Below are 70,584 nucleotides of genomic sequence, written 5' to 3' on the forward strand. Positions count from 1 at the left end.
ATGCTTGAGTAGCCCAGTAATTTCATTATACCAAACTGGAAAATTAACCTCACCTGATCATGGAGTAGAATAAATTAACTGTTTATTCTACTCCAATGATTCGATAGAAATATGCATTACAGATTTTATTTTGCGGAAAAAGAAACACACAATAACATCTCCTTTCATTTGCAATGTATTTGGACTGAAACTTTCTGAAACCTCACACTTGAGCCACCAGTTAGCTTACCCTGCCCCTTTTACCCAGCCCCACAACAACATTCTTATACTGTTTTCTGTACTTAAAATGTGTTTTTCAAAGATACTGAAGTGAAGTGAGCCCATGAAGGCACTGTTGTTTTGTAGGAGACTCTAAAATGTTGATAGGAGGTGGTCCTGCATAGAGGTCAGCTAACATAAAGAACTTTGCAGGCTGCCTGCTCAAACTACATGCGGGAAATGTCAACCAGTCAATACAGCTTTTTGCCAACCGCTTTTCTTGCCTGCCTGTTACTGACCATCATAAGCCTGACAAGCTAAACTGCCTTTTAACTCTACCCACACTGTGTTTTGCTGTTGTTGCCTGTTGTGTTACCTGCTGCCAAACTGACAGTTTGATCATAAAGTATTGATCACACCTGGCCTTGAAACCATGTTGAAGACTTTTGGGGTGTTATACACAGACAGCAATGCGAAACCATGGCAATCATTCCATATTTTAGAGCCTTGCACAGGTCGCTGGTGCGTAAAGCATTTGATTATGTTTATGCCATCCTACAAAGTCTAGTGCCAAAGTAGCACTTTACTGTTAGACATATTTCCACACTCCCAGCATTATGGGTTCATGAGCTGAACCAGGCACTTCAGCGATATCTGCTAAGTGGGAAAAAGTGACCAATCCATCAAGAGTAAGGAATGAAAATACAAGTCAACTGCAGTGTGAAGCTGAAGTGTAAAGCGTTTGCTTTTTGGTTACTGAGCAAAGTAAACTCAGACAGAATGCTGCTCACACATTCCTGAAAAAAGTTGGAGAAAAGAGTAGTAGTGCTGACAGCGAACAGGTCTCCAAGTAAAGAGGCTCTGAGATCGCTTCTGAAGAGTCCGTGAACATGTCTCTCAACACTCTCTTGTGTTTCTGTCTCGTTATCTGATTCTTTAATCACATTTCTTTTTTTTCTGTGTGTGATGCCGCTGTGACAGTGCTTTGCTGCTGTCACCTTTCAGCTACTGTGGGGTACCGCTGTGAAGCCGAACCGATTCACTGTCTAAGAACAGAGCAACCAGAATCATAGTAGGAGAGACTTTAAAAGGAGAGCCACATAAAGCAGGGTGTCAGTCTGTCTCAGAAAAAAAGGAAGGAAAAAATCTGAAATACAGGCGCAAACAAGGTAATTTGCAAACTGCATAATTTTCTTGAAAAGAAATAAAAAACTGCTGTTCTTAAGTATCAGACAGACATCCCCTTCCACGTACACACACTGGAAAAAAATGGGAGTGCAACCCATTAGCAGCAAGTCACTTGCACTGAACGTCAGCATTAGAAAGTGCTTTCAACTCTGCTGGCTGTCAGCAACTCTGGCAGCTTCGAAGAGCTTTAGCTTCGACTGAGCATCTCAGCAAAGGGGCTGTGGTCGCAGTGACAAAATCAGTTTGAACTCTTGCATGGAGGATCTGTTAAAAGGGGTTTCGGATCAAAGCAGCCTAAGTGGGTCAAAATTACCTTGACCATCTGAGAAAAGTCACATTTTGAAGGAGGGCGGGGGTAATCTGCAATGTAGAGGGTAGATTAACATTTTGCCTAGAAGATTCCTCCTGCAGACGTCAGATCAAAGCGGGCGAAGCTTTTATTTCTTCTCTTCCGACGTTCAAATGGCTCTGTGTTAATTTGGTAATTTGGCTGGTGCTTTACTCTGTGTGTAGCAAGGTGAAAACGTGTTTACCCTTTCAGTGGAGAAAATGTCCCGGGGCCTTCATTGCTTTGCTTTTCATATGAAATACAACAAAGAGGTCTACGTTTGTTTAGGTCCTTAGGAATATGAATGTGCTTAATACCACCTCCAAAATGTGATAGCGTAAACTTTTTAGACCAAAAAATGTTTTATTGTCTACATCAGAGAGAATTTACAGCAGAAGGAACACGCTCTGCTTTCATTTCGAGGAGACTTTAATAAACAAAAATCGTAACAGCACGGTTAAACTGTGTAAAAAGCCAGTCCAAAGACAGATGGGTACAAACAATGCACTGAGCCTTTCTAAAAGGGATTTTTATATTTATCTTTTGTTTATTTTTTTCCCCTTTTGGTCATTATACCAGTGTGGCTTTAAAGATGGAAACACTGCTTGTTTGGATAGTCTCCCTTTTTTTTTATTACTGACTGAATTATCATAACATTTTGTACAAACACTCAATTCCCCTGACTGCTGCTTTGGTTGACACTCATGGTAGTTTTCAATAACTCTTTCCAACAACTCTTAAATGTTTGGAAAATTTGATGCAGATGTTTGTGTCCCACAAAATTAACAGCAGTATTTTTAGTGGTGTTTATCATCTATTGCCACCATTAGGTCATTTAAAAAACAACAACATTATTTAAACAAAATGTGACCAAATATCTGCAAAATTAATTACATTCTAATCCCAATAAGTATTATCATGCTAACATGGTAAAAAACATACCATACATACCATAACAAGGCACAATATATATTTTTCTTGGCTCTGTTCCGTTAAGTATTAAATAGTTTAGTTTTAGTTTTAGGATCTTATCATAATAATTCCCTGTATTTCAAATTGCTTCCTTTTCATGCTTACTTATTATTTTGACAGCTTTCATACTAAAACATGTAAATCAAAGTTTTAAACCTTGAAAGCTCTACACTTTTCACCCTTTATTGTCACCATCTTGAGCTATGTCCACACATACACAAGTATTTTTTTTAAACAGAGATTTTTTATGAGCTCATTTTGAAAAATATCTTTGTTCACATGAAAATGCAAAGCAGCAGGCGGCGACATCACCCCAATTGTGAAGAATTATTGGCTAATCAAAAGCTCACAAACAATAACACAGCACAGTCTGATAAAGTTGCACTCCTTGACTTTGGTAGATAAAATCGTAGAGGTTTCCTTGTCCACTTAGTAATGAAGACGCAGAGGTTTTGAAACTCTTCATGCTGGCAGGAGTTTTTCAAAAGCTCAGTTTTCAGTGACAAAAAAAACATTTTGGTTTTCACGAAGGGCCAAAATGGATAGACAATATTAAAAGTTTACTAAAATACCTGTGTACATGTGGTGGCAGGTTTGGTCATGTAACGGAAACAGAGGAAAAGTAAGATGGCTAAAAGAAAAGTAATTTATTTACAAACTTGAGTTCACTGACTGTACCCATCCTTCTTCTACCTGCCATTTTAAACAATCAGCCTATTCAGTGCCTTTACCTTTAAAATAGTAATTATTTTTCATCTCTTCCCAAGTGTCAATGGCAATGCAAGTGCTAACTTGCTGGCTAACAGGCGCAAATTTTTATACGCGATGGACGTTCAGCATTATATCAAACGAGTATTAAATGATGTCTTTACAGTAAAACAACATAGTATTAAGTGTGGTCTCAGGGATGTACTACAAAGTGCGATTAACATTAAATAACTTAGCGAGCTATGTTGAGCTTAAAATCAGGTTATTGTTTTAACTGGCTAAATCCCCATGGTAACTAGTGCTGAGCACTAGTGCTGGGGGTCAGGAGCTGGTTATGTTCAGAGTTTGTTTGTTTTTAGTCACCTGGAAGTGCCACTGATTCTTTTTCTTAAGTGCAGTATAGATTTTTCTGAAGGGCAAATATGTTTTATATGTGCAAGATGTTAAGCCCTGCCTTAGTAACAATATAAATGAAGCCCAGCTGTGGTGTTAAAGCTGCGCAAACTGTGGATTTGCACTGGAATTTGCATGCATTCCTTTGGTGGTACAGAAAACATATAAATGTTTTCTGATCTGTTGCTAAGTCTGTCTGCTGAAGTGCAGCAACTAGAGCACAGAACACACTCCAATAATATCTGATCAATCAAAAAATGTACTGCACTTTGGTCTACTTAAGCAGTTTTCATGTTTCCCTTGTTAGGCTGTGGGATGCTAACGTTTAATGTTTAAAATGTATCCACTTTAAAGTTTTAGAGTTCTAATCTGCAGCCATGGCAGCTTCACAAAAAGAGTTATTTGACACATGAAATGCCCCTTTTTACATGAGCAAACAGAGGGAGAAGCCGAAAGCTTGGCTTAACAGACAAAGTTGATAACTACTGTTGTGATACACATTATTTCCTTCTGAGGTTTTAGGTTTTGTCAAACCAGCTAACACAAAGAAAGCCTGGTTTTGTAGTATACCTCTCAGTTACTTGAGAAATGGGAAATGTTTGCAATATTACTGGAACTAACATAATAATCCCAATTAATGGTTGATTGGGTTCTCTTTACTTTCTCATCTTTTAATTACCTGTAATTAATTAATTAAATATTGTATAAGTGAGGTTATTATTCGTCTAAATCCCACTGTACTCATCCTAAAGAGCAAATGCAGCGATTACTTGCTACAGTGTGTGTGAGCCCAAGAGAAGCCAGATCTTGAACAAAACCTTTTTTTAGTCTGTCTAGAAAAAAAAAATATGATATTGAAGCAATAATGAACCGTGGCAGTAACGCAATGGGAGCTCTGTATGAGTAAATGGACAAGAGTAGAGGAGCCATAATAGATTAAAATCAAACAAAAGGCTGTATTGACAAATTACCACAGTTCTTCCTGTGCTCTCTGCAAAGAAGGGAACAAATATTTGTTTGCCTTCCCCTCTTCCCGAGAACCTGTCAGCTTTGTTTATACAACCTTTATCTTTACAATAGCTGCGGTGCTTTATTTGAAATCTACAGCTGCAAAGAGCAAACAGAACCGAAATGTGTCCGCTTAAAAAGTGCTCATGTTTTCAAGTTATATTAGCAATACATATTTGTCTGTATTAGAAAACACAAACCTATATTTTTTCTTATGTTTTCTTTACTACTCACATGTATACATTGCATACACGTGCACTTGAATGATAAATGACAGAAGCGATATCTGTTACTTTATCAGAGGATTTACTGAAATCATCTTTCGTCTCAGTTCATTAGCAGAGGTAATTTCTGTTTTAACCTAGGCCGTGCTAAAACCAGCCTGGCCTTTGGTACATGCAAGGCAGCCCTTTAAAGATGGCTTTCTTTTGAAGCCTGCTGGTCGAGCTGTTCAAAGCTGCAGCTGTTTTTGGTGGCGTTTGACAGCTTTAATTGATGTTTATTTTGGCATCGAGTTTCATTCCTTTCATGCAAATGTCCTGCATGCAGCGAAATGGGTCAGGGCAGCACTAGGTGGGCACAGTTTGTGTGTACTAGGATAAGAGCAAAGTGCTTAACGAATTTACATTTTAGATCACAGAATCTCAACAAGCAGGGCACTACAAAAAGCAGTCACACTAAAGCTTAAAATGGGGAAAAAAAGCTTCACGAGTCTCTTTGATTAGATAATAGATGGTGAAAACATTGTGCAGCATATTAATATGTCTTGTGTTGCAAAGAAGCATTTTGCTTAGTTTCCAATACCATAAAGAGACCATAATTTCCATCATGGAAAGAAGAATCTATCTCATTAACACTACCCCAAAGATGCTTTTAATTAAGGATTTAAAAAAAAAAAGGTTTATACACATTTGGTATCTGTGTGAATGCCTTGACTGTGTTTCGTAGTGGTGCTGATGCCAGTTGGCCCACCTGCAGATCTGCAAAGAATTGCCCACCTTTACTTAATACATGTATCTGCCCCAAACCCATCCCCTTAACCCCCTCCTCATCGCTCAGTCCTTTTCTCTACACCATGGCTGACATCACTCTGGAGGCACGCAGGGGCCTCCTCATCTGCTCCCAATTACAGCCTTGCAAACTTTGCAGTGGAAAAGACTTCAAACTGTGTTGAAACCAAGAGGAACAACCGGAGACATTGAGCAAACAAACCAGTGATGAGGTCTGCCACGTCAAGGTGTGGCTCTGTGTGCGATCTTCCAATGACAAAATGCTTTAAATTAAGGTGCTGCCAGGTCTTAGAAGATAATATTAGAGGCAATATTATGGGGATGTAGATGTGGACATGTAGATGTTCTGATGAAGGGGGAAAGATCTGCGTGAGCAGTAGTTAAACAAGAAAGAACAGAATATGAATAGGATATTGTTTGTTTTCCCATTCCATCTGAATTTGCGTGAGAGCAAATAATGTGACTGGCTGTATCTGGGGTTGTCCTGAGGTCAGAAATGGCCTTTTCATATTTGTTGCTTTTTTATCCTCACAGATTTATCCTTGGGCTGTTTCTCCGATTTTCAAAGCATTTAACTTTGATAGATGGAGGGAGATTTGTACTTTGTACTGAGAAAACATGCGTAATCTTGGATTAAGCTGCAATACCATTTTAAGGTCAGAGGTCTACTAGCAATAATCATGCCTCAAAGTCAGATACAGTAGAAACAACAGAGAAACCAAAGAAGCTCCTCTTTGATTCTGCTGTGCTGGAACAGACCAAGAGAAAAATACCAAGACGCGGTTGCAACAGCTAATTATTAATTATTACGCTTGTGTGTTAAGCTTTTATGTGTTTCTTCGACTTTATACACAAAAGCAATGATATTTTTAAAGCTTAACTTTTTCTGTTTGTATTTTTTAATACTCAAAGATTTAGGTAACACCAGTGTGGAAAGTCATTGGCTAGTGTGGTGATGTAACCTATGGCAGCAGAGGACATCTGGTCTAGCCAGATTATTTGGATGGTGGATAATGGATATCCGGGCTTACAGAGATTTCCTTCTCCATGTTCTAGCCATTGTTTATAAACATAGAAGAAATTTTAAAAAGCTAAATTGTCTTCAGATGATAGCCAGTGATTTTAAGAGAGAGTTTGCATTTTCCAAAACTCTCTTTTGCTGTTTAGTTGCACACGACCAAAACCTGATAAAGCATAACTGGTCATAGAGTTTATACTACATGTGCATTAAAACAGAAACAAAAAAGCTTCTGCTGCCAGAAATATTTTTTCCTTGCTAAGAGATTTTGCATATTCAAATTCCTGTTAAGTTACAGCAATTGTATACATATCCCTATGTCAGACAAAAAAAAATTGCATGAATAATATTACTAAAAAAATAGCCTAAAAACTCTCTGAGATGTTAGCGTGTGTTAAATCACTTGCATGTTTCCTTATGTGTTAAAAAAGGATCACTGAAAGGATTTGGTGCTTCTTTAGTCTGTAAGCCAGTGAACGTTTGAAACTTCCATACTAATAAGAGTCACTGAAATAGAGCATTATAAGGTACTTGGCACACAAATTTTTAACAGGTGATGGTGAAGGTCACTGACATTGAGAGTCTCACAGTCAGAGACTGTACCGTGACCCATACGCTTTCCAGATGTTTCCCAACATGCAAAGGGAGACAAACCTGACCCTGCTTCATCCTCCAAAACAAAGACTCATTAATAATGTAGTTGTAGAAATTAAACGAGGTTTTACCTGCATTTCAGCAGTTCAACTGAAGATAGAATCTATAAGCCATAATGGCATAATGGCAAAGTCAGAAAACAAAAACTTTTATCAACTATATTGTGAATTCAGATGCATTAAAACTCAGTATTTGATCATGGAGAGCTGGCAGATACTTCACTTATATTTAGCCTGAGGGATGGGGTCATGCTCTCTCTCTCTTCCTCTCTCTCTTTCTCTCAAATTCACTGACCCACAAAGTATTTGGATCGCTGGATGTAAAATAAAGTTTGTACCAACTGTAAAGCATCATGATTTTGTTTATTTTTATCTTAAGCCAATAAACAATGTACCAATTCCAGTCCCTGCTCCTCTCTGAATTTCCTCCTGGTACCCAACTAAATGGGACAGCCTCCAGCAGAATGACATGACAAGCCTCTTTGGACCCTTCACCCCCTCTTCATTTACCTTCAACCCCACCCCCAACTTTGGAGTCAGTTGTTTGACTGCCAGACATCCAATGGGCCAGCCTTTCTCTCTCTGGGAAAAAGACTTCATTACAGAGAAGAATTGCGGCATTGTGAGTCCCCAACTGCCCCTTCTCACAGGAGAGGGTGGAGCCTGGCTGGACACTGGGGCATCATGGAGTGACCTGGCTTCAGGGGTCAGTTCACTCACTGTTTGGAAAGCATCTCACGTAACGCATCATTGAGTGACTGCCCCCTCTCCTCAATCCAGAACGCTTTCACAGCCAAACAAGCACCAGTGTACTGAGCAGCACTCCACATATTTTGCAATACTTTATGAGTCACATGTACGTACTGAAATACTTTATCATTACCTGTGTGGCCAGTTTAGTTTCTTAGCAGAGGTGGTAAAAGCTTTAGTTTCTCTAATGACTCAAAGAGTGTTTGAATTTTTTTTATTATTACATCTGAAAATGTAAATGTGTATTTAATTTTCTCACTTTCAGTTTGACTTTGGCTTTACTCTTCAACATAACCCTAAAGGTATAACCTCCTCTCACGATGAAAGGAGCTTGTGGATGGTCATTTACTGCACCTGCTGCATTTGACATCTTTGATGGGTGTTTTTTTGTAGCCTAACAGCTGACCTTGGTCATCACTCTGTAGGAAAGAGGACAATTTCTGTAGCCAGCTTTACTGACTGCGTATAGAAATATTTTGCGTACTACAAAGTGAGCAGTAGTAATGCATACACCAACAGGGGGACAAATAGCGGGCGAGTTAGGAAGTCTGGTTAATTTAAGAGCAGTTTATCAGCTGCTAGAGGGAGCTGCAGTTTCTTCTTCCCTGTAAAGGACACTGTCTGTATACAACATAAAATGCTCAAGCTGGTACATAGGCGTGTCTTGACAATAGAGTGACACAGAAGCTAACCAACTTCGGTGATTTCTCCTTGCGGTGAAAACTCTGGCTCAAGCCAAACTAAAAGACATTTTGGAAACAAGTAGACTTCTGCCAAAGAGAAAAAATTAAAACACAGCTGAATGTTTTTTTCTGACCTCCAGTGACATAACTTCTACCTTTTTTTGCAAGATACACAATATCAGTGCTTATCAGTATATCAGTATCAGTATTTCCAGATTAAGCTGTACAGATGTTTAACAAACATAGGTGAGTTTGGTGTTAAACTAAGCGATCTAATCTTACCAATGTTAGAGTGCTGATATGCAAAAATAAGACAATAACCAAAGTACAGATAATACCAACTGAAAAATGTAAAAAAAAAAAGAGTTGGAACCACTGGCAACATAAGCTGGTAGCAACATTAGATTTTTGTCCCAGACAAAAAAAAATCCCATCAGAGAAGCCAATCAAAGCCACTGCATGCCAGCATAACGGCAATGAGCCTCATTTGGATAGTAATTGGAGAAGTGACAGTATGTTGCCTGAATGATAAGTTTAATCAAACATAGAGTTAGTTTAGGCAGGGCACAGAGTGAAGCTCAGCATAATGGCTCAGCGCACAGCCTTGTACACATCTAGTTGAGTATCCTCTGTTGTGCATGCTATGTAAGCCTGCCTGTACAGCTCTAAGATACTTTGTGACCCATCTCCACCGCAGCTAAGCCCTTCATGCTGTCTTAATCAATATCATATCTGTTGTCACTGATGTATACTTGTTCTGCCTTGATGCTGCTCTCCCAGCAGGGTATGAAGGGTAGTGAGGTGTCCCATTGCTATGCTGCCAAATTATATATTACTGGAAATATCAGTCATGACTATAGTGGTTTGACTGACAAACAGTTTTTAGCTTTGTCACTGGGGGCTTTTTCCAATGGTGCTTAATTTCAAGCCCTGCTGTTCTATTTCATATAGCCAGTAGTGTGGCTATACATTCTTAATATTGTTACTCATGTTTCATGAGTGTACTTATAGTCATGTATCAAATCCGGTGATATACCCATGCATATATAAATATCCAGTGTAATTGCATATCTATTAAGACAATATTTTGTGAAAAAGCTGGGACCCTGCATTTTTTTTCCTCAATACATTATTGATCAAAACTATGAATGTTGTTTTGAAAAAAGAACTCTGCTTAGACTTAAAAACTAAATGTCTAACTTTGTTCTGTCTCCACATTGTAACCATACAGTATTCAAGTTTGGAGGCTACCACTTACAATTTAAATAGGTTTGGCTTGTGACTGAAATAGGACTATAAAAAGAATCAGTAATCTTTATTATTTATTTGTTCACTGTATTGTACAGTGGTTGAAACATTTTATGGAGATAGAAACCAACCAGTGAGGAATTAGTGTTGCTTTTATTGTTTTTCTTCTAACATTTCCTAATTGCTTTCTTGCTAAGAATCAACAGGCAGATTTCTGTGGTGTTAGCTGTGAGCCAGTTGAGAAATGTTTTATTGCTGTGGAAAAATAATTTTAAGTACTTGCTTACAAAGCTGATGAGGCATGCCCGTTTCTGCTGACAGCACTCTGCAGCTTTTGTCTGGTTAAATTATTCAAAAAAATAGTTTTTATTGAGATTAAACTCTCCCTTACAAGAGAGATTTTAAACACTGAAAAGAAAATCATCAGGTAGAAGCAACAGAAGAGATGCAAAAATGATAAAACAAAACAAAACAACCCCCAGTTTTTAAAGGGAGACAGTGCCTGAAACCATTTCTACCAAGCTTAGTTTGTGCATGAATATCTAAGGATTCAATTAATCATGCGCATTTAACAAGACTGAAATGAGAATAGAAGAGAGGTAGTTCAGAAGTTTAAACAATAGAGCTTCATAAATGAATAGCAAGAGAAATATCAGTTTGATTACAACAACATTTGTAGCAGTCCCAAAGGTACATGTATAACAGACATAAATACAATTATACGTACAATAATACTGCAATACAATACACTACAATAGAGCACCTGAGTTATTAACTTGTGTGTATTTGTATATGTGCAACATATGCTTTCTAGTGCAAAAGTGGCTATTAGTCAAGGTAAGTGTTTGGCAGAAAACTATGTGAGAACCATGACAAGATGACCCTGGACTGTAAGGCCATCTAAACTTTTAATACAGAGCAATCATGTACTGCACAACGATAAACAGTGTTTAACTGTTTGAGTTTAGTTTGCACAGCACAACAATCCAAATTACAACTCAGTGGTTGGAGACTGATATGACGTGTGACTGCATATAGTTAGGAAAATATAGGCATCCACTAAATCTAACTCCATGCAGCAATTCTAATACTTTTTAAATTGTTTACAATGGAATACACAGGTGAACGACAAAATGGTCGAATTGATTGACTTTGATGGTTCCTACAGCTGTGTGGATTACCTTAATTTATTAAAAGGACCTGTGTTCACTCCTGTGTTTCACAACAAGGTACTAATGTGCAAATTTAATGACTTCTGGTGCCTTTACTGCTTCTCTCAGCAGGAGTCAGTATTTTGTTTGTCAGACTGTGTGTTTTCAACACTTGCATTACAGTGACTCAGTTCGTATTTGCAGAATTTAGAACACTGAGTTGCAGTGGTTGGATAGGGGATCTCAGTGTGAAAGGTTACAAGCCTGTGGACAGGAAGTCTTTCTGCAGAAAGAGCTTCACTGTGCCAAACCATGGGAGAAAGTGCTGCTAAATATTTGGGTATTATCCTACAACTGTTTACCTGTGTGGACCTCAGTTCTTGAGTTGAATGCTTTGAAGATGATATAACAGTCAGTGCAATTTGATCGTGGCTTCCATGATTGAACCCAAGCAGAGAGAGCAATTTCAAAGGCTGCTGAAACTTTTCAAAACACCAATGGCCTGTTAACAGCCCAGGATAATGAATTCCATAGCACCACAAGCCGCTATGTGTGGGAGACTTCGAGCTTAGCTAAATAAACCTTGTCTGACTGAGTGGCCCCACTGGTGCCCAGCCCTACGTGGACAAGAGCTGCTTGGTTTCTCACAGTTCAATGGCTGGGCTCAGTCATAAGGACAGCCTCATTTAACCTAAACTTACCGTGACAACTGCTAGCAACGTCCCACAAGTCACACCTCCACTTTAGCCCCTTTTCCATTACTACCTTCTTGGATCAATGCGTATCCTGCTCGTCATTCGATGAGTCATGACAGCGTCTCGTTCACGAAAATTAAAATCTGGCAACGAGGGTCTGCTGAAAAGCCACAGACGGGCAGCAGGTATATTCTTGCCTCGATGTCCATCATTTTTAGCGCTTGTGTCACATATTAATTACATCGTCGGACGCTCAAACGCATTGCTATGACGACAACCACACAGGTTAAGTGGTACAGGATTGTAATGTAAAACCAGTTGTTCTTAGTCGAGTAGTGGCGATCCGTGGCGAGTTGATCTGAGGAGGTATTAATGGAAAAGGGGCTTATGTCTCTACGGATAGGTTACTGTTGGCAAGGCTTTTGTTAGTGGATCAGCTTGAGATGACAAACTGTGTCTCCAGAGGGTTCATAGGAGTTGTGCTGGTTGAAGCTGATAGCAGAGATCACTAGCCTCTCCTGTGGTGGAAGTGACAGGCTCTGATTTTTTTTCTTCTCTCTTCATTAACTATTCACATTTGCACCTTATGTGCAGATCACCATCACCACTCGACATGAGTCCAAGGAGTTCAAAGGCAGAGTTGCTTGGAAGTGTGCGCGCCACCCCAGGAGTCGCCGGGCCTTGGACACCTGCAGAGTGGTGGGTGCTGAGAGCTTGGGCGTGTTTGGATCAGGGACTGAATTTTCCTCTGAAGATGAGGAAAAGGTTTATGGCACGCTCCCATGAGAGTGTCTCCTGCTCTTTGAAGCTCCTGTCTTGGTGGCTGCTCTTATCTTTAGGAACGGATTATTTTATCTCCTCCTGTTCCTTTCTTTTTCTTCTTCTTCATCTTCTCCTTGCTTTCCATCAAGACAGGTTTTGTATGGATCTTTTAGGAGATCTTCTCCGTACCCTTGCTCTTTCACTCCATTCATTTATATTTTCCCCCTTTCAGGGTACACCCAGCCTGCTTTCCACGACTACTACCCCCACTCTCTTCCTTTTGCTTCCTCTGTTGCACCCGACTCTCTTTCTCTTTTCCCCGTCTCCTCTATTCTAGCTTTCCAACACATGACAGACTGTGTAATTAATGAGCATCATAAACCTCTCTTTCTATTAGCTACCCATTAGTAAACCTGGCAAGCCTGTCATTTTGGACAAAAACACACAGCTCCTTCATTTGATCCCCACATCAAAGGGGGAACCCCACTGTTTTCGGCTGAATACACTAATTGTGTCCTCGTTCTGGATGGGGCTACACCCCCACCGCTTCAAAAAAGCAGCCAGTGTCTAGTACAGATAGTAAAGAGAAGTACAGAAGCAGAAAGTATTGATTATATTGGCCTAAATTTGGAGACTTTTTGACATCAGAAGAATTAGTAGTCATTCAGCGGTGCTCCTAAAAAAAAGGTCTGCTTCTGTGTGTTGCTTTGCACGCCACTTGCTCTCTTTATTGCTCGCTTTATGTAGACACATTTTACTAAAAAGAAATGTCAGCGAGCTTCAGGCCCCGTTAGAGGTGTTTTATGTGCTGCTGTTAAGATAAAAAGGAATTTTTAAGCGGGATGATAAGGATTCCCCTACTTTACACTACAAACCAATAATGTTAAGTACAGGATCAGCAGTCTTAGTATTAGAATGTGCTGTCTGCAACATGCACTTTTTCAAATTTATTGTTTCACTACCCAATACTTATTTTTTGCGTTTTGTACATTTTATGCTGCTGTAACAAAGCTAGTTAGGACCAAACCAAGACTAGGAGTGTTGCTTTAAGTCTTCCAATATTTTGGATAATCTATATATAAACTACAAATGTTCCCATTAACATGTACACAGTACACAACCCGTGGTTTTAATAGTAAATGTGTTTTTTGGGGGGGTCTTCATAATTTCAAATGCAGGGAATTTGTTATCTTTTATTTTTCTTTTCAGTGCTTATTTCCAAGCTCTTAAAGAAACTTGTTGCACAGTGTTGCAGTGTGTAGCTTCATGTGATTTAACACACTTTTACTCTACTTGCCTCAAAGACCAACTGACACCAAAGAGTCTAGAAATATTCAGAATCCAGGTTATTTCCATTACTTCCACCATGCAGAAAGGCGAACACATGCCAGGCTGTCGTTCCCCCCCTGCAGACCCTTTGCCTGACACATCACACGCTGAGCCACTACAATGGGCTGAGTCACCACCACTGCAGGAATCAACACTGTACTTCAGTCTCGATTGTCTTCTGCCCTTTACAACATCCACGCCCTTTTGTTCCTCAAGATAAAGGCAACAGTCACATGTTTGAGCTTTAAGCGGCCAGCAGCTGCTCTTCTCTCCCTCTATATGCTTCACATCCCCCTCTTCACCACCAGGCAGCATTCCCTCCAGCGCTCTCTCCAGGCATCAGGCCCCTAACATTGTTACAAGGACATAAACACAGACAAACCATTAGATGCCCCTGAATTTAGCTGCCTCAATACCCCCCATTATGCTTGTTTCCTTGGAGAATGCCTAGTTTTATGATGGAATGAGCCAGAGCTGACCACCAAGGTAGGTGCTCCCCTAGGCAAATAAATACTTACATCAATCAGACAGGTGTCTAGAGAATTTAGCTTTGTTCTTATGAAGCATTTTTTTTGCCATAATGGAAAAACAGAACAATAATTAAGGGACTGATTTCAACTCCATTTGACAAATGCCTCAATAGAAGCGAAATATTTACTCCATTTATTCTCTGATTTGATTGTGTGTCAGGCAAAAAATAAACTGTACCCCTGATAATGGGGATTGATTGGAGGTTTGGGGGTTCACGTTCGGGAGATGGCTCTAAACCCCCCCTCCACCTCCTCCTCTCTCACAGGCATCAAAGGGAAAGCTAGGAAATAGGGCCTGCAAAGCCATCTCTCCGTTGGCCTCTTCAAAGGACAGGAAGTGTGTCAGAGGGACAGGCCTTCTTTTCCACCGAATTCAGACGAGTTGCTATAATAACACGTTCATCTGTGTCTGTGGCAGACTAGTTCAAAGGGGAGTCTGATTCCTCTTAGTACAACACGTGACGATGGAGTCATGATGCGGAAAACATTGTGCATGTGGACCAGCCTAAGGACATGTGTCTACTGTACAGCCACATCCTGAAAGATGTGTCCTTCCTTAAAAATCGGGTCTGAGGCAGGATTAGAGTTTTGATATTAACAACTCTCCTCCAGGCAGAGGTGGTTATTACCTGCTTAACTACACAAGTTATAACTTCTTAAACTCCCATGCTGGTTAGACTTCAGTGAAAGTTAAACCTGTGAATGTAGAATATGTGGCTGATATTCGTCTCCGGAATATTTAAACCATACAAAAGCATCCAGTCTGGTCACGTCTGTATGTTTCAGTGGGAGTGGAGATTGCCACAAAAGTATCAAAACTTTTGTGAAATTTGTGACAGGTGGAATCGCAGGTGGCTTTCTAAAACTGTAAATCGGCAATGCTGAGCATTTGAAAGCTTCATTACATTTTGCATTTTACAAGCAAGTTTTTTGAGGCCCTTTCTCAAAAATGTAACGCTATCAACAACTGTGCTTTTTAAATGGGAATAGTCCTCAGGTGAATACAGTGGGATAAAGATCACATAAAATATGCACAAAAATGAAAATCAGCTTGCCTTCTAATTTAAACAAATAAACAACAGTTTGTAGGCTGCCAGCATGTGTGCTTCACATACTGGCAGCCTGTATGCTGGAGGCACACGGGTAAAGGCAATATGTAAACATAAAAACACAGTGTTGACTTCTTGACAGCAGGACCCAGTGATAGTATAGGAGTGATTAGCAGCACTGTAACAACATAGATTTGCATCCAAGGACATCAAATATTAAAATTATGTCCTAAAATTGAACAAAGACTTCTGTTTTAAGATTTAAAGGGAGAGGAAAAAATTTCCATGACACAGAAACGACAAAAGAAAACTAAATTTAGACATCCAGCTCTAGGAAAACCATGCCAGCATTTTGCTGTTTGATTGAAAACGCACATGAAACATTACCTTTTATGCAATTCTCACGACCTGCGTTCAGGTGACAGTCCTCAGAAAACTTTTATGATTCAAATCCTCCTGTTATTTATAATATGTGTTTAAATGTGATGTGAAGTGTCAGGTGAAACATTTGTTCATAAAACCTAGCTACACCAAATAAAGGACACATGACTGATCGGATTAATTCAAATCAAAAAGCACATAATGGTTTGACTGAATTGAGAACTTAATACTTTAATTAGTTTTTTTGTACAGTGTGAGTTCTTTGAGATGAAATCATACAAGAATCTGAGGAAGAAAATGTTGTACAAGTGATAGGAAAAGATTTCTTTTATCTATTTCTTGAACCAAACACTCTAAAAAAATTCCACTTCACATAATGGATCAGGTTGGATTTGATGTGTTTCAGACCAAAAGAACACTGTGATTGAGCACTAATTGTAATGCTGCTAAAATTGGTGCCAAAAAATAAATAAATAAATCTAATATTCAATTCCTGTTCAAGCTCAGTCTTTCACTGGTGATGATTAGAGTATCGACTTTGCAGTGTTTTCTCAAAAGATGATGCCCACTGTGCGTTATATTACGTTCACACTGAGCTACTGGCAGCCTGGCATGAAATGGCACAGTGGCTTCTGTCTTATATCTGAAGACATCAAAAGAATCTTAGCCCGCTTTCATCTGCTGCCTCAGTCCACTAAGACCCTTATTTTCATATTAGAGACCCCAAAAAGACAGGCGGGCACTGACCACGGAGCCCCGTATGAAATGACTTTTACCCCTGGGAAGCCCATCTGAGAGGATAATGTTGATAAAAAGTGAAAAAGTAGTCAGAGGTAAAAAGAGAATACAAAGAGAATTTGTATTTAATGATTGCACGCTTCGTCAAAGGTAATTCAATCAAAATAATGAAGAAAAAAAGAAAAGATTTTGCATACTTTGCGATGTGAGACGCAGAGAAATTATTCTGCCCGAGTAAGCAACCCAAACCCCAAGCCGAGGGAAATGTTTCACAGCTTGCCAGTGAATCTATTTTATGTTTTGCTTATTTGTATTTCATTTTAATATAAAAGCAAGCAAGCAAACAAACAAAAAACCCACAACAAACAGACGTTTCATACACGCTTGGATTTGAAATAACAGCTGAGGTCGCTGGTTTGGGATCATTTAGGATGCCACCAGACCCCAACTGGCAAAAATGAAACAGAGAAATGAATGTTTTGGCGTCACCTCGCGCGCGCTTGAAAGCCAGAGCCGACCGGGATGCGTAAAGGCAGACAGAAAATGTCACGACCCTCCGGAAAACCTGAGATGTAATTTTCATAATAAAAGCATTGTAAAGCACGAACATGGGTCACTGAGGGGTTCTGTTGTATGTGTGTGTGTGTGTTTTTTAACCCGTGGTGCACCTGTAACCAGATTAGGTTTGGTTTCTGGCTCTACGTCTTTAAGACTCTAAGAGTGTGCCGCATTGTAAATATTTGCTATTTTCAAAGTCAGAATGACATGCCCTTCTCTCGGTCCATTATTACTTGAGCTATCGCCAGTCGCTTGTGCTTTAATCTGAAATCGGTGTAAGGAAGTCGCACAGCCTATTGTCTATCGCGCGTGTCGTCAGTGGCGGCGCTCTGGATCAAAGGCTCGTTTGGCTCCCTGGTTTTATGGTCCTGTTCTGAGCGCAGTCTGCTCTCGGTCTCCACGGACGCTCCTCTGTCTGGATATCGTAGCGCGTCTCTATTTTTTTTGTTATTCCTTCTTTGGATTATATTCATCTGATGGTTTTCAACTCCAACTCGATGCATAGAAATGGGTAAACTGCACTCGAAACATGGTAAGACGTCTTATTCCCGAGAGAAAAATCACAGCTGTAGTTGCTGGGTGTTGCGATACTTTCGAGTAACACATTCATTGTCTCTTGTCTCTCTTTTTCTTTTTCTATCTCCTTCTCAAAAGCTGCTATTTGTAAACCGCGGGAGAGTCCAGAAGGTAAGCGCACTTATTCCCCTACATGATGCACTCAAACATTTTCTGAGCATTTCGGTCAGTTTGTGAACAGCGGAGCAGTTTCCAGAGTCCGTATCAGCCTCAGTTTATTGCAGCACGAAGACTCCGAGAGTCTTTGAAGGTTAACGCGCTTGTAGTGTGAACACACTAGAGAGAGAGGAAGAAAACGGTTTGTACTCACTGCTAATACTGCTGCTTTTGTGTTTCAGGCGACAGTTTTGTAGTGAATGCCTGTTTGGCGAGGAAGGGAATCGATGACTGGCTCGTGAAGCAGAAATACTACTGCACGAGCTCGCGCCTCGAGCAACAGGACTGTCACCACAAGAATAACTGCGGGTTAACTGCACGGGTGAGTGTGACTGTATACGTACACTCGGATATTCACAATGAAGTTTTGCTCCACGACTTCTTTTATTTGTAAAGTTTGTCTTGTAACTCAAGTATTGCGTGTCTCCTCGTACATGTTTCACACCTTAAGCAGTTTTTAAAACAACATTTTATTTCATATTTTTTTAATGCCACTTCTACGATAGCACGCGAAGCTACATTTAACCTCAAGTGTTGTCAGTCTTTTTTGACTCTTTGGTGGATAAACTTTTAACAGTGGCTGTTCACGGTGAGTTAAATGTCGCTCATGACGGGATAAAAGGTAATGAAAGTAAACCAATCGCAATCTTACTTTTGTTTTCCCTGTGAGCAAAATAAGACCGTTGAGCTCACAAATGCGCAGCCGTATGCACTTGATTGAGGGATTATTTTTCAGGTAACAATAGATCAAGCCTTGAAAGCAGCTCAGTGTGACAGTCCGGTGACAAGTGTGGATCGTAAGGGCTGGAGAGAGAAATGTTGGAGGTCATGCTTGTTTTGTATTTTGGCATTGCCGTAAACACGGTGCTGTTGTTGTCAAGCGGGGAAATCCTTTGGAATTGCTTCAGAGGAGCGTTAAGCCTCTTTGGTTTGCCATGCCTTCCTCAAAGGCAGCATGTTTGAGGAATTGGAGCCCATCAAGAATTAAAAAAACAACAACAACCCCCCCCCCCCCCCCCCCAAAAAAAAAGAAAAAAAGAAAAGAAAAGGAAAATCAGTCCCTCCACTCACAATCCAGACAGTTTGAGAAGAAATACATCAATTTATTAAATGCATCCCACAATCCAGGATATATCACACCTACTGTAATATTCTGTTGTGTTATTGCATGGCATGATTTCCCTTTTTAAAATACTCCACAGATCCTTTAGTGTTCAGTGTTCTTAAAGACTAGAATCCTATCATCAGCGACATGCAGCTCCGTGGCATCATTTTCATGCAGCAAGCTGAAACCATGTTATGCCCATGCTTTTGAACTGTAAATAACACAAGTGAGACAGAAATACACATGCAGATTATAATTCCTTAATGAACCACTAGTATGAGAAGTCATTGGCATACAACCCGAGAAAGTGTAAGGCAACAAAAAGGTCTGCTGATTCCCACCAAAGCCAAAGATAAAATCCGCTGTTGTTTTGTCTGCTGGTGCAAGAGTTCTTTGGTAGATTTGGTAAGCGGAGCTGTAGAATAAAGTGTAGGGAGCTTGGCATCTACATGAAAAATTGTTCATCCTGACATGTGCCCAGAGCTGCAGCAAACTTCATCATATGGTAACAGGATCACACTCACAGCAGGCACTGGGATGTATTTTGAAGAGGGGTTTTATGGAGGAAAAACAATCTGAATCCCATGTTTCTTTTTCAGAGCATGTAGCTGCTGCTGCAGCAAAAATCCATTCCATTTATTTAGCTGTTTATATGTTCAGCGGGGTTCATATGCTTCGGGCAATTTAAGCATTTAAAACCACATTATTATCATGCAATTACCATAAATTGTTACTGCAAAAACAAACATTCGTTACTTTTTTCCTCGACATATTCACATGCTGCTTTTCCCAGCAACAGTCATGTGTGAAGTTTTGGCTCAGGATGGATGAGGCCCCCGCCAAAAGGGTTGGATGTTTTTGAACAATTTAGAGTTCAGCTTGTATAAATAATTCAAGTCTCGGTGTCTAATAGCTTATTTTATAACTCAGAAGGAAAATGAATAAAAGAAGAAAAGTTGTTTCCACATCAATATTTATTTGAGCACTTTTCTCTTTTGTTTTGTGATTATAAAGTGGATTCTAAATCTGTAATGATTATTAAAGTTTAAAGCATTTATGTTTTTTTCCCCATTCTGTGCCAGGGCATGAAGCATATTTTACATTTTTATAAAGACAAGACTTTGCAATCCCTCATGCTCTGTAGTGTACTGAGTTACACATTTGCCTAATAAGCAAAAGATACTCAGTTTGATCCCGGGAGGAAACACAAATCCCGCGGGAGTTGCGTCAGGAAGGGCATTTGGCGTAAAAATATGCCAAGCTACCCGCATGCGGAAACCCCTTGTGAATAAGGGAGCGGTCGAATGTCGCCTTTGAATAAATATTCACATTAACCTAATCATTAATCAGAAGCAATGTGGTTTACAAGCTGTGTCGTGATGTGAAATAGCTTTCCGTAATTTCCCTACAGTCTTATATAACTGCATAGTCATATGTTTTATGTTTGGGTTGTGTGGCATAAGCACCGTGTGTTGCTTTTCTTCACAGTAGTTGTTAAGAAGAGTTACACAAACCATACCAAGTCTCAACCTTTCCAGTGGATTTACGGAATAATTCCATGAGTGGAGGTCATTCCAAACCTGTTTCATTGACTCCATAAATAATGCATTATCTCAGTGATCATGAGTCGTTGTTAAAATGAAGTAGGTTTGCCTCTATTAAAGAAAATGCTTACCATATCATTTTAACTAAATTGAAAGACTTAATGATGTGTGAGAAGAAGTTTAAGAGGCTGGCCCTGCGGTGCTTTAAGCTTAAAATACAATAAAAAAAAAAAAGGGAGCTAATCTTTTGTGCGAGAATACAAGTCTACTCTCTTTGCTTTAAAAGTTGTCCATATTGCGTAGAATACCTGGTGAGATAGTTATTTATACCCATTATTCTTTAAGCCCCCTCTCCATGCTGAAACAGGGTCCGGCAGAATGTGGGTCGGGTGTCAACAGTGGGGAGTCCACGCTTGGAATTCTTTTGAACCATTTTTTTTTTCAAACCATATTCCCCATCAGAACACTGCAGATTTTAAAGTGGTCATTGTTGAGTAGAGTGCCTCACATTGGCAGTTTTTCTTCATTTAATGGTTTTAGATTGAAATTGTGTTCGAGCACACACGGACACACTAAGGCTTGTACTTGAAAGCACTTGAAGACTTAATGATGATTCCATGCAGGCTCTACACCCATTCATGATTTGTGTTGTCAGATGTAAGGTTGCGGGAGCTTGGCAGACAGTGAGTGAGTGGTGTGGGCAGGTGGACCCGTTGGTCCTCAACACACGAGATCCAGGTCATGTGAGCCTTGGCACACTTTAGCCCGAGTGCACAGCATGGTGTCTGCACGTACCAATAAATCTGATATGTTATGTGCAGCCTGTAAAATTCTTTGCTGACAGAGACATTGATAGGGATTGAAGATTTTCACGACTTTTGGACTTGGAAGTTCAAGTTTCTGGTGACTACTTTCTGAGCTTACCTCATTTGGAACTGAGTGCCACTTGTCACTTGCCTTCTTCATAAGTTTTCCCTTTCAATTCTGAAATCCCCTTCCCCCTCTTTTGCTTCTCCCTTCTCCTCCTTTCTCCCTTCCTATCCTCCATCTGTTTGTTGCGCTCACCCTGTGGCCTTGTGTCAGTTGCGGCTGATGAAACGAGGCTGCATTTGAAGTGGGCCACGCTGGGGGGTGTTTTTAGTGACACTGATGGCCACTCCACCCTAAAGCCCTACCCTCTGTATAGAAAAAAACCCCTCCATGTCCAGTCTTGCCAAGCTACCACTCTCCAAAGCCTGGATTAGTTTTTTTCTTCAGCTGAACTTCCATCAGTTTGTGAGGAGCGCAGAAAAAAAGCAAAGGTACATCAGTCGACAAATGCAACTCAGAAGTGAATCACAGTGGAACTTCTGGCCCCAACTCCTCCTGTCTCACAGTTGGTTGCTAGGTCTTTGATTTGTTTTTGTTTTGTTTTTTTGAAAGTAGAAAGGTTTTTTTGGAAATAGGCCTAAAGCTTTTAAACGCATTCCCTCAGCCTCCAAGTCTGATAAAAGACATGGCAGGTTTTGCGCCCCCTTCATTTTTCGTTTTTCGCTTCTGCTGTTGTGCTTTTTCTTTCCTTGTCGTTTTCACAAAGCAAGGGCCCTTGTCTAGAAGCTGAAAGCACCTTTCAAATGCAGACTCCTCTTCCTCTTTCTCTCCTTCTTTCTGTTTTCTCCCTGTGCGTTTTCTTTTCCCACCGCTGCCCTCTTGTGCGTGCTGTGTGACGTATGCCCCTCTCCCATTGGGCTCTACCCCCTCTGTGCTCCCAAGGGACCAAGGGCCTGTTGTTGCTCTTTGAAGAGGCTGGGAGAAAAGTTTGGAGCCACACTCTAAAGAGAAGAAAAGCCCTGGCCTTTGGGAGGAGGGGTACCACCTGGCCATGGAGGGGCTTGGCGATTTTCTTCTTATTTTCCCATGAGAAGATGCTGTGGAAGTCTTGGGCTGACATCAGCGTAGCTGGGGGACTGGGAGGTTCAAGGAAGTGGACGTGGCTTTAATGTCACATCAGGCATCATATGTCAAAAAGATTCCTAAAAGCTGGAAGAGTTTCTCCTGTGTGACAAAGCAGAGTGGATAACTCTCAGCTGTTGTGAATGGTGTCTTCTTTATGTCAAAGAATGTTGAGGTTTTGTGTAAGATTGAGCTCTAGTAGCATTTAGACACTTGATCAGGGTTACTTGTGTTTCTTTTTTATTAAATCTAATGAATCAATTTCCATATATTTCACCATATTATACCTACAACGGAATTTATTAAGACGTAGAAGTCTTTAACATATTCTTTGTGAAGGAACTGTCACTGTAGGTCTCAGTAGACATAAAATTATTAACATGTCATTAGCCAGAGTGAAATGCTCATGTATGTGCATATCTGTTCAAGCGTGTGCATGTAAGTGTGCAGTGTGTCTGGAGTCAGCTGTCCGGATGCACTTCACAGATCAAAGGCTTCCACGGGAATGTGCTCTGAATCTCAGGGGATTAGCAGCTGAGATTGTGCTTTGTTTTCCCAAATATATGCTCAGTACGGAGCAACGGATAGCTGTTGATCAAAGTGTCTTTCTGGCTGGAGAGTTTTGTTCCGCACTTGAGGGTGGCATTTATTTCACGACTCGAAAGAATGGATAGAGGATGTTCTCCTCTTTAGTCTCCCTGTGGATTGAAATGGCTGATAAGTAGTAAACAGTATGGATGGTGCGACTCTAATTACAGAGTTTCTTTAACTGATGTCATTATCTTTTTTGATGTGTTTCTGCATGGGACATGCTAAAGTTATAAATGTTTTGCTTTTTACATTTTTGACAAGAAACATGAAGATATAAATAAGAGTAATAAAATGTAAAACATGTAGATAGCTAGAAGTTTCTCGGAGCGAATTGCAAAATTTTGAAGATTGAGAGGATGAGAAAGCTGTGGTCTGATATGTTGTAGTTATTTTTCCATGTTTTTCTTGCGTAAAGCGAATGCAAAAATAGACTTTCATACTTCCGGGATAGGTGGCGTTGTGTGCATGGGTCTGGGAGAAAACTCTAGGTGACTGGGGACCCTGCGGTGGTCCTGGGGTTTCTGTGGGAGCTCAGTGCTCAATTTAATCACCCACTTAAAAGGCTCAGCTGAAGTGGGTGTTTAAGTGTTTAAACCCTGAATAATTCTCTGTTGTTTGTTTATCGGGTTCCCCTGCGGGTTGCGCTGTGGCCCATGCAGTAAGTGCTGAATAATTTGACTGAGCACTCAAACTGACTCTCATATAAGACAAGATTAACATCTGCATAAAACTGCGATCAAGCTCTCATGAGTGTGTAGTGAACATGCACACTTGTGGACCATGAAACGCAGAAGCACTCACCGATATACATACACGCACTATCCATGTGTTTATCCTGTTATGTGAATCTATTTATCACAGCTAATAGTCTCAGTGTGATTCTCTTCCGCATCTTTGTCTTACAAACTGGACCTAGGGAAATGCCACTGATGGAGTTGACAGCTTCCTTGAACCCTGCTGGTGTATTTATCCTCCTTGTGTTTGTGCTCTTTGGTGACCAGGGCTCTAAGGCCACCTGAGGTGGAGGGAATGGAGGAAGTGGGTTTAGGTAAACAGAGGTGGGAGAGCATTGTGCCTCTTACTGACAGAGGTTCCAGGGCTCCTCAACTTTTCCTGTGGCGCCAGGGATGGAGGAGGTCTGGATTGTCTGTTAGGGGATGTTTTTAGTGGAAGGAAAGTTAAACAGAAGATCAACCCTGCTGAAAGGAAAGCTGTCCACCCCCGGTGTGTTTATTCTCCACAGGTGCCACAATCCAAGGAGGACCTCACCCTGTAGGCACTGAATGGAGAAGATCAGCCCTCTGCTCCCCAAAGAGCCATTTACCCTGTCTTTCAAACTCACAACTTCTTCGCTTAACTTTTTCATAGCAACAGAAATGTCCCACTCACATGTAAAAAAAATTCTTAAATGTAGGATTTGTACGTCTTTAGGGACTGCAGTCTAATTTTCAAGCTCTTTAGACTTACAACATGGTCTGAAATGTAAATATAGGTTTGGCTGTGGGTTTATGAGAGATGATGTGCAAGTCTTATTACCATAGGCGTGTATTTAGAGTGTTAAAGTGTCCTGTTTTTTACCATCAAATATTTCCTCTTCATTTAGACAACTTTATATTTGGAACCCAATTCAAACAACATTAAATTAAATCCCCTTCTGTCTAAATTGAAACCTACATTTGTGTATATTACTCTGATCTTCTCATTGTCATTGTTCATAAAGGATGTTAATGCTTCCTGTATGCTATTTATGGCAATTACGATTCTGACACAATGCAGCTGGTCTATTAAACCATTAGGAATTTTATTTTTTAATTTTATCTATGCTTTAATATGAACAATGTTAGTAAAATGTGGAAGCAGTTTGCAATTGTGTAACTACTCCACTGCAAGTTCATTATGGTGAGCAGTGACACAAGCCACTAATTCCAGTCAGCTATGAATAGAAACGTGCCTCTGGCACCAGCGCGCTTGTATATAGTAGTTGAAGTGTCTATTTCTGCTGCTATGTTTACTTGCTAAGTTGAAACACTCTCTGTAATTACAGAGATTATAAGTCCACAGTTAAAAGGTCAGATGTGAGCGATGTTTTGAGGTGGTGGCTTGTGGCTGGCAAGATGGCTGCTCCAAACATGCTGCGCGTTCATGTGTGTGTGAGTGCATGGGCATGAGTGTGCACAGGCAGAAAGGAAGAATTTGGCCACCTTGGTGTTGAGGTCAGTCCCATCTGGTCAGCATGCACATGTTAGAGGTTTTCATAACTGCCACCTACCACGTGGAGTCCCACTGTTTATTACAGTGACAAGGTTTAGTATTTGGCTTTGAATAAATGCACCAGCAACTGTCATTTGGGGGAACTTGATTACAAAGATCAGATTTTATGGCATTTAATCTACAGGTTGTTTTCTTGTGTATGGTGGCTGGAATGAGCCCAGAAGGCAGACCTAAAAGGAGACCTTACAAAACTAGCTTAGTAGATGAGATATTTGGTGTGTGCAACCTTTTAATCTGACATGTAGTACATCCAATAATGAAAAATTGCTCAAAAAGAGTCCTTTCTTAAAACATTACAAACTTACATACAAATTATGATTTTGTTCAGAAAATGTAAGATTTTAAAACATCGTGGAAACATCATCATCATGCATTTTATGCTATTTTGGAGCAAAAACTTTAAACTGTAGCCACTGGCATGTGAAGTTACTGGGGTGGATCTTCTCATTTGTCTTTGGTAAAAGGCTGAAGTGCCTGTCACTGTCTTGCTGCCCTCGAGGTAGACTTCTTGACTAAAACCCTTTTCCTCCCACACTTTGCAGTACTTGAGACTGGCGTCTGAAGCCACCCAGACGACTGAAGGACTGTCTCTCCTCAAAGAGAGCTTTGACTAATTACTAAAACCCTCTAGACACAATGTAACACATTGAGTCTTGCACTCAGACACGGAAGCAAGAGTGTTTCCAAGCATTTGTCTTAAATATATAATCCATCCTATTTTGCAGTAATGACTGACACATGGCTGTTCATTTGGCAAATACCATATTCTGTTAAAATGCACAGCCTGGTTCTCCTGGAGAGCTACTAAAAGTAAACTAGCTAACCTAGAATGGTCTCTGAAATAACGTGTTAGTTACAAATTTGATGGACACAGAAACACCTTCACATTGGTGCTTTCCTCCACCGCACTTAACCTGGATCATACAGATCTTTACATCACTAGATTTGCTAGTCTTACATGATGAAAATCTCTGTCAGTTTACAACTCTTAGCTCTAGTGCAGATCTTAAGTCAGATCAGTAAATAAAACAAAATAAAACAAAACAAGAAAAACCTCCACCAGATGATGACCTATGCCAATGCCCATATACTCAGAAGCTGCTTCAGCCTAGCAATGAAATTGTTCTTTATACAAATGCTGCTGAAGTTTTGACCTCTTCTTTACACCTTGGAAGTAGTTGTGCCAATATATTTGGCAAATTACCCAACCATAGTGCATGCATGCACTCTGTAACCCCAGAAGAACTGCTCTGCCCTTTTTTGCCAAGAAAGGTTCAAAATGGAACAGATTTCATGAGATATCTAACCACATAAGCTTTTGGAGATGAGGTGTGTCATTTTGTGTAAGACACCCTCTCTTCTCTTTTAATCTGCTCCTATTCTCTTTTCCCTATTTTTTGGAACTGGTCTTGGCTCTGAATTCAGAGGGCCATAATGTTGTGATTTGTTACTTTTGGCAGTCGGGAACCACCTGTAAATCAAGGCCAAGCGACAGGCCGTCTCCATTCTCTTCCAAACTGTAGCTTTCACTTGAGAATTGACGTTCCCAAAATGCAGTTCACTGGCTGGTTGAGAACATGTTATAAGGATTAACCTCTTGCTCATATCCCATTTAACTCTCTTGACTCCCAAAGAAAAAGTTAAAATAAAAACCTTGCTTTCTGTTCACATGTAATCTTTATGTCTGTCTGTGACTGTTTTCTATGAACTCTGTTAACTAGAAGACATCAACTGTAGACATCTCAGTAAAAGAAGACGCAGAATGACTACGGTTAACATGTTGGAGTGGTAACTGCTGTAAAGCATGCGTGCTAATAGTTTTGTTTACAGCTTTGGCAAAGTATATCTAATCCTGGCAGAGCTGGCTCTGTTATTTTTAATACTCTTCAATATCTCAAGTAGGGTTTGAACAAAGTAAGAAAAGTTTCCTAGATGAAGCCCAGTAATTCTCCCGTTGTAGGAAACGAAACAAACGTGATGAGTTGTCTAAATTGCTGTAGGGGCGATCATGGCGTTATACTCTTGATCTTGACACCATGCTTCCCCCCTCTCCTGTCTGGCAAGATGTGGCTTTGATAAACACTGTGATACATGTTAATCGCAGTGGTTACATATTTTTCAAAAGCTAATCAAGGTTGTTACCTCAAGTAACACGCAGGGTTTACTGCCCGAGGGGCTGGCTGAGTTGTAAAAGCTTATCTTTGCAGGTGTAAAAGTTTTGTAAATGGGTCATTAAAGTGTTGGCCAACTTCACACATAGAACACAAAAAAAGCGAGAGGGGGAGGGAGATTACTTTGGATCAGCATGTTTCTGAAGCATAGAGATGAGGGCTGTAAATCTCTGCTAATATTCCACTGAGCCTTTCAGGAGGCAGCCTTTGATGTGGGTGAGGTAATGTGACCAGCAGTGTTTGCAATGTTAATCTGACGTGGAGAAATGACTGGTGGCTGTGCACTATCGCTCCACAAAGGAAAGGCAGCCAATCGCTGCCCTTGATGGTGGTGTAAAAAAACAAAAACAAAAAAGCAATAACAACAAATGAATTTGAAGAGAAAGCCAACACGTGTGCAAAATTTGCACTTTCACCACACGGACACGTGTCGTTTAATTTAACATACAACACACAGGGCAAGGTCTGCTGAGCCACACCATATGCAAGGATTTTTTTTACCCTGGTGTGTGTGTGTGTGTATGTTTGTGTGTGGAGAATCTCTCCATGACCTGTGTTGTGAACTGGAGTTAACACGGTAAGCCCTCCGGCATGTGCAGACTCCTCAAACCCTTCCAGCTTTGTGTATTGCTGACCATGCACACTTTAATCATAGAGCTGCTTCCTCCAACCTGCCTGGTGATGGATCCAAACTCTGTGGCTATAATTTCCTTCCTGGGGTGCAGGAAGAGAGGTGGGTGTGCCGTGACTGAGGGGGTGTCAGGCATGGGGCCGCCGAGTCTGCAGAGAGTGTGTATGTCTTTGAAGCTCCCTCTGAGACGTCAAATTACACATTTAGCCCTCTTTAGTCGACAAAGTTTAAGGAGTTGCAATTGCTCAATTATTCTTTAGGTTTGTTATCCACTCAACTTAAGTGTTGCTCTTTCTGTAGAGGGGGTGAAAAATCAACGCAGACAAAGTGGTTGAGATGAAGGAGAGGAAACACTTTTTCACATTGTGTAATCTGATTATAAGCCTTCTGTTGTGTTTTTGTTTCTCATTAAACCGGTAACAGTGTTGGTCAGCTGTGTAGTATGTTTACTATACAGTACGTCTAGCATATGCCAGATGTACCGTAAGGTGCTTCAGATTAAAAGCATCCACCAGATAGCAGTTATTTTGTGAAAGGGTGCATGTGAAAGGCTCAGCATCAAAAGATTTTCTTACTGTGACCCCTTGGAAAGGCATTGAGTTTCTTATCAAAGGCATAAAATTGCATTGTAAAACAGAGCAGATATGACTTCCTTTTGGCATTGCAGACTACTTATGAAATGTGTCTTACGCATTTGTTCAGAGTGCTGCAGTGCTCTGAAATTTTAGACAGCCTAAGCATCCGTTCTACTGGAGTGATTTCAGTAAACTACTTCATCATATCACGATAAGCCTGGTAGTCTCTTTGTAAAAACAAAAAAACAGATTTATCATATTTGGCTGGAGAGAAATGCAGAGACATTAATTTGCCATGGCTCTCAGGCTGTAGGTGGTTTAAAAATTGGCCCCATCTTCCTACCCTCCATAAATGGGACCGTCTCACGTCAGCTTTGCTATGCTATATGATTATCTGAGATCTTTATTTCATGTGTGAAAACTGATCCCCTTTGAAGCCTCACTCAGAGGCAGTGCATTGCTTCACTACCTCACATCAACACCCTCTATCTTGGCTCCATCTCAGAGCGTCATGTTTTACTGCTATGTAGTGTTTTGAATGAGGCTGTTTAATGTTGCTGGAAGGTGAGGAGCACTCCAGCATAAAGAGCTGAAAAAGAAGCTTGAATCCAGGTCTAAACTGTTTTTTGATGATTATTGGTGGTCCATTTTTTTCCTTCAGCGGCACCACCGTGACGCTTAGCATACATTGCAGGATAGGTACTGCTCCAGATTCCAAGAGGTGTGTAGCTCAGTCCTTTGAAATTGCCTCACTTTACTTTTTAGGATGGTGAGGGGGGGAGGGGAGGGGAGGGGAGGGGGGTCCTCTCTTGAGGTAACACTACACCTATAAGCTAATTTGCAGTTCTAAAACTAATAAGATTTTTTGTGGTTGTTTTACTCTTGGTTTTCAGCACTGGGGCTGTGTGTGTGTGCTTTGGAGCTTCGGAAAAATCCCCATGCTATACAGCTGTTTTCTCCATTAGTAATTCATGAACTTTCCTAATGGCTTCAGTCCAGGTTACTCGGAATCAGTCAAAATCATTCCAGTTGCCAAGTGGACTAGATTTATGGGAATATGTATAAATATATGGTGACAACTTCAGTGTGTCTTCACATACCTGGTATGAGGATGCGCAAGTCATATGTTTGTATTCTGTGATATGGCCTGTGAATTAACATATATAAATGCAAATATTGAACATGTTGTGGTTGCGAATCTTTTACAAGTGAGAGTAATCACTTCTCACTTTCTGCAGTACTCTTCTTCACCCCCTCCAGTGCCTGGTGGCTTTTATGTAAGTGTCAGTGACCTCAGCCCTCCCGTGTTTGAAAGACTCAGGGAAGCAGCCATACTTGGAGAAGCATCGCCGCTATTTCCACTTTCTGCCTGTCTTGCCTGTTTGGCTAAATGGCTGTCTGTGTGCATTGCTCGCCGCTGCAAGTCCGCACCGCTGCTCAGAACTGTGCAGCTCTGAAGGTGTTTTCTTGCAACGGAGGGAGGGCCGCAGTTCTAATGAGATTTTTCCTGGGTTTTGATGGAGTGCCAGTAGTGCTGCCATTGCTCTCGAGGCCTGACTCCGCTGAGCCCTGGCGCGCGATCAGGGAGAGCTGTCGTCAGCCGCATAAATTGTCAGCCTGTGTGGTGGGTCATGAAGGCAGACAGCATAGAGACCAAGAAGCCTTGTGGGACTTTCCCCACAATCACATACAAGTACATATTACTTGCACTTTAATGTACCCTTTTCCTTCAAACACAGACTTGCAGAAAAAGTGGCCCAGTGGGGTCCATGTCTGCAGTGCCTGTGTAAGAATGACACTAGAGGCAACTTTCTAACTTAACTCTGCAAGTTGGTTCTGTGCTGACATGTGCTCACTTTTTCACTTTTGCTGTCTCCTTGCTCTATCCAGGGAGGCAAGACCAAACCCACTCAGTTACTGGAAAAACAGTATATGAGGCAAAAACAGAGTTTGTATGATTGTAACAAGCTAGAATGTCAATATTTGATATGACCACAGTTGTTATTATTTTGAACTCCCTTAGACAAGCTTTCTTCTAAATTCTTTAAGTTGTCGTCTGGAATATGTTTACAGGCTTCTTGAAAGACATTCAAAGCTCTTCTTTGGATGTGGCTGCCTTTTGCTTCAATTTCTGTCAAGATGATTGTGCACTTCATCAATAATGTTGAGGCCCAGGCTCTGGGGAGGCCAATCCATGAGTGATAGTGTTCCACTGTGTGTTTCTCTATCCAGGTATGGTCAAAGGAGCTTGCAAAGAAAAGCGTCTGGACTTCTTTAAGTTGCTTGAAGACGTTTCACCTTTCATCCGAGAAGCTTCTTCAGTTCTAAGGTCAAATGGCGGAGAGTCCCAGATTTAAACCTGATTTAAAGTCCAGACGCTTTTCTTTGCAAGCTCCTTTGACTACGATGACCTGGATGACTGAGAACCTTCACAGACCTATCCAGGTATGCTTTTACTGCCAGTGCAGTAAAAGCATACCTGGATATGCCTTTACTGCCTTGATATATGTTTGGGATTAGTGTCATGCTGAAAAATAAAACTTGCCAGTCAGACTTCCAGATGATTTTGCATGGTGGATATGATAGGCAGGTACAGAGCCTCCACTAGGTATTTTAAGACCTTTTATCTGGGTTAGGCTGGATAAAAGGTCTGTCCAGACATCACGAACTGCATCAGGGACTTATCTGATTATTTCAGGATTCAAATAAGGGATCCTTTGAGTCATTTATTTTTTTACAATTTTCAGGTAGTAGTCTGGTGACCATGGGGATGGCTTCAAAAGGAAGATCCCTCACCTGCTTTCTTCGTTCCTTTCACGTCAGGAGCTCGGATACTCTCTGGTCGTCAGCCTTCGTTTGTCTCCATTGGTTCCATCAGTGCTGTCTCTCGTTTCACTCTGACATCCTGGTCTGTTCGTAACACCGATTCCTTTCCAAATCCGCCTTTAGCGCTCCGGGTGTTACTAAAGTAAACTGTGTGCCCCTTCCTACCCATTGTCAAGTCTTTGCCACGTTTGGATCTAGCCAAAACACAATCCATGTGTCTCACCCCGCATTGACATTAATCTCAGAAAATATTATTTTAACTGCCAACAAGGCCAACGTTTTAGTACCGTGAGGTTGTCTACCCGAAGCAAGATGAAAATAATTTGTAAAATGTGTTAATAGGACTGTGGCATTTTAATTTAATTTCCTTCAGAATGTGCTACAACAAATTATTTAGAATTAAATTGGCTTCGTATCAGGTTGGGCTATGACAAATATATCCATATTAGCTTTGATTCTGTCTCATGCACACTGCTATAAAAACTTTAAACAGTCTTCAGCCTGACAGCTCCATTGTACAAAGATGTCTGATTGCATCTGTGTGGGAACTGCCTAGTGAACTCACAGGGAGCTAGTGTTTTCATGTGTGTTGCCTCCTGCGAAGGCTACCCAGGCAGCTTTGTTTACAACAATGGGGGCGATCGTGGCTCAAGAGTTGGGAGTTCGCCTTGTAATCGGAAGGTTGCCGGTTTGAGCCCCGGCTTGGACAGTCTCTGTCGTTGTGTCCTTGGGCACAAGGACGGTGGTCAGAGGGCCCGGTGGCGCCACTGTCCGGCAGCTTCGCCTCTGTCAGTACAGCCCAGGGTGGCTGTGGCTACAATGTAGCTTGCCATCACCAGTGTGTGAATGGGTGGATGACTGGTTGTGTAAAGCGCTTTTGGGGTCCTTAGGGACTAGTAAAGCGCTATACAAATACATACAAGTTGTAAGGTAGTTGAAGTACATTGCTACGACGTTAATAAACAGTGACCTCATCATTTTCCCTTTAGTTAACAAATAAATATTGGAAATTTGTATCAGTCATCGTTTTTTTGTAGCTTGCTACCTTTGGACTTGGACTTTGCTTCCTTACATATATTGCCAATTTAAATAAAATAGTGTGACGTTAACCTGCTTTTACCATTGACCCGCCCATTTTACGAGCATTCTCTTATTTTGTAATTTAACAGCCAAAATCACAAAATAAGTAGTAAATTATAAAACATCTTTAATAAAGAGTTAAACATGGACAAAGAGGTGTGTAAACCCACATGTCTAGACTATCTAAAGACACATTTTCTGACTAATGGGTTTTGGAAGGTTGAAATCTTTTCAACACAGTTTTAGCACCAGATAATATTTTATTTTTAGTTTGCTTTATACTAATGTAACCCCAATCAATGAAACAGATGATGTTAATTTGGCATTCTTTTTTATAACATCTAACAGCTGACAGTTTTGTTAATAAATAAGACAAATAAAAGACATTTAAAGTAGTAACACTGTATATGATGTACTTAGCACAGCAAATATTATTAAACATTTCATCCGTCTTTGGCACTTCCAAATCCATATTTATAAAGTGTACCGTTGATGAGGTTTCCAAAACAGTTCCAATGGCCAAACTAAACAGGCCTTCAGACCAGTGAGCAATGTAGATGGGATGTTGTAATGGGACTGGCACACTGTGTTCTGTGTTACAGTCCAGTAATAAATCACTTTCTGGTGAAGGGGATTGAACAACTTTAAAGCACACAGGATTCACACGTGTATGCTTACACTAAAACGCTCGAAGAAGCTCTGAAAGAACGGGCTGCTATTGAAAGCGAAATGCTTTATGCTCTGGTTTCCACAGAACATTTAACATCATGTCAGGAAATTGTTTTAGCTGGTCCCAAGTCGAGAAAAAAATGTTTGTTTGTGCCCTGGAGGCTGCAGTTTGGGCTGAATCCCACAGAGACACTACTGGAAAGTAACTCCATGATTGAGTTTTCATAAAACTGCCTCAATGAGAAACAGGAGTGCAAACACCTAACGCTGTAACACCTATTGTATAACAGAGTCAGATCAACAGTGCGTCAGTGTGGATTTTATGTCATTATGGAGGTTTAAATTTTGTCTAAGCTGAGGTTGTGCTACTGTAGATGAGAGGGGTGAAAGGGCGTCTTCTCTTTGAAGCGCTCTGTCACAGTGACCTCTGCCCTCTGAATTTACAAGAGTCTCATAGATGCCCATTACTGCCTCATTTCTTTTCCAAATAAGATTGATGGCTCTGTTGTGGTTACTGTTTTACACGCATTTTCAAGATTATTGCGGACACGCACTGTGTGTGAATTTAATGAGACACGGTCTTCTCGTTTGATAGCCCTGAGCATTCAGACTCATTACGTGTTTGTAAATGTTGCATCAGTCGAGCCTCGTCTCCACTCATTAGTTCAGAAATACATTTCAAGAGGATGACCAGCATCGCAGTTTAGGGCAAATCCATGTTGAGCTTTTTCATTTCAAATCCAACCAGCACGAATGAGTTCAAACTTTTATTTTTGTGGTTTTGAAAAATGTGACTTTTATATTTAAGATCAACTATAGCTGCTAGTATGTGATTTTAATTGCATTTTTTTATGTATTCATTATGTGCAAATGAGTATTTGTTGTTTCTATTTCAGGTGTTTTTTGGTGGAGTTTTTGACTCGTATTGCATCTAGAATTGGGTGATAAAATAACAAAAAAGGACATTTGTGTAGCTGAAAAGAAAAGATAACTAGAAACAATCATCTTTTATTTGGAATGACATAACAGTTGTGTTGAGGACGTTAAACAGGGACCTGTAATTCTTATTTCCAGCTCCACCTTTTTTTCTTCAATTATTCAGAATAATCTTGGTTATCTCATACTGGCCGTTTGTGAATTCCCTCAGCTCACTCTCTCCCTTTTAAGGCAACCCTCTCATAAAGCCAACTTTCTTCTAATTGGCCGCCTGTTGCAAACAGAAGGTTTAAACAGCAGGTGGGTGGGGCTTTGGTTGTTACATCCATAGCAGCATGTTTGAGATGACCTTATAAAGACTGAAGAGCAGAGTCTAGTGAGGATTTGGCTTGTGAGAATTACTTGTATATATGCTGACCTCGTTATTTGGAAACTTTGACTGCATATTATAGAAATAGGTCACATAAAACGCACAGATAATCCAAGAATCTTAGTTTTGCAGTAAAAATCTTCCCTTTTCTGTTGCTAAACAAAAAAATTGCTTTATTGTTCTTGTGACCAATTGAGTGGTGGGAAACCTTGAAGCAAACAATGTTTATTTTTAGAACTAAATGGCATTTTGGTGATTTGATCCATCATTGCCAAAGACAGAAGTTATGCTTCAAGGTAAAGTACTTTTGTAAGTCAGATTTAACCTTTATACCTTTATACTTGACAGCTTTACAACATGAAGTTTTTAATTAGACTGTCAAAAATAATCATTGACATGCTACATGGAAAAGGGAAATGCACTTTAGAGGAGAAATAAGGTTGTTCTGTTCCAGTTTTAGAATTATTTCTGTTTGGTCTTTTGGTATTTTCACATCTATTTGTGGTTAGAGAGTTTTGATCAGAGGAGAAGGCGAATGTGTTTGGATCTGCTTGTGTGTGGGTGTGTGCATGTGAAATTACAAAAAAAAAGAAAAAAAATCCTGAGATATTTTCTTCTTAACACTGACCAGAGCAAATCCCAGAGAGTAACCCCAGCATGCTAATAATATAGCTCCCATCCATCACCACAGACAACAACCAATTAGTACATTCCTCTTCCCCCTTTTTCTCATGTTCTTGGCTAACCCCTCAATAATTCTGGATCATTCATCAAAAAACTGAAACACATTCAAGATGCTGTTTGTGTGCGTGCGTGAGGGTCTGTTTTTTGGTGCGTAAGGAATTAAAGGAATGTTTGTTGTGGATTGATTTTGTTTTTCTGGGGTTAAGTGACTGTGACAGTGTCTGTAAACCATCTGAATAGGTTCGCACACATCAACAGGCTCACTCCTTTGTGGCTTTTTCACTATCTGAGTTTAAAAATGAGGTGGAATTATGTATACTGATATAAAAAGAGAAGTCAATACTTTATCTAGTAATCATGCAGTGTTATTCTGTATTATTTTAGCACTTTAGTAGTGAGATATGTGTACTGTGGAAGGGAGTCTCTGTGACTGGGGCAAGTAGTGATTAACCGAACTCAGGCTGAATAATTTTCTTTAAAACAACAGACTTTGTATAAGAAATTAAAACTTCCACTAGTAAACACTAGTATTATCAGACCTATAATGATACTTTATTTAAGATAACTGCAGCTTACTAGAACATTTACTGGAAATCCCAGGGATAAGTAACCTCAAAATCAAATTCGTATAATTTTCCTCTGGCCGATTCTCCTGTGAATCAGCCAGGTGTGAGTTGCCCAGATTTGCAAACATCTTCTGTAGAGCAGGGTCATGAAGCCAAGTTGGAATCTGTGTTGACCTACTCATACCAATAACAAACAGATTTTTCCCAGGTCTCTGCTTTGGGGTATTAGTCTATCAGCCCTTGTCCTGTGGTTAGTTGTATTCTCTTCCTCGGGCCACCCACGGTGTTGTAACCTAGCCAGTAGTAGACTGAGGAGAGTAGGATCAGCCAATTTGACCCTTTACCACACTGGAGTACTCAGAAATCTGCTCTCACACTGTAACACACCTGTCTTTCTCACATTTATGATCACAGAAGGCACAATAAACATGCACGTTGTTTTATAAAGTTCGTTAACAGTTGTCTGGGTTAATCATCGCCAGTGACAAGTCTGCTTTTTAACACATTTTGTGCAGTTTTAACAAGCTTTTCTTTTGCAGGGGTTTATGTGCAACGAAAAACATTCATGCATTTATATGCATTTGTCAGCCTGTGAGTAATGATTTTCAGCTGAATGAATGTGTTGCCACATGGATACCTGAGCCAGACTTTTCCATAGTAAACTCTAAGGATCACATATCCCTCCAGCCTCTGTGGTATGCACTAACAGTCTGAGCTTCCAGAAGAGGGGTCCCAGGTGAAAATGTCCCAGGATAAAAAGAAATCCCCAAGCCTGCTGCTGTAGTGAGAGTCTGACACTGAAATAGCCAACAGTCTTTCTCAGAACCCGCTGACGGGTCAGTGGTAGTAATTTAAAAATTTCTTTCATAGTCTCAAATCTGACTGCCAGTCTTTTGCTTAGTTTGTTTCAGTCCTGCAATTACCAACCTCTTAAACTTTCCGCTGCTGTTTAAGCTCAGCGCGCACTTGTCAAACTTTGTTCATATATAGATATATAAAAGCTGTAATTTTGATTCGGCCATGTCACTCAGCGTTGAAAAGCAGTGGTGTGGATTTGCATCGTTAAAGATGTTTGTTTTTATGTGACAAAAATATGACGACTTTTGCTTTATGTGACTTAAAACAATGATATATGCGTCTTTTTCTTTCTCTGCTCAGGACTCCATGGATGAAGCATGTGCTGAGGGGATTGGCAATGAACACTATCGTTTAGAAGGTAGGTCTCTCCCAATCTTTTTCCTCTCTGTGGTGAAATTAGTTGGAGTACTGTTTCAGTTGAATGGAAAAAAAAAACCCTATCCCAAAAACACTATTTGGAATTGAACTTCAGGTATTTGTGTGGCTCTTTGATCCAGTGCTTCATCCCTTCCTCCTCTGCTCCACACCCATTCTCTAAGCCCCAGCAATGTGCTGATGAAGTCCCTTTTACTTTCCCTCCTGCCTTTTCACCTCCTCCATCTCTCATCCGCCCCTCCCCAGCGGTGCACTGCAAAGTGCCTCCATTCCCCCATGTTTTTTCCCTGATGTGATGTGATCCTGGATTAAGAGCTCTGGGAGGAGAAAGTCTCTCCCTCCCATTTAAAGACACGATTGGACGTGAGGTGCAGGCAAAAATGTGGGGTCGAATGAGACCAAGCCAGAATCTGGAGGCATGTCAGAAAATTCCGTTTTACTTCAGTTTCACTTCAGTGGATAATAGCAGAGAGACAAGAGATAATGTGACTGATAAATGGAGTTTGAAATGATTTTTAGCAACTGGGCTAAACTGTGTATGGGCCAAGCCTGTCCTCCCTTCAAGACAGATGTTGCTAATTAGAGTATGCTGCTCTCTTCATTCACTTTGATTAATAGCCACAGTTCAAGACAGCTTAATAAAAGATTTCATAGTTTATGTGTCAATATCTACATAGTACTGACCTCTAAAAAATGTTGTTTTTGTTTGAGAAACAGAGTAGTTACAGATCTTGCTTAGATCTCAGGTTCGGCAAAGCTGATTATAGCTTGAATTGTTAAAATATTTCTATAGGCATTTGATATGTTCATGTTGTCTGTTTTCAGTCTTGAATAAATTGACCTTTTGTACACATAAAAATGGACTACTAGGTCCCTAATACGAGTAGCTGTGGAGGTTTTATAGCATTAACTCCATTTAGTTTGATCAGATCCAGTATCTATAGATTTCACAAAGATGAGTACAGATAAAATGGGAAGAGAGAGAGAAGAAATGACAGCACGAACAACAAAGAGAAAGGGCTTCTTTTGTCTTAAGGAAGTAAGTTAAAGAAAACATGCAGCAAAAACTGAGAAGAGGAAAAAAAGCTCAGTGATGAAATTAGCTTAAGGATTATTTACATCTGTACTGCTAGGATTCAAGAAAACCTATCGTTGCAAACTTTTTTAATATACTCTTTAACCTTTTGTTGAAAAAGAGAAACAGTCCTTTCCATCATCACATCCTTTCACATCTGGCTCATGTGTTGGATACACAGCGATTACAGCTGGTCACAAAACTGCTGGAGGAAAAGTTACCTTTCAATACAAGAAGCATAACATCCAGGCCTTCCCAAAATCATGCTGGTTCTGCCTGTACATATAGGGGAGGGAGTGGGGGGCTGCTATGTGTAATAAAGTATTTTAGCTAAGCCGACTGAGTGTGATTGCTCATAGTGTGTGGCAGCTTTCCCAACCTGCCTGTGATGCTCTCTCCGTGTGTGTGTGTGTGTGTGTTTGCATAACGCGTATGCATGCACAAGTGTAGTGCAGTCACTGGAACGGCCTTGGCATGGAGGGTGCCAGACTCGACTGCCCTCATCTTGCCCCTCAGATCTGATGTGCAGCCAATCCCGTAGCGGCAGCTTCACTCATAAAGAGTGGGCTTATGTCTGTGATTGGGAGGGGGTCAGAGGGGGGGAGGAGGGTGATAACAGATTACTGTTACTCCTCCCGGCATTTCATTAGCCGTGAGATAAGCATCTCACCACCATATTGAGCCTGCTTCGGAACAGATTTGCCTTCGCACACAATGTTCCCTTTGAGCACCTCAGATGATCAAACAGCAGGACCCCAAATGCTGCTTCTCTCCAAAAAGTTGGTAAAAGCTCCCTGGGATGATGCCTTTCATTTCTGGCATTTTCCCCTACCCAGGGATGAGACAGGTCTGCTTTGATCTGCTTTGGATCAGGAGGAAAGAAATTGGGCTGTTGTGTCTGCTCTGTTGGCGAGCAAACAAACAGTGTTTCAGATTTGACTTGGCTTAATTAATTAGTGATTCTGTTTTACAGCCGGTCTGATCCTCTTCCAGAAGGTTTGAGAATGGAACTTCAAAGTGTGGTGGGAGGGGTTTGGGGAGGGTGGGGGTGAGGGGTGTGGCTTTATGGGTGGATACAGCCTTTGTGGCTGTGATTGGGTGATGGGGATGGTGGAAGGGGAAACCTAAATGACCAGAGGTGAAACGTACTAGGGTCTACGGCTGAATACATCTGTGAGAATAAGGTAATGATGTGTCTGGGTAATTCATAGAGTTGTAAAGGTCCTGATTGGTACACCTCCTGATTCTCAGTTACATACTGTTTGTGTCTGTGGCCTTGTGTTCTAAACAAATGCTTGATTTCAAAGCATAGAAGACAATTTTGGTTGCATTAGATCTGGGCTAACACGCAACACTGAAAGTTAGACTTTGAACTGAACAGCGACAGTTGAACCTTGTAATAGAGTAAAAAAAAACAACAACTCCTTCCTCAACTTTGACCTCATGTTTAAAGGCACTTCCACTTCACTCATTTCAAAGTCAAGGTTTATGAATTTATGTTTCTTTAGATGCCAAAACATACAAAGAGTGGTTAACACAACTCTTTGATCATTTAAATACTCCACCGGTGAATTTCAGAGCTTTTATTTATCCCAGAAAAGGCGCTTGCTAATACAAGGTTAAACTAAACTAAACACGTTGTTGGAGACATTTAACATCATCACACCAAATGAGATTAGAGATTAGTGGTGGTGGTGGTGGTGCTGAAGTTGTCATGTTGTTTGTTCATAAGCTAATATTGCATTGTGACTTTTGGTAATTGCATATAATGTCACAACTGTCACAGCTGAATTAACTTGAGGAGAATATGTTTAAAATCATAAACAAATTTTCTCCAGTAAACCAAAAATCTTTGAAAAATCTCAATGGATTTTTTTCCCCAGGTAACCATGGCGATGCTTTCTTCCTGGTTGGCCTACAAAAACACATCATCCCTGAAGCACTCTATACAGACATTTGTGCCAACTGATTCATCAAAAGGCAGAGTCATGGAGCCAGTGCAGATGCATTCACATCAGTGGTAGATTTGCTTTCACACACAGTGTTCACTTTGAGCACCTCTGATCAAACAGCGGGACATAGCCTCACCTATGCTCACTGATTTGGGGTTGAAAGAACGCTTAGGTCTCGTGGTTTGTATTAGCACAACACTGTTACTTTGAACCCTGTCCAGGTGACTCTGTGTTCAGTAAAGAGGTGAATAACGATGTCATATTAATTGGTAAAATGTATGCGACACATTTTCCACAGACGGTCTAACTGTGAGCCTGGATGGTGATGTACGGTATATATCTTTCCAATAAAATGGTGAGCTCTGCTGCACTGAGCTGGGCTCGGGGGCCTCTTGGAGACCTTCAGCTCTGTCACTTCCACCATTTATATTCAAATGCTGGTTGCCATATTCTATCATGTTTTAGGCATGTTATGCCATTCAGTTTCATGTTTAACATCCCCTCTCAGGGTGAACCCACTGAGATGATATGCAATATATTGTAGCTAACAGCTTAAAACTATTACTATGTGTGTGGATGATGGAAGAGCTTTTGCCACCAGAGAATTAGGGCTGTCACAGTTTCAACGTTTCATCTCCCATCCTTGATTTTATTGTTTTGATTCTGTAGTACTTCTGCTCAATGGAATGATGAAGTAATGAACTCTTTGCCTAACTTCATGCAGAAAAATACAAAAGTGTTTTTTCAGTTTCTGGTAGAGGCTCCTTTAAATGTCTTTTAAAAAACAAGAATCACATCCTTGTATTTTTGATCGCTGTAGGGACTTGACCCCACACTGTCATGGATCAGTTTGCTCTGATTGCTAACATGAAATGTTCCAAAAAGCATTTTTGAACTGTGAGAACCAAACTGTGCTTTGATTTTCTGCAGCCTTTGAGCATGATCAAAAACAGTGTAAATAAAACCTACAACTTCAGTGCACCTCAGCAGCCCAGTGAAAAAAAAACCCCAACCAAACAGAAAATCCAACCTAATTTGCAAGTTGTTCCTAAGCTCATCAAAGTGCTGTTCTGCTTGCAAAATATATAACTGGGATCAAATAAATAAAAATACAATTTAATGATAAAAACTGTAAGGCAAAAACGGTTAAGAGTTTGGCTGTGTTTTTACATCCAGGAGCGCTGGAATGGATGACATGTCTTAATTGTGGCTGCCAAACTCGGAAGTCAGAGCTTACAAGGCACACTTGATTGCGACGACATATCCTCAGGTTGTGGCTGCACCCAATGCTGCCATCCTCAGGCTCTCTCTTTTATCTTTGTGTGTGTCTGTGTGTGTGCCATTGCAGTGGCTTTACCCCCGGAGAAGACAGACAGCTGCTGTGTGGAGGAGAAGATGCAGGAGAGGGACAGCCAATCTCCCGCAGGGCCACAGAAACAGCTCCAGTTTGAAGTGAGTGTCAACACAAAACAGGACATTTATTACTTCCCCCTCTGGATGAAACTAGGGCAATAGCAGGACACACAAATACACACTCACACACTGTATGGTACTGATTCAATGCTGGGCTGTTTCAGGAGTTGGAGTGCGCTGTGTCTGTGGAGGAGGATAACAGGCAGGAGTGGACCTTCACCCTCTACGACTTTGACAACAGCGGCAAAGTTACGCGAGAGGTAATCGTCTGCTTCAGTGGAAAAGCCTTTAATTGCCTAATGAATAAATAAAAGAAGACGCTATAATAAGACAGTGAATACATCCAAATAACTGCCAAAAACATGCACTAAATTTAAATTGAAATCCTTGAAACGTGAAATCCGTATTTGTTTATTCTCCTGCATGTTTCACACATTAAAGAGATTTGCACAGAAAAAGCCTGGCCGGCAGTTTGCTTATCCTGAATCATGTCCCAGCTTAGGTTGGAATAAAAATCAATAACTTCCCTGTTCACTTCTTTTTGGTATCGCCACACCCGAAAGGGAAGCATGGATAGAAAAAGCCTCTAACCCAGTCTTACTTGTAAGAACTGAATCCAGCAAAGGTATGTGTTTCCGCTCCTGTGAGGCACCTTGTGGCTTGCGTCTGCCTGGTACAGATCTGAGAGAACATCGAGAAAGGCCCGTGTTTTTTGAGAACAACTTGAAACAGCGCAAAGAGACTGGAGCTGTCCTCTGTGTGGTTGGCTGTGCAGCTTTTTTGGCATTGCCTGTGGCTCCACGGCTCATGAGACAGCGGCTTGGAGGGGGGAAAGAAAAGCTTTCTTCTCCAGCTCTCTCTCTCTCTCTCTCTCTCTTTTTTGTAATCCATTCACACAAATAAAAAGAAAAGGAAACCCAAAAATGACACGGGAAGCTTTTATTTTATTTTAATTGAAATTTTTTACATTTTGTCTGTGTCTGAAACCAGTATGTGGAACTGATCCCTGTAGAATTTGTAATAGTCCTTTTTATGAGTCATAGTGGTATAGTGAGTAAAAATCATGCTTTTGCAGTCTTGTGTGGTTCGGTCTTGATTCTTAGCAGTTATAGTGAAACCCTCTTACTTCCTAAAGACATCTGAGATGCAGCACATGATACGAGTCTGGACATTTTACTTCTGTACCCAGGAAAGAATCCATCATAGTTCCCGATACTTAAGCGGGAGTCATTAGTTCAGTGCAAAATATACCGATTAACGAGCCACAAGAGCTAGCACTATGTTACAATGTGTGGTCACTCAGCTTACTGCTATGTGAACATTTTTCATTTTAGAGTATTGACAACAAAAGTTATTCGTTTGTATAAACAGTTTTAGCTTTTCCCCTTTTCAGCATAGTATTTATCTGATCCTTGTTTGTATGTGTTACTATGCCTAGATGTTGCCGCTACTGTAGATGTATCTTCAACAAATTTAACAAATATAGAAAGTGCAGCGCTCACGGCTTAATACAACTCATATCAGGCCTGACAGGCTTCCGTGCCACTGACAAGACATTTGTTTTTATGAATTTATAACTTGTCTTTATACCCAACTTGATCGCTTCACTTGGAAAGCAGAAGTAACTGATGTCAGTTTCTCTGTTCGCTGTTGTCTAAGACACTTCTGTAAATTCTTCGCTAGCATGATATTTATTATGCATGGTCTAAATGCTTAAAGCTTAAGATTCTTGGATTCAGAGTGTCGGCATAAGAATACTCTCCCATGTTCCATTTCTCTTGAAAATCTGTATTTGTACCAGTGTGACTAAGAATCTGCAAGATTGAACATTTAATTAATGAAAGATTAAAAAACGCTCTCCAATTTAACAAATTCTCATCTTCTGTTTCCTGCAGGATATCACCAGCCTGCTGCACACCATCTACGAGGTTGTCGACGCTTCAGTCAACCATTCTCCTGGCAGCAGCAAGACATTACGTGTCAAGCTCTCTGTGGCTCCTGACTCCAGCCAGCGGTGGAGGAGCTGCACGCAGGGTGCCACAGGTAAAGCTCGCATTAACGCAGTGGGTGGGAGCAGCGGAGAAGAGAGGGCATTTCGGGGTCCCCCTTGTGTTGCATGCTGTCAGCTCATCCAGACATGTGTTTGTTGTCATGCAGAAAGGCGGCTTCTTCAGGCCTGTCAGCGCTTTGTTCCTTGCAGTTTCGGCGTCGCTCCATCTCTCCCACTCAATGGGGTTCATTTTTAATGATGGGGGGAGTGACAGAGCCAAGAGAGAGCCCCCTCCCTCAGCGCCTTCAAATACTCTGAAAGAAACCTTAAGAGATGTGCTGAGTCCTTTTGATAACCACAGCCATTTTTCTTTTCTCCAAAGTTCCCTTTTTTCCCCCCTGCTCCCCCTCTCTTCGTCCCCCCTTCTCAGAGCTGCTGGGAAAATATAGCTGCGTTCAACTTAACTTTTCTCCCTGACGACTTGTTTACCAAGTCGTCAGGGAGAAATATCTCAAAAAGTATATATTCCTGTGTGTTTGCGTCCTATTGTTTCGGCTATAAATATCTGTCAAGAGATTGAGGCAGAGCATGCTTTGAAAAGATTGCTGGTTGACTTCATGCTAATTTCAAACCGCATCAGATCTCACGTCCTTAATAAACTATTTCTGAAGTCTGCATGTTTTTTTTTTTATTCCACGCCTTATAAAAGACTGGGAGTTGAAAATAGAATAAATGAAGCACTGTTGTTTTTCCTTTTCTATAGATCTTCAAAGTAAAACCCCAAAACAAAGGTTGCTTTCTTCTGAGGCTTGTGTGACTGTTGTCGTTCGTGCTTGGGTGCGTGTGTGTGTGGCAGCTCTGTGTTGCTCTCTTTGATAATAGCCTCCTGTCTTTCACACATACTCAGACTTACCCCACCCAAGAGAGAAAAATGACAAGTGCATTGAAGACCCCAAGAGTGCAGAGAAGAAGTCTCGAGCACTCCTAAGGTAAACCCATCTCTCTTGTACGTGTCTCAGTGTCTGCTGGTTGTAGTGTATACAGTTGTATATGAATAAGCAGCATGTTAAGGCTTGTGCCACTGATTTTTCAATCTAAAAGTAGAAACATTCCTACAAAACACGTCTAGGGGCAAAGTTTGTTTTAGGAGGACTTCTTACATGGCTTCTGTAATATTCCTTTACTCTCTAATTAGCTGTGCCCAGTGCATTGCAATGAGGAAGAATAAACAGCAGAGACACTTCACTCTCTGTGCTGTTCAAGTACTCCCAGTTGACATTCAAACCAGTGATTTTCCTATCACAATCTCACTTCTCTAACAATTACCGTGCCACAGGCTGATCATAAGGAACACTTGTTTTACTTTCTCCAAACATTACCATAGTGAACCTCAGTGGCCCAAACTGCTACCTAATGAGCGGTGCCGCTTGTGTCCACAGGCGCCACCACAGTGACCACCACACCCAGCCTGGCTGCCAGCGCCACTGTGTGGATGAGAACCTGGAACGCAGGAACCACTACTTGGACCTGGCAGGCATCGAAAACTACACGTCCCGCTTCGGAGCCGGTGAGTGGACAGGGGCCAGTGGAAGGGGAGGGGAGGGAGAAATGCAGACGGTGGCCCTTTGAAGCTGCATCCAGGGGCCCTCATTACTGCGGCACCTGCTTGGAGCCATTAGATGGAACTAGCAGCCCACTGCGCTCCTCGCCAGTACAAACATCTGGGCTCAGGCAAGCACAATACATCAAGTGTTCAAGGCTAGAGCCCATCAACAGAGTGGGCTGTTGTTAAGTGAAGTATTAGGTGTAATGAGCAACAGCCTTGATCTGATGGTTAGTGATGACATGTGATTATTTTAATGTTAGCTCTGTCAGGAAAGTGCTAACAGAGATCTGCTCTCTGTCAAGTTGTTTCAGGGTTATCTGCACGGAGAAAGAACCTGACACGTGGCTGCCAGAATCCTACCGTCAAACCTTAACACAAAATTTATTAGAAAGCTGGTCACACAGCATTTTTTACACTGTGGTTCACTTTACTTTTATCAAATTCTTCTTTTGCCATTTGCTATTGTTAAGATAGCAGAGTTGGAATAGATGGGAAATTTGGGTAAAGAGAGCAGGGGAATGAGATGCCACAGACTGGGAGGTTATACCATTCTGTGCCACAGAGAATTTTCTAACCACTCTGTCATTGAGTTGCTCCATTTTCTCTGATTTTATTACTGAATTTAAAGGGCCCACTTCACTTTGAATGTCAGTTCTGTGACCCCATCATAGTTTGTAGTTGTTTGCAGTTGTTTAAAATAAACATTTTTGTCTCTCCTTCACAGCCCCTGCTGCAGAGATGACTAAAGCAGAGCCTCAGGCCAGGTCATCTAACCAGACTCGTTCTCGCTCCCATGAACCAGAAAATGGTCACTCCCATCCCCATCACCGCCGCTTACAGACTGTTGTGGACACCGTTGCTCCAGACAACCTCCACTCTGCCCGGCTGCGAGGCCAAGACTCAGGGAAACATGCCCTCCGTTCTCCAAAGACACACAGCCGTACACCTCCTGCGCAGATCAATGGCAGAGTGATGAGGAGCCGAGGTATTCCCCCTCCTTCAGCTCTACCCAGTCAGACTCCTCCTCATCAGTCTACAGCTCCGTACCGCAAACACAAGCAACGGTCCAAAGAGAGCCAGGGCTACAGAGCCTTAGGCCCTCTACCAGCACCTGGGCCAGTGGTGGAGAAGGAGCAGGTGAGAGACCTACCTAGTGTGCTGCTCTATGAGGGGGGTCTGGCGCAAGTTGTGCAGCGGCATGAGCATCACCATCACCATGAACACCATCACCACTACCACCATTTTTACCAGTCCTGAATTTCCATCCTGCCTGGAACAGCTCAGCACTCCTGTAAGGCCACAAAACCCATCCCGGTCAGCAGACACAGAGTGCAGGCTGCTCCCTCCTAAAACTCTGGGCAGTTACCCATGTAGTGGCATGCTGATAGACATTGAGGTGGAGAGGAGGATCATGGGACGGGTGCACATACTGACATGTTGTTAATCAGTATTATTAAAGAGGTTGCCAAACATAGAGAAGGTTGGGTATGCAGCAGGAGGCCACAGTACAGTAATATAAGACTAAGGAGCTTGAGGGTGGGAGGTTGAGAGGAAGCAAAGAGGAGCTGCTCACTTGTTCCTCTCGCCCTGGTTCTCTGATCCTCTACTGGATGAACTGTACAACTCCAAACCAGCACCACAATCCTTCCAGACCACTAAGCCAAAAGGTTTTCAAGGAAAAGAGGGACAAGAGGAAGAGTGACATTAAGATGAAAACATATGAAGGAATTTAAGTGATTGCAGAGCAGGGTGCAGTGTGTGTCTGTGAGAGCGAAATTTTGTGTGAATGCATGGGTAAACAAGGGTCTTGCGTGTGCGTGTCTGAGTGTCACAACACCGCTGTCTGCTGAAAACCACTTGAAGTGCACTCGTTTGTGTGTGAGTATTTAATGTAGGCTGTAGAGATGATTATGAAGATTCTGATTTAAGCATACAACGCCCCGTCAGCAAAAATGGGAAGGAAAATGTTGAAATGTTCTAAAGTGAAAAAGAAGAGCGATCCTAAATCCGCTGCTACCTCTAATTTTATCCTAATTGTTGTTGTAAAGGTGACTTTGACTAAGTATTCAGAGGTTATTTTCAATGTACTTAAACATTTTTGTCACAATCTGCAGTACTGAAATGTTGAATAGCTCCTTACATTTATTAACTAACATTTGCTGTACATAAAGTAAATATTGTTGTCAATTTTATAAGCTTTATTGATAATGTGATATCTTTGTATTCACTATCTGAAGCTCTGTGTTTTCCTTCACAACTGCATTTTTATTAAGACCACTAGCAGCCTCATTTTTTCTATCAAACTCTGTTAGTGATCCAGTGTCACACACTCCTTCACACTGACTTTCAACTCTCACCCAAATGTAACCTGTAATTATGGCAAGTGACTAAAATCCCAACCCTCAACAGTGCTGTTCAGAAGCTCCAACTCATGACACAAGCAAAACTGAGTTGCCAGTGTTTTTAAAATGTTATGTTATTTTATGTTATGTCCTGTGATTTTTTCAGACAGCCGTTAGCTTTTAGAATATATCTGGTGTAAAGATCTTGATGCGCTCCAAGAAGCTCTTTCTTTATTTAAATATTTAAAATCTTAGAGATAAATCACATAGCTTTAGTGGCATGTTTGCATAAATTGAAACCTTGTTACCAGCACAAGGTGGGTGTGTTCATTCATCACTGTGCAGTGTGGCCTTTAACAAGACTTATTTACAGTTTATTATTTATGCAGCAAAAATGCTTTGCTGAGCATGCATGCAATATTTCCGAAGTGTTGTGTTTCGGCTATTAGCAGAGACACATATTCACACTCCCAGAATTTGTCCACAGTTTTGAGCACTCTGGTTTTCTGTTTCCAAGTCTAGTTCTTTCCCCAATTGGTAGCAGCTTTGTCATCCTTGCCCAGGGTCACACGGCTTCTCCCTCTGTTTCCATGGCATCTTCCTGTCCCTCAGCTGTCAGCAGGTCTTTCACCGTGCCGCCATGTGGCCTCAGCGCTCAGCCAACAAGGCTCTGTTTGTGGTGCTCTTTCAGCTGTCTCATTCCTCGGGTGCTGGATGACATGGGGCCCTGCAGTCTCCACTGCAGCCATAATTCACCGCTCACTGCTGCTGTCCTGCCAGCACCGGGACTGTCTATTCATATTGTCCCCTGATGCTCGAGGGGACTAGCATCACCATACCTGTGCCATCTCAGCTCTGACAGAAGCAGTAACCTACTAGCTGCTGGTATGAGGGTGTTGATTTCCTTAATTCTAGGTAAGCACTTTTCAGTGTCACACTGAAAAGAACTTGCCCCTGTGCAGCTGTAGTTTTCTGTGTTTAAGTGCCTTGTGCAATGGAAATCTACATTCAGAGGAAGAGCGTTTTCACCATATGGCTTTTGCAAATCAGGCCCCAGGGCTCATAATTGTCCACAATGCATCCACTTGAAGTACATTGAAAGGATTGTTTTTGATTGTCTTAGTTTGTCGTAAGGGTGTGTGTGTGTGATTGTAACACACAGGAATGCAGCGTATGCCAGTCTTGCCCTTAGCCCTGTGGTGTTGTCTCACAGCTGTAGCCTGTTTTCAGCAGAAGCACTGGTCAGACGGGCCATCTCGTGGGACCTGGTGGCAATGACGGCCTCATTTTCAGGCTGGGGTCACAGCTGTGCTCCATGCCTTAGCTTTCTCACCTCTTACTGTTTTTCCTAGATAAAAAGTCATTTCTACTGGAGCCCTCTCAGCGCTGTAGGTTTGTAGATACTAGTTTCCAAATACGAGTGTGAAAATGGTTCTCCTGTGGTAATGGACAGTGAGCAGGCGACTGTAGGGTGGTCTCATTTGTCATGGTGGTCGAGGGCTTCTGAAGGAATTTGAGTGAGTCAGACCCAAAGCCAGGTTGGAATTTTTAAAATTTCTTTTAACCCTGAAAGTGTTTGACTGAACACACAGAGCTCTCTCTTCATTTGATTTTTTTTAATGCCCTGCTTCACATTCATAGACTAACCTTCACTAAAAACCTCAAATGTTCTTGATAGCGTGTGCCTCAACAGCATTTGTTAAGGGTTGGGAAAGCAGTTGCGTTTCTGGTTTGTCGAGCAGACTTTCTTTGAGGGAGCGTACCTCAACCTCTAAGAAAACCTTGTGTTCTTACAACCTCCCTCTCTAACCAGCACTGTTGCTATCCCTATTGTTTCTTTTATCACACCAAGGTAACGGAGTTATACTTTGTGAGGAAGAAAACTCAGATTTTTTGTTGTTGTTTCTTTTTTTAGCAGCCAAGTCCTCAGCTGTCCCTCAAAATCTAACAAAATGTATTTTTTATTACTCTTTTTGGCAGATTGTTATGTGGGCATGAGTGTAACATGAATTTCAATGTATGAATGCCGCTTTTCATACATAACATTTTAATCTGTGTCACACAAACTGCTTTTGATGCACCTACTTTGGTCCTGTTGAACTGTCAGTATTCTGAGTCACAGTAGTATCTAATGCACCAGTAATTTGCTTTATAAGATTTATGTATCATCACTGTTTTTAACCTGATGTATATATTGGACTGCAGAAAGGTTAAACCAGCATCATATATAAAGATAGGGTTTTTTATAGTTAAATAACTGTCAAGGTTTTTCATTTTCCTGCTGTCCCATAGTATCCACAGTGACCGTCCCACTTATCTGGAAGGAAATCTGTCTGTTCACCCACAGAGATATACACTTTCACTTGCTGTTTGCTGTAAACCTGTTTAGCTCTAGCTGTCTTTTCGCATCTTCCATGGTCATCTAATGTTTTTTTTCTATTTCCATGACATTTAGTTTATATTAGATTGTATTTGATTAATTGCTTTATTTATTTGATAGCAGATCTGTGCCAAGGGAAAATACCCTTTTATTAAAGTATGAACCTGTTCCTATTAAACTGCATGACTTCTGGAGTTACTTAAGAATATTTTCTGTTTAATGTTTTTAAAAATTATGCACAGGACATACAATATCAGAGATCAATATGGAAAGCTGTGTCAATTTCCTCTTTTTTTGACTACATGTCAGATTCCGTTGAAACTATAGCAATGTCTTCATTAAGTAGTCATTAAGCACTCATAAAAACTTTACACTTTGTCTTATGTACACTTTGTGCATTGAAATATAAGAAACCAGTTGGGATGTATAGATATGTTATCATGGGGGTTTTTTTGTTCTTTTTCTCAGTGTATATAGTTTGCTACTACTCTTCCTCCTCCATAGTGATGCACAATTTCTGTAGACTGTAAGAACTGTAGACTGTATCAATATCCCTATAGATACAATCTACATGACTGTGTACCTCCTAGGGGAAATTACTGGACCTCAAGGTAACTGCATGTCAAAATATCTATTGTCAGAATACTAAACCCTGAGTTACCCCCAGTATATCCATCAAAGTGTGTCTGAAGTAGTGTCTAGATTTAAAAGAAGAGCTTGTATGAGAGTGTGTGCGTGTAATGGGGTGAATGAGGGTTGGACTAATAGTGTGTTGAATGGTCAATCAGAATGAAAAAGCACAATATAATCACCAGCCCTTCATCCATGTTCAGAAAAGGTAAAATGTATATATTACCAAGGCGCCATAATGAGCATGTACAAAAACAAAATAGTCGAATGAATTAATGTTACTCTAATTTTAGGTTCTACAGTTTCCTTGCTTATAGTGAGAACCCACACAAACACAGGGATAACCTGAAACTCCACACAGAAAGGCCACAGCCAGAGCTGAACTCAGGGTCTTCTGTGGTGTGGTGGTTAGCACAACCACACCACCATCCAGCCCTGTTGAATTCAGAATTGAATTTTAAATCCCTCTGCTCACATTCAAAGTCTCGAATAATCAGGCCCCATCACATCTTAAAGTGCTCAGTTCCATATTGTCTCAATAGACTGCTTCTAATTAATTAAATATCTCGTGTAATTTGCTCTTCTTTTTGGTGGATTGACTTTTTTTTATTATCCAAGAATTAAACTGGACTGATGAAAAAGGGTGTGGGTGAAATGTATACAGTAAATCCTCCACTCCACTGTATCTTAACTGGTGGTGTCACAGAGGGCTCCCAAATCAGGCTGACCACAGACAGCTGCTCACCATGCCACACTCTCGACATGTACGTGCACTTTCATCTGAAGCTTAGCAGCTTATCTCTGGTCGTGGCAACTGCAGAGAGTCTGCCTCTTGGCAATGTGATATGGCTTCCTCTCACGAACATGGCTATTTGTGTGAGCGAGCCAGTGTAACCCGCAGAACTTGTATGTATCATCATTACAAATGGTTTCTATCCTAAAACAGCTTACCAGGTTACTGTTACTACTGCTTTAAAGATTGGCTATTAAAAGCATCAGACATCCAATAAGAGGTAAGTAGTAAGTGGTTACAGTTGTTACAGCGTGATCACTTAAATGGAAAGCATGAGCTATGTCTAGCTTTAACTACATAAAACATACCACAGAAATACTTTTTGTTTTTCGATGGAAACACATATATATTTAGTATTATGAAGCTAATTTTCGGCTAATGTTTAACATGTTTCCTGCATAAGGTTAAGGAGGAAAAACATACATAGGAAGATATACATAACAGTATTTGTTTGAACTCAGATGTTTGTAGCCATCAACAGATCACACGAAAAGTTTTAACCTTCCAAGTGTTAAGATTTTGAGAAATCTCCACATGGTCATCCATTTATATCAGATGCACTTTTAGTCACCACCTGGGATAAGACAGGCTTACTTGTACTTATCCTAGTGATTTTTAAATTTCAAAGATGGAAGGGAAAGTATAGTCCTGGCCTGAGGTGTATCATTAGGTGCATACAAACTAAAGAAACTCTCTCGACCTCAAAGCGGTCATCCTCTGAAAGCAATTCTGAAGTATAATAAAGAGCATAATAGTTCCTGCAGAGCTGTAGTTTGTTAGCCACAAGCTTTTAATCACATTGTATACAGATAAAAAATTCTGAAGTGATTTAAAGATTACGCAAGTGAGCATCACGGACAGCATCGCTCATCATAAACAGAAATCTTTTGTAAGATCCTGGCAAAGCTAATAAATGCCATAATTGCCCTGTGTAAAGCTGTATTGTCCATAACTAATGAAAACCAAGAGAGCAGAGCAATCAGCAAAAGAAACACCAGCTGACCATTTTTGACTGAAGCTTTCAGACCCTTTAATAAAATTCGCAAACCACCAACTGCAATTTATTCTAAACATGTGAATTTCAGACCGGGTTCATAGATGGATGTTTTGTTACATGAACCCTGAAATTCTTTTCTCAAAAGAAGAAGAAGAAGTGTTCAAAAACTTACAGTCCATACATCTACATTGCGAGTCTCAGATGCCATATAGCTGAAAGTGCCATTTCTTACTGTATCCTACTGCATCATCTTTTCTCTGTAGCCTGACATGAGGCTGCTTCTTCTTTTTTTCTGACGTTTTTTTCCTCTTCTTCTTTTTTTTTTTTACTGACTTTGATCTCCACTCCTTTCAACTCTTCACATATGTTGGTAATAGCCTTGGTGTTCATGGAGATTTTCTCCTCCAGTGCAGAGTAACGGTTGGATAATGCATTCACGCCTTTTGAAATGACGGCACTGGAGACAGTGCCTTCTTCCCATCTGTAAGCCTGTCTATGCTGCTCAATCTCTTTGGTTCAGGACACTTCATAAGTGTGGCAGGTAAAAGTGTTAAGGATGTAGAACATGCTTTGCAAGTTCCAAATTTGGAGGTCTTAAGAAAGGTGATCTACTACTGACTGTTCATTTCAACTTTGTTAACCTCTACAGATCCACGATAACCTCTGAACATCCACGATTTTTTTGTCATTTCATAAAGAACTTTAACTGAAATGATCTCTGTGTATAAGCCTTATAAGCCTATAACTTGAAGTTGTACCATTTCTCAGCTCTTGGAGTTCTAGTCAACAAGCAGATCTAGATATGATTTTCCACGTGCAGTGACTTCCCCTTTTTATTATGCTCTCATTGTTCTTCTTCTACTGATTTATCATCCAGCCAAGCAAAATAAATATGTGGTCTTACATTTGCCACCTTTGTTCTTTTGCAGTTCTTTTTCTTTTTCTTTCTTTCTTTCTTTATAAGCTCGTTAGTACAGATGGACATTGTTTTGTTTTTTTCATTTTACAATGCTGCCCACTGTGCTTTTTATGAAACTCTTGCTTCTTCTGTTGAGCGCAATAATTGCCCTGCAGTAAAAAAAAGGCTTTGGATTCACTCACATGGGCTGGGGACTACTATCATGTGACTTCCAAAAAAGCCAAACTTGAAACAGATATCATTATATCATTATTCTTAGCTTAGCTGATATGGGCTTTGTGTCATATGACAATTGGAAATATACGATTTTTTCCATTGTGAGACGCAATCCAGATGTCTAGTTTGCCAACAGTTTTTTTTTTTTTTTTGTTATTGTCTGCAAGCAGTCATAGCAAGAATTATTCAAGGTGTCAGGAGATATCAGTATTGATTTCCATTACTACTAACTGGCAAGTTGTAATAGACTTTAATTGTCCTTTTTGAGGATGATGATGAGTTACTGCTGAGCTTATGAGGTTCTTTAAAAACTGTTGGGCAAATTAAGATAAATTACAATAAATAGGAAGGTCTACCAACCAGATTCATTACATTTTCATCCACCTGAAAAGTGTTTTTGTGTGCTGTTAAACCATAATGTTATAATTCAGTTGTTATTACTATTATTACTAAATGTTGAATATTATTGTGCAGCACGTAAGATCGACAGCGCAGTGTGCTTTGAGGTAGGAGCCAAAAAGGGTGTAGTTTGTGTCTGTGAGCACTCGTGTGTACACCTGTGAGCATGAGCGCGCTTGTATTCAAAAGGTTCCTTCATGTAATGATCTGCTAGAGGGTGTGGGGAGCCACAGCCCCGTCCTCCAGGGCATGAAGCAGGTATGGAGGAGATCCAGGCTCCAGACATCCAGAGGCCCTCAGAGCACAGGAGTCCAAGGAAGACCAACGGAGGGACAACCGTGCCACTCTCCCGGAAAGAGCTGAGGAGAGCCCCAGATGAGGGGTCACTCAGCAGCCGCGGAGCAGAAGCCGGTGAGCTCCGCCGGCAGCCAGCTGTGCCAGAGTGACCGAGCCCCAGGCCCAGAGGCCGAGGGCACCCCACCCCCCGAAGGGACCCGAGCGAGCCCCAGGCTCCAGGCCTCGACAAGCAGCAACCAGGAGTGAGCCGGTGCATACCTGAACGCTCATCCCCGGACACCAAGAACCACCAACGCACCAATGTCTGAGGGTGTCTGCCACTGGCAGGGGGAGTGGTGGGAGGAGATAGGCCTCCATACCTAACCTCTGCTAACAGCAATTACAGTGAACAATTACCAAGAAAAGCAGCTTACAGAAGAAAATAAAGAGCTGCACTCTCTCAGCACTGCACATCATAAAGGTATTTAAGTGTGCTGTTGGCTAAGAGGATATTATTGAAAGTGACAGTTGCTTAGTGTAATTAAAGGTGAGGAGCTCAGCACAGTAGAGTTTATTTCCTAATAGTGACACAGTGATTTTTCTAAACCTTGATTATTTTTTTATGTTTAGTTTAAAGTCATTACTGAGATAATAACCATGTGTGTGGTTATTCCATATTTAAGGCTATGAAGAGTCTGGTGACTGTCATGGAAAAAATCCACATTAGCTGGGACTATAATAGGATAAACAGCTGCTGTGAATGTGTACTGTGTTATATCTGAGTTGTTGGGAGACATGGGTTACAAGGAATGGTCTTTTAGAAATACCCCATCTCTGTGATACCACTGGCAAGACGCAATGATATTGACTTAAATATGGGGAAATGAGAGGCTGCCATAATATGTCCTCTGTGCTTTGTTTCCAGCAGATAGGCAAAAAGCTTTGAAGTGTGGATTGGCACAGCAGGGTGCTAGCTTCTGTAAAGGGAAGATGCTAAACGCTAAAGGATGAGAAGGACATGAGGTAGTCTATTACCAATAAAGGAGCAAAGAGAGGGGGAAAGGCAAATCCAATGATAATGTACATCTGTTCCAGTGAATTTATGAGCTTTGAACATTTTTTCATGTGGGATAAGTGGTTCTTTTTTCTTACAGAATCTCAGAACTTCAAAGCAGATTTGCTTTGGATAATGCAAATGATCGGAATATGCCGGTCCCAGCCTCCTCAAGAGCATGAAAAGAAAAGGGGAAAATAGAGAATTAAAGCTAATTGCCATGGCAGTCTTTTATGTGTCTAAAGAAGGGCAAAAATAAAACACTTCAATTATTGTCAAGTTCATTCAATTAGGAAACACGCTGACAAAGTGTTAAAGTTCAGTGTGACTGACCCAGAACTCATTTTCATTAAATGCCACTTTTCATTTTGGACAATTCCTTTGTTATAGCTGATGAAATCATAATTAGAAGGATTTAATTCATCCTGTAATTACTAAGATGGCAATGACTTTGTTTAGCTCTGGTGCTGTGGTGGCTCGTGCAGGACTGAAAGTTATTTTTCCACTAGTCCAGTATTTCTTATATATCATAACTCCAGAACAACGTGAACATTTTAAGCAAACACAATCTGTTTATTAAGTTATTATTATGTTATTTAATATTGGGTATAAAAAACAAGGATCACAGTTTAATTTTGTCTTGTATATTCTGATCCCTATGTTTTTGAAGAACTTGGTCAAATGAATGGCAGAAGTAAAGAACAATGTTCTATGCATCCTTTATTTGACCTTTGCCAAGTAAAAGAGATTGTGAGGCTATACGCTGAATTCATTTTAAAAAGTTAAAATAGATTGTTTTGCATCTACAGCAGTCTATAATATGCATGAGAGGTTTAAGAGGATCCATGATATTGATGTGTAGCCTGATCTTTGCAGTTTTCTTGTATGAACTGATGTAATAACACAGAGAGCAAAGTTGTTTTGCCATTTTACATACATTTATATCTAAACTCAGTCTTAATCAGCTTTAACTTATGAATTAAATAGCTCACCATAAGATATAAACCCTGCCACAACAACAGAAAAGGCAGCAGACTGTTCCTTTTCACTCCATTCTGCAAATTGCACTGTCCAACTTTTTCAAAGTCCAAATCTGCTGTCTGGCCATCCAGAGGCTAACTCCAGACTTCTCGAGATAGCAAATGAATAAAACAAGGCTCCAGAAAGTTGCATTGGTTTTTAGTAGATCATTGGAGCTCTTTCTTTTTGCAACATCAAAGGCAGCCGCAGCTCTTTGATGTGGCAGCATGCTGTTTAAGGTACAGACTGAATGGAGAGGTGTCAAGCTGCAAGGTGCCTCTGTAGTTTACGTTGAGTGCTGCAAAGAGCTGCAGATGAAAGGCGCAAACAGAGTTTGATAATGAATGTCCAACAAGTAGGACCCATCTCAGACAGCGCACACTCAGCAGGGTGCTTGCGCTAACCTTGAGCACAGCACCCTAAACCTCGGGCAGATGCCGGAGACCAGACTCCTTCAACTTGGCTGCTCCTGCAAAAAGGGAGCTCTCAGATGTGAGCTTTAATCTTCCTGTCAATTAAATCCTGATTGACACACACACCCATACACACATCATCATGGACACATGCTCCTCTTAACCCGTCAGCTCCGAAAGCGACGCCATCCACTTCCTCTGCTGAATACTTGTCTTTCTGGCTTGAAGAGGCTATTTCTAATTATACATAAATCCTTCCAATTTAAAAGGCATTTTATGGCTTATATTTATGCATGCTGCACTAGTTGTCCTCCAACTTTAACTTTAGAAATTGAATGAGGTAATTCACTCAGCCATTCTCTCAGTGGAAAGCAATATTACAGCATGTCAATATACCACACACTCAGCTTTTTAACCTGCAATACCACAGATAACATGGCTGCCTTGTTTTTTTTAGTTTGCAACCTGTTAAAATAAAAGTTTTACTGCTTGTGTAAACAAGCACACTGGGAAGAATGCTTTTTTTTGCATCACTGGTTTGGAGTTCTCTGTATTTTGATTAAAACATCTCTAATATTCCATCTTATTTATGTTTCCTAGAGAATTATGTCTAGGAGTTATGGGAACTGATCTCTGAAACAAATATTAAACTTTTAATTGTAAAAAAGATATGACTGTTTTCCAAAGTCTTTTTGACAAAGTGCCACTATAATTTCAGTAACCTGCTAAGGAAGCACTATCTCATACAAAAACATAAACTGTTAGCTGACTGATTTTAAGTCAATGCATTTTAACAATAATGCAAATCGGTGTGCTCATGTTTGTGGTGTCATTGTACCGAATTTCCCTGACAGTGATCAATTACAGCTTCTGATTATTTTCTATTTTGTCATATCATGTTATGTTATGTTATGTTATTTTTTTTGCAATATAGTAGTTTCAAAGTTCACTACATATGTTTTAAAAACAAGCAAACTTTGTGTAACTGTAAGATTACACTAAAATGAGACATGCCGGCTTGCTTCTGGGAGTTCTGAATCTCTGGTAAAGCAATCAGTACACAAAGAGCCCATCAGTGCACCTGGCTTAACACTGACCTCACAACATGTGCTTTTGATATCTGCACAGAAACAATGCACAGTGATAAAATGGCTGCAGCCAAAGTATTCCATCTCTGTTACAGGAGTGAGAAGGATCCAGCCCCGAGCTGCACTCTTACTCATAGACATGCAGTTTAAAGCTGATTTAGTGGGTGAGGTTATTTAGTGCTGGGTGGGTCAAGACTTAACACTCATGTCCAATAAAGTCCAAGATAGGGATTAGATCCTGTGGTTCACGCGTAATTTGATGTAATTTGCGATTTCAAGCTTGTCATGAAAAATAAATAAATAAATAACATACACAAACACACATACACATACAGAGGAAGACAGCCATAGTGATAGAAGTAGCTATACTGAACGACAGCGACATCAGGAAGAAAGAACATGTGAAGCTGAAGAAGTAAAGGCTAAGAGAAGAACTCGAGAAGATGTGGAGGATGAAGGCAACGGTAGTCTTAGTGGCAATCCCAGCATTTGGTGGCGTGACCACCAAGCTAGGTGAGTGGCTCCAGCACATCCCAAGAGCAACATCTCTGTCCAGAAGAGCGCAGTCCCAGGAACAGCTAAGATACTGTGCAGGACCATCAAGCTCCCAGGCCTCTGGCAGAGGACCTGTACTTGAAGGATAAAGAATTTGTTTTATATATATAGTTGTCTTTAAAGTGATTGAACAACAAAACAGCTCCTAATAATATAAAAATAATACTAATAATGAAGAATATTACATAGTCCAAACAAATGAAGTGGAGTTACATATTTTTCCTGCAATAAAAAAAGTGTTTGGAACTGTCTCTAAACAGAGCACAGAAATATACAGCTATGTCTTTTGGGACCGTGTGTGTATTTTATTTTTTTATTTTCGACATTATTTTACCCTTTTTCTTATGTGTTGAAACTTCTCTCGACCCCCCTGCTGTGATTTGGATAACAGAACTCCACCTTAAAGCTTCAAGTAAGATGCCTGACAGAGAGCACTCTGCATTACACTCCCCTTGGTGGAGTTGCCTGTTTTCAGACAAGAAGAACAAGCAAAAGAAGAAGAGAAACTCCCGTTTGAAAGTTTTACTCCAGTTTGTCTTTGATTACTCCTGCCCTTGAGTGTTTGAGGATTTTCTCGAACAGGGCACAGCGAACACACACAATAAGCTAATCATGTTACTCAGGAGGGAGCTGTAATAATGAAAATGATAAATATATGACTGCCCGAAAAGTCACTCTCGCACCTATTTTATCTCAGCTTCAAAGAATGCAGAGGGAGTAAGGAGCATTATGTGCGGTTTTAGGGTTGGGTTTTTTTGAAGTTTAGATCAGATGCACAGCATGCCGCCTACACTGCAGGTTCTCAGTCTCTGTTCTAACATTGTAAAACTGATACCGTAGCAAGATGATTTCCTACAACCTCTTTATGAATCTGCTGGAATTTTCTGCTTGATTTCTAATTGAACCGCAGTATCTTGTGCCCACAGACACAGTTTGAGCTCTGATTGAATTGATTCGAAGAAGACAGCTTTAGTGATACAAAAAGAAACTGTTAAAAGTGGAAAAGCTGTGTCGACACCATGTTGTTTTCTTATGCAATAGTTCCATCAAGTGGTTGCAACACCAAACTGCGATGAGGATTGGAAATACCTAAGACCCGTAAAAGTTTCCGCCACTTTCTTTAAAAGAAGAGAGAAAAAAAATCCCACCCCAAATTACCCTTTCTATTCAACCTTCTGCTTTTTTAAAAACTGCAGTTCCTCTTTGTGGTCTGAAGAATGCAGTATCTTGCAAACGAGACAAGAGGATGTGGAAGTCTCAGTGAAATGTAAGCGCTTGAGTGTGGCAAACTATATTTAACCAACCTTAAGTATCAAGTCACCATTGTTTGCTCTGTTTGGAAAGCACCAGGGAAGTTGACCATTGCGTCTATGCCACATCTCCGCCTGTATTTAGTTACCATATTATGGGAGGGACTTGGAATCAGGGCAAGTTTCACTTTCAGCTGCAGAATAGGGAAGAGGTAGGACCCTATAACTCTACAGCGGCTCTGTTCGTATGACAGAGGGAGGAAAGAAAGCCATGTTCCCATTAAATGTAAGTGTTCTTTTTTGTGGTTTTATTTTGTGTTACTTGCGTCTGCAATTGAGGTCGCTTAGTCGGCTATTCCGTACTTGTACATGTTTTAAAGGGACCAGCAACACATTTGATGTGTATGTAATGGTAGCCATGTATTCTTTTCATTCTGGTTTAACTTTTTGTTATGGCTTAAGAGAAAGACGCACAAAATGACATGTACTGCTGTATGGTATTCAAAACAGAGTTAGAAAAGAAAGAAGGAAGCTCTAGTTGGCCCATAGTAACATGTTGACATTTGGCCATTTGCTGTGACAGGTTTTCACACCACAAGAAGCAGAAGTAACCACAAACTGAATGTCCCTGAGCATGGGCACTGATATGGAGAAAGAATGCTTGCCGAGGAACTAGTGCTTAAACAAAGGACGAAGATACTGCATGCACTGTGCAGCAGTGGGTCAGCTGAGCATCTGGAGAGGGTTCTGGATATACTGCTTGCCCAGGGGGCGCTCATATGGGAGGACTACCAGAACATACAGGTACCAGGAAGAACACTGTATACCAATGCAAGACAGCTGCTTGATCTGGTCTATACAAAGGGTGTGGACACATGTGGGCTCTTTCTACATGCTCTCAAACTGGTCTTGCCTGAAGCACAGGCAGTGGGGCTCTCTTTCTCTGAATCCTGCTCAAATCTAGAAGAAAACGATGAACGTCAGAGCACTTCTAATCAAACTCTTCTGGCTCAACGACCGAGCCTTGTCCACAAGCTTCAGGGCTGTGTTGATGGTGTTCTAGAAGCTCTGCTGGATTCGGGTCACTTTTCTTCAGCTGATTGTGATGAAGTGCGGTTGCCTATATATACTCCCACCCAACAGGTACTGTAAGCACCTGAATGTCACATTGTTAAAATGTGGTTTGACAACTTCATGCAATTGTTCTTTACCTTTAAACTGTCTTGGAATGAAGCTTGTCATTATTTCTGAATTCCTGATACTTAGATGTCATACAGACAGAAGTGCTGGAGTATTTTTGTTACTTTTTATGTTACTTTATCAGTCAATACTATTACTTTAAATAGATCTAATACTATTCTGATATTCCTGAGTAATTATACAAGTAATATAAAATAATATAAAGAAAACTGGTAAACATATCTTGCTGCCTTTGTATAGATCCAGGCAAGGTTTTTACCACTTGCTGCCTGTCTTTGTGCTAAGCTAAGCAAGGTAAAGCTCTTTCTGCTGTTGCATTATTAGATTATGAATATGTAAGTTGGTCTTTTATATAACTCTGCAACAATCCAAATAACTGTCAAAAATAAACTTTTTATTATTTTCAACCATGTCCATGTGATCAATCAGGCAAGGCGTCTGCTTGACCATGTTAGATCCAGAGGTGATTTAGCAGCATCGGTTCTCCTGCAGTACATTCACCAAAAACAAGAACCTGGATTGCCACTTAACCAGAGGGAACTGACTCCTCCCAAAGGTCTGTTACTGTCAAAAGCAATGTTTAAAAGCGCAGCAATATGTATTGTTTTTATGAGTAAAGCTATCCTTGATCACCCTCATGGGAATAATGCCCGAAATACAGAAGGTTTCTGGTTATGCTTTAAAACACAAAATTGGCAGGTTATATTACAAGATTATGCATGTTCCACATTTTACCAAAGAGATACAGGATGTATGAAATGATGACTTGTTCACTCATTCCATCTGTTCTTCACAAATTTTTCTTTCACAGAGTTTTTAAAGTACCAGAAGAAGCTGAGCAGCTCTGTGTCTGCTCAGGCCTGCTTTCTCAGCACTTATGGGGGAACTAGCCATATGTCTCTTGATGACATTTACACTGACGGCGAGCTGGAACTAGCTGAAATTAATGCCCATGGACCTTTGGGATTGGAAGACATCGTTGGTTTGGCGGGTATAGTGAATGAGGAGGCCGACACAGTGCTAGTATCTGGGGAGGCAGGCAGTGGAAAAAGCACCCTTCTCCAGAGGCTGCACTTGCTTTGGGCTCGAGGGTTAGCCCTTCAAGACTTTCTCCTTCTATTTCCATTCAGCTGTCGTAGGTTGAATTCAGAGCACAATGAACTGTCAGTCCAGGAGTTGTTGTTTCAGCACTGCTGCTGGCCAGACCGGAATCAAGAAGAAATTTTCCAGTTCATCTTGGACCACCCGCATCAAATCCTGTTCACTTTTGATGGCCTGGATGAGCTCAAGCAGAGCTTTACAGATGAACACAGAGTTTGCTGCCCCACCCAGCGTGCACCTGTTCATGTATTATTGTTCAACTTAATCCAGGGTTCCCTCATGAAGGGGGTGCAGAAAGTGGTCACTAGCCGTTCAGAAGCAGTGAGCCCATTGTTAAAGAAGCACCTACGCAAAGAGGTTGTCCTGAAAGGGTTTTCCCCAGCTGGGATTGACTGTTTTGTACGGAAACATCACAGAGACCCCACTGTAGCTGCTAAGGTTTTAGAGTCAATGCAGGCGAACACAGCTTTACTTGGACTATGTCACAGTCCAGTTCTCTGCTGGATAGTTTCACAGTGCCACAAGGAGCTGCTGGGCTGTGGAGAAGGCAGCCCCAAAACAATTACAGATGTTTACTTGATGATCTTACAGCACTTTCTCCAGCACCAAAGTCCTCTGAAGAGCACGATGGGTTTAGGCTGGCTACAGGAGCACCTAAAAACAGTCCTTCTTCTTGGACAGCTTGCATTTGAGGGGATAAGATCCACCTGTTATATTTTTTCAGGTACAGACCTTGACGCATGTGGTGTAACTGAAAAGGATATCTGCATGGTTTTTCTCATAAAAAGCAAAGATATGTCCTCTACCCACTCCAAGTGCTATGAATTCAGTCATGTGACATTGCAATGTTTCTTTGCTGCTCTCTTCATTGTTTTGTCAAGTAACACTAACCGTTCAGTTATCCCAAAGCTCTTTGAGCTAGAGAACATGAGGGAGACAGGTCTGACCAGTGTCTGCTTTGGAGCCTGCTTGCCTTCCAGTGATCAACAACAGCAAGCTTCAGAGAAGGAAAGTAAAGCAGCAGAGACACCAAATCTGCAAATCACAGCTATGTTTGTGTCTGGACTATTGTCCCAGCGCCATCAAAATCTGTGGCTCCACTGCAGCCCCAGCGCTGCGGTGGAAAAAAAGGCCAGACAGGTGGCAAAATGCCTTTCCAAAGGCATTCAGAAACACTTTAGGTCCATTCCCCAACCTGTACAAGGGGAAAAGAAGAGCATGCATGCAATGCCAGACTTTGTGTGGCTTATAAAATGCCTCTATGAGATGCAGGAGAGTCAGATAGCTAAAGATGCTATGAGCAAGTTGGAGGTGGACCATCTGAAATTGACATACTGTAATATCGGACCTGTAGAGTGCACTGCGCTTGCTTATGTGCTCCAGCACTTAAGAAATCCTGTAGGCCTCCAGCTGGACAACAACTCTGTGGGTGATGTTGGAGTGGAACAGCTTCTTCCCTGCATGCACATTTGCAATTCCCTTTAGTAAGTGGAAATTACACATTTCTCTTTTGTTAAATTTCCTTGGTTAATAGATTGAACGGCAATTCATTAGAGTGAACAAACTCTCCAACTGCTTTCACTCTAAGAGAGGAGCAGTTTTTATTCTGAAATGCCTATTGTTCCTTCCTTAGCCTCAGAAATAACAACATTACAGATGAGGGCATCCGCAAACTGATTGCTAAAGTCATCCAGTGTGACAGCTTTCAGAAAATTGCGTATGTATTATCAAGATGATTAATACTGCCAGTTAAATTAAATTTTATCAGCCAACTTTCAAAATCTTTTTGTTTCTTTCCAGGCTCTTCAACAACAAATTAACTGATGCTTGCATGCAGGATTTTTCTTATTTATTGAAGACCAAGCAGGTCTTCATTTCTTTAAGGTCAGCGTTTGTCATCAAATGTGACTCTACTGTTGGCCCAATGACCAAAAGATTAACAAATAACCTTCTTCTCTTCAAGGCTAGGCAACAATAACATAACAGCAGAAGGAGCAAAGCAGCTGGCAGAGGGACTGAAAGCCAATCAAACCTTGGCGTACTTAGGGTAAGTGTTTCCCATAAAATGTCATGTTTCATTGTTGATGAATTTTCATTTACAGTATTTCTTTGCATTTCCAGGTTATGGGGCAATAGGATAGGTGATGCAGGAACTGAGGCCCTTGCTAGTAGTCTTGAGAAAAGCAACTCTCTGGTGTGGCTAAGGTAAGATTTGCAATAATTCTGGAACATGTTTGCTTAACTTTCACATTATGAAAACCATGAAAGTGCTATTTACATGATATGTTAGGATGCTTTATCAGTTGTTTTTGAAAACGCATCCCTGCACATTTTGCTTACAGCCTGGTAGGCAATGGTGTAGGGAGTGCAGGAGCATGTGCCCTCGCTAATCTCATCAGGAAGAGCACATCACTGCAGGAACTTTGGTAAGTGTTAGACACAAGTTGTATGCAGATTACCAATAGCTGTCTGGTTTGATGGTAACCACTGCTTGCACAGCAGTGCTTAAAATGCTCCACCCTCTTATTTCCTGTTAAAGGTTGACAGAAAACTGCATAACCAGAACGGGGGTGGAATGTCTGATTCAAGCCCTTAAACACAATACATATGTGACATCAGTATGGTATGTAATGCTCAGCAAGCCTGACACTCATGAATACAAAGTTCCCTATATTCTTTAGAGCATCCACTTTTGGACTGTTTGCATCCAGACAATTTGTTTGTCAGTTTCAGTGCCAAGAAAAAAATGCATCAGTTTGGTGTAAGCTAGAATATTCTTTTTCTTTGTTTTTGTTCCCATGTCTCCTGTTCATTTATTTACTACTACTTTCTCTTCTTTTTGCATTATAGGTTAAGAAACAATGATCTCAGTTTGGAGGATGTAGAAGAAATGAAGCAACTGGAATCAAGACTGATCTTCTGATTTGTATTACAGTGGCAAAGGACTTTACTTTGCAAGAAAATGTATTTTATTTATTACAGGAATAGTTTCTATTTTTATTTGGGATTTAAAATATGTGTAATAGGGTTTTAAAAAATTTGGATCAGTGTTTTTTCAAGGTTGCAAAATACATACACCTCTTTATTGGGTTTTTATAGGTGGAAGTGGTGTGGCATTGCTTTATACCATAACAAATACTACCTTTTACATCACCAACACAACTTCTACTACTCATAGTAACAGCAGAAGTGTTATTTTTATTTTTCGTTTCTTTATTTTATTTTGTAGTTGTTAGTGGAAAGAGGTGTGAAATTTTACTACAGAATGTAAGACTGTATAGTCTGTGGTTACCGTTATGGAAGAGTTGTAACACCTTCATATCCTTCAGTCAGAAACAACTACACATGTACAGTTACATTGTCTTAAGGTTACAAAAAAATGTTACATTTGAAGTCTGCATAGAAGGGCAGAGGCAAATATGCTGTTTTGGAGTGGGAAAAAAAAGAAAAACAATTGTCTGTATCAGATCAGATATATGTTTTTACTATACTGATACAGAAAACTGTCTGGGACATTTACAAAGAGTATTCTTACAGTCCAAAAGAGTATTCTTACAGTCCTTGTTGTGCAAGTTAAAAGTAGAAATTACTGACATGACAAGTTTCAATTTTTGTTTATTAAAACTTATCACAGCAGAAAAGTTTATAGAGCACATTTTGTTGGATGTTTTTTTTCTGGTTGTTTGTTGTAGGAATGAGTTTACAACTCTGTGGAATGTTTGATGGAAATTGGGTGTATTCTGTTTTACACTATATACTATATTTATGCTGTCTATGTTACCTGTTTTTGTCATGTGTGTAAACTGGTTTCTATTTTCTGTCTTTTAATATAATGCTCATTAAGCAGATATGTAATTAAAAAAACATCCTATAAAAAGATAATTCCCATTCTGTTAATCCTGATTGAATAAATGCAGCTAAAGTACTTGATTCAGATTCACATAAGGTGAGAACATTCTGGCATAGTAGGGTGATTGACTTGTTATATGGTCTCAGTCAAAGAAGGGAAACAGAGAGAAAGAACTGAGTTATGCCAGAATATAAAAACCTGGACTAAAAATGTGTAAAACAGGTCTTATGGACTGATCAAACCAAATGTATTTTTTTAATTTCAAATCAGCAACAATATATATGCATGAAAAGAGATACGGAGGGAAAGAGGTATAACAGTGAATCTCTACAGCCATCTGTAAACCTTTGCGAAAGCTGTGTTTCAGAGACAGCTGCATTTGAACCAGTGATGTTGGGCATTTTGTCAAAAATGATTATATTAAGAAAACAGAAAAATACTGTCAGATTTAAAATAATGCATTAAAATGATCACACGACAATGATCTCAAGCACATTGGCAATGCAGTAAAAGCAGACCTAGATAGAATAACACAGAATAGAACACCATCAGTCATGGATTGGCCTTCCGAGAGCCCTACTGAAGCATTGAGGGATCAGCTTGACACAAAAGGCAGCCAATATCCAAAGAAGAGCTTTGAATGTCCTTCAAGAAGCCTGGAGAGTTATTCCAAAAGACTGCTTAAAAAACTACAAGAAAGCTGCCTCAGAGAGTTCAGCTTGTACTAATTGTAAAACAAAAGTAGTCATGCTGTGTAGGTTAGTCATTTTCTTTAAAAAAAAAAAAGAATGGTTACAATACTGTGAATAGTAATAGTTGAAACTGAGTAATTCTATATTTTAGAAATATAGTAACAAGTAGTCAGTCCAAAAAGCAATGAATACAAAAAAAGCCGAACTGGAGCTCAAACTACTGATCTTGCAACTGAGACATGCTTTTCACCCTAAGATGACATGACAAGCAAAAATATTTTTAATGGTATGATCTAAGAGTTGTATCTTATTTTGGTTACTGTTTCATGAACAGGCCCCAGACAGTAGTGCAAACAGGATTTTCTATACAGGCGCTGTGGAGAGCATCCTCACACAGAACATGACATCGTGGTTTGGGAACAGCTGTGTGAAGGACCAAAAAGCTCTCCAGAGAGTGATCCGTACAGCAGAACGCTGCTGCAGGATTGCTCTCCCCCCGCTTCAGGACACCTACATCAGGAGATGCCGGACTAGAGCAGCGCAGATACTGAAGGACCCGTCCCATCCTGGCAACAAACTGTTCCAACTTCTGCAATCTGGTAGAAGGTTCCGCATCTTCCGGGCAAGGACAGAGAGACTCAAGAGGAGCTTCTATCCCCAAGCCATCCGGGCCCTAAACACACACACCCGCCCTCTCACATCATCTATAATTGACTGAGACAGGACTCTTCCAGACACTAAACCAAGGCACAATGTACATTTCAACTCCTTTAATTTTAAATATGTTTATATTGTCTATCCTGTAAAATAGTCAGATGTCTATTCATATTAATGTACAGAATTCACCTGCTTGCTGCTACTACTGCACATTCACCCAATGTATATACTACATATATATATATATTAGGGGTGCAACGATACTCGTATCGATATTGAACCGTTCGATACAGTGCTTTCGGTTCGGTACCATATGTATCGAACAATACAAAATTTGCAATTCATTTTATCAATTTTCCTTCTGACGATGCTGTCTGTGTTGAGCGCTCAGTGAATCTGCGTTCGACTACTCCGCCTAGGCTGCACTGTCTAGCGCAGATCCACTGAGCGCTCAACACAGACAGCATCATCAGAAGGAAGAGAGCAGGGCAAGCTAGCGAGACAGAAGTTAAGCTCTCCTTGCAACATGGCAAATTGAACCTCCCCCACCCTCATTCAGATCTGGCGTTTGGAATTATTTTGGTCATGGACTAAAGTAAAACAGTATGTTGGATGTGCCACGCAATGCTCAATTACATGGGTGGGAACTAGTGTGTTAGCACGCAGTTAGCTCGTTAACGTGTTAGCCATCTAGCCCCACGCAGGGGTAGCTGGTTAATGGAGATTTGCCGTGTTGTGGCGTTAACGTCATTTCAACGAAATTAACGCTGACAGCACTAGTGGGAACACAACGAATATGACTGCACATTTACGCCGACATCATCCTAGTGCGGGAAGCAGACAAAAACAACAAGCATGCATGCTACAAACTTTACCCGGGTCATTTAGACAGCCGTTAGCACATGATTCTCCTTATGGGGACCTGATATGTTTAATATTGTGGCGAGCTCAGACAAGGAGGAGACGGAGGTGTCGTTTGGTCTTGCTTCCCTAGCCAGGGAGCACAGCCGTTTATTGACATCTGCAGAAGAACACTGCCGCTAGCTAACTGCTCAGCGCAGCAACCGCACAGCAACAACACACAGAGCGCCCTCTGACCCCGGGAGGACACACCGTCGCAGCGAGAGGGCGTCACCCGTCACTATGGCAACATAAACAAAACATAACTGTACAAACAGAACCCCGAACAGCCCTGACCCGCTACATAGCCCCCACCTAAGGGGTCAGTCGTCCCCGACGACCCCATTACCCCACACAAAGTCCTGCAAATGTCCAGGTGCCTTCTTTTGGCGCACCGGCCGGTCACAACCGGCGGGGGAAAAGTCACTCGGGTCAGAACATGGGCTGTCACCATCATCCCACTTCTGACACCAAAGTGGCGAGCTCAGACAAGGAGGAGACGGAGGTGTCGTTTGGTCTTGCTTCCCGTGAGCTAGCCAGGGAGCACAGCCGTTTATTGACATCTGCAGAAGAACACTGCCGCTAGCTAACTGCTCAGCGCGGCAACCGCACAGCAACAACAACAACACACAGGGCGCCCTCTGACCCCGGAAGGACACACCGTCGCAGCGAGAGGGCGTCACCCGTCACTATGGCAACATAAACAAAACATGACTGTACAAACAGAACCCCGAACAGCCCTGTCCCGCTACAATATGCTGCTGAGAATATAGCCCAGAAGAAGCGTATAGTATAGCTTTTATTTTGGAAAGAGCCATTTCTCTGTAATAAACTCTCTTTTCCAAAGATGAGTGATTCCTCAATCAGATACAGGTGTTACCGCGCCAGATCCGCGGCCCCGAACAGTAGTAAGGAAACCTCTGGCAGTTACTTGAAGGTTCCGTAACTGACTCGTAGCCGGCAACAGCTTACTATACAGGTCAACTCCGCTAGCAAAAAGATCGAAGGAGGCGTAGGAAACTGCTTCACCGAACTTTATTTCTTCTCTAAGGCACGAACACCGCGTACAGTGGACTGAAACAGTTTACTCACAGCGAGCATCGCCGACACAACTCTGGCTGTCGAGGGAGTTATTATATTCCTTTTATTTATTTTCTTTCCGTCTCTTCTGTAGCTAACCGTTACTTTCCCCCTTCTCCGCTCTCTCTCTTCACACACACACACACCAGGCAGTCCCGCTAACACACATCCCGAATACATTTCCCATCAGGCTTCATCCTTAAAGGGCCATGCCTGTAACACAGGGCTTGCAAAATCGCTAGCCCGACGTCCCGGGACTAGCGATTTTTCCAGTCGGGCTACCAAAATCTATCTCTGCCCTGCCCGTCGGGCTATCATAGGAAGGAAAAATATATGTCAATGCGTTTGCATTCTTTCGGAAATGTAGCTGGGTAATTATGTCATTGGCATCGGTGAGCCACTGTCAATATGTGACATATTGAAATCTCGTTTGAATTTGCGCTTGTTTTTTGCTTTCACTTTGCAAATGTCCAGGTGCCTTCTTTTGGCCCACCGGCCGGTCACGACCGGCGGGGGAAAAGTCACTCGGGTCAGAACATGGGCTGCCACCATCATCCCACTTCTGACACCAATGTGGCGAGCTCAGACAACGAGGAGACGGAGGTGTCGTTTGGTCTTGCTTCCCGTGAGCTAGCCAGGGAGCACAGCCGTTTATTGACATCTGCAGAAGAACACTGCCGCTAGCTAACTGCTCAGCGCAGCAACCGCACAGCAACAACAACAACACACAGGGCGCCCTCTGACCCCGGAAGGACACACCGTCGCAGCGAGAGGGCGTCACCCGTCACTATGGCAACATAAACAAAACATAACTATACAAACAGAACCCCGAACAGCCCTGACCCGCTACAATATGCTGCTGAGAATATAGCCCAGAAGAAGCGTATAGTATTGCTTTTATTTTGGAAAGAGCCATTTCTCTGTAATAAACTCTCTTTTCCAAAGATGAGTGATTCCTCAATCAGACTGATATATTTATTTTTTTAATTACTTTTGTTTCAGCAACATTAAATTTAAAAACTGTACTTTTGAGTTAAAAATATATATTTATAATTTTAATAAATGACAAATTAAAAAGGCATGAACATTTTTTTGTATCGAAAAAATATCGAACCGTGACACCAAAGTATCGAACCGAACCGAACCGTGAATTTTGTGTATCGTTGCACCCCTAATATATATAATGTTCTTCCTCTACACCCCCCCCCCCCCCCCAATTTTTTTGCACATGTCGAGGAGTGTGTCAGGCTACATTTCACTGTGTGTTATACTTGTATAACTATGCATGTGACAAATAAAGAACCTTGAACCTTGAACGTTGAAACACTTGAAATTGCAGCAGCACACCATTCCCCCTTTGTCTTATAGAAATATAGATTTAGGTCACATACTGAACAAACTTGATGGTGCCAAGAGGGAACTGTGGTACTGTATGAGAAAGTCGGCAGTGGCCAAGAAGTATGTATGAGG

The 70,584-nt window shown here is 41.0% G+C and overlaps 2 protein-coding genes across 3 annotated transcripts; both read left to right on the forward strand.

Annotated features, from left to right (window-relative positions):
* Positions 1-17,655: 17,655 nt before the first annotated feature.
* nkd1 (NKD inhibitor of WNT signaling pathway 1) lies at positions 17,656-50,227 on the forward strand. The gene is made up of 10 exons (XM_040011451.1): positions 17,656-17,882; positions 18,005-18,037; positions 18,265-18,404; positions 37,192-37,249; positions 41,642-41,745; positions 41,871-41,966; positions 43,602-43,749; positions 44,604-44,685; positions 45,136-45,263; positions 46,027-50,227. The coding sequence occupies exons 1-10, from the start codon at positions 17,858-17,860 to the stop codon at positions 46,557-46,559; spliced, it is 1,347 nt and encodes a 448-aa protein (XP_039867385.1). The 5' UTR covers positions 17,656-17,857; the 3' UTR covers positions 46,560-50,227.
* Positions 50,228-59,348: 9,121 nt separating this feature from the next.
* nod2 (nucleotide-binding oligomerization domain containing 2) lies at positions 59,349-66,474 on the forward strand. Of its 2 annotated transcripts, XM_040011865.1 has the most exons (12): positions 59,349-59,920; positions 60,218-60,777; positions 61,075-61,128; positions 61,264-61,390; positions 61,646-63,419; positions 63,569-63,652; positions 63,736-63,819; positions 63,899-63,982; positions 64,057-64,140; positions 64,278-64,361; positions 64,475-64,558; positions 64,786-66,474. In XM_040011865.1, exons 2-12 carry the CDS (start codon positions 60,292-60,294, stop codon positions 64,856-64,858), a joined length of 3,018 nt encoding a protein of 1,005 aa, XP_039867799.1. In that variant the 5' UTR covers positions 59,349-59,920; positions 60,218-60,291; the 3' UTR covers positions 64,859-66,474. The 2 variants fall into 2 exon arrangements, with proteins under 2 accessions (XP_039867799.1, XP_039867801.1); XM_040011867.1 differs by lacking the exon at positions 61,075-61,128 and having other exon boundaries at positions 59,371-59,920; positions 64,786-66,472.
* The last annotated feature ends 4,110 nt before the right edge of the window (positions 66,475-70,584 follow it).

The sequence above is a fragment of the Simochromis diagramma genome, unplaced genomic scaffold (assembly GCF_900408965.1).
Source record: "Simochromis diagramma unplaced genomic scaffold, fSimDia1.1 OVJJ01000603.1, whole genome shotgun sequence".
Taxonomy (NCBI): Eukaryota; Metazoa; Chordata; class Actinopteri; order Cichliformes; family Cichlidae; genus Simochromis; species Simochromis diagramma.

Coding starts and splice junctions, on each gene's coding strand:
- nkd1 (XM_040011451.1), top strand. CDS start 17,858: ATGGGTAAACTGCACTCGAAACATG. Junction 17,883..18,004: donor TAAACTGCACTCGAAACATG/GTAAGACGTCTT, acceptor CCTTCTCAAAAG/CTGCTATTTGTAAACCGCGG. Junction 18,038..18,264: donor ACCGCGGGAGAGTCCAGAAG/GTAAGCGCACTT, acceptor TTTGTGTTTCAG/GCGACAGTTTTGTAGTGAAT.
- nod2 (XM_040011865.1), top strand. CDS start 60,292: ATGCTTGCCGAGGAACTAGTGCTTAAACAAAGGACGAAGATACTGCAT. Junction 61,129..61,263: donor TTTGTGCTAAGCTAAGCAAG/GTAAAGCTCTTT, acceptor GTGATCAATCAG/GCAAGGCGTCTGCTTGACCA. Junction 64,141..64,277: donor AACTCTCTGGTGTGGCTAAG/GTAAGATTTGCA, acceptor TTTTGCTTACAG/CCTGGTAGGCAATGGTGTAG.